Here is a 72089-nt window from a genome sequence, read left to right as displayed (position 1 = left end):
GAATCTGTGAGCTTAAGAGAACAACCCAGAAAGCGTCATGCCCCAGAAGCTTAGCCAAGATCCTTTATCAAAGAGGAAGGGGTAATTAGCTGTGTCAAATGATTAAGTCTGGAGAGGAGTGAGAATTTTGTGTTAGCTTTACTAGTGCCATTGGTGACCTTCACCATCTGTTTATTTTGAATGTTGGAGGCAAAAGCCTATAAGGAGTGAGTCTATGATGAGTGAGTAGAAGAGAAAATGCGAGAAAAGGAATGAGAAGGCACTGAGTACAGACAACTCTTAGGAGCAATGCCACACAGAGAAATGTAGTGCAGCTAGTGTGGAAAGGGAGTTGAGACTTTATTTATTTATTTATTTAGGAAGATGGGATAAGTAGCCACCTGTTTGCTGCTGGCAATAATCCATAAAGATGGGAAATTTGACGGTAAGGGAGAGGAGGACTAATTATATTGTTGGAACGATATTCTTGAGTGTACTAGAGAGAATAGGCTTGATGCAGAGATAGAAAGATTGTATTTGCATAGCAGCATGGATAGTTTGGCTATAGTGACTGGCAGGCAGGCAGAGTATGTGGTTACAGATACTGGTAGATGGTTTGATGCCATTTGAGAGTCTGGAAGTTTTCATTGCTTCATTTTCTTCAGTAAAGTAGAAAACTTTGTATTATACTTAGACAAATTTATAATATTTGATAATAGTTTTAGACATAGCACCAAGTGACTTACTAACAAATACTTACTGAATACATACTCTCTACTAGGCATTGTTCTAGATGGTAAATATATAACTGAACAAAGTCCCCATCCTTATGGAACATCTCTTTTAGTGAATGGAAACAATAAGCATATATATGTCAGCTTCAGTGAATGGTATGAATGAAAATAAAGTAGTATAAGGGGTAAAAGAGGTAGTTCCTTTTTATAGGTTGGCCACAGAAGTTTTTTCTGATGAAGTGACATTTGAGCAGAGGTCTGAATTAAATCAGGGAGTGAACCATGAAGGGATCTGGTAAGAACATTTGAACCAAAAAGGACAGACAGTGCAAAGACCCTAGTGCAAGACTATCTTGCCATACTGAAAACCAGCAAGGGACCACCAGTATGATTGCAGCAGAGGGAATGAAGGAATAAGTGGCAGAAGGTTAGTTCATTGAGGTAATGGAGGACCACAATTGTGTTTTTTACTCTGAAACAGGATGCTGCTATTGGAGGTTTTGAATAAAGAGGGATTGGGGTAATTTGTTTTGATTTATGTTTGAAAAGGCTCAGTGTGGCAGCTGTAGGGGCAGGGGTTTTACTGGCCATGGTAGAAACCCGGAGACCTCTTACGGGGCTATCATAGTAATCTTGCTGGTAGATGATGGGGACTTGATGGTGTAGTACTGGAGATGGTAAAGGTTGTCAGCTTCTGGCTATACTTAGAAGAGCTGGAAAGATTGACAGATTAGATGGAGAGTGAGAGAGAAGCTAATGTCGAATGTAAAATTGGGGGTGGGGGGACTAGATTTACTGTTTACTAAGGTGGGTGAGGTGAGGGTAGAAAGGGTTTGGAGGGACAGTACCAGGAATTCAGTTTTTGATACATTTCATTTGAGCTTCCTAATTGGTATTTCCATTCATTGGCAAGGAGGCAGCTTTATATAGGGCAACAAGGGGAGAAGGACTGGAGATAGACATTTGGGAGTCATCAGCAGATAGCCTAATACTAAGGGAGTTAAAGCATTTAGAGAAGACCTAAGAAGCCTTAGGGCACTCAAGTAGAAGTCAGGTACCTGCAGAGGGATGGGCCAAAGAAAACAAATACAGTAGTATCCAGTGAGTTAGGAGGAGAGAATGAAGTGTGGGGCCCCAAAAGCCAAAGAAAAGGTTTCAAGAAAGCATAAATGATCTCATATCAAGTGTTCACAGGTATATAATGTGAAGACTGATAACCAGTCATTATTTTTGCTGAGTTTTGCCTGATAACTCCATGTATATGTCTCCTGTCCATCTCTAAGCTGAAAGTGCCACGAGGTCAGGGATCTTGTGTATGACTTGTAGCTCAGTATTTGTTGAATCTCTACTACTGTCCCACTATTCAAGCCCTCATCTTCCAGTACATTCACCCTGGCATCCCTCCCATTGGAACAAATACATTCATGCCATCTTCTTCATACTTAGACCTTAATACTGTGGGACAACTTACAGTTCTCTCTACAGACTGTACCATTTTCATACCTTTCAGCCTATGATGATCTGCTTTTGCTTGGCTAAAGTCTAGCTTAAAGAATCAGGAAGCTTTTGTTAACAAGTTCACTCAGTCCACATACACTATGTACGTCTATCATGGTGCTTATTCTCTACTGAGTTAATTGCTGTTTTGTATATCTGTTACCCTCTGTAGAGTATAAGGTTTTTAGAGTCCAGGAGCATATTCTATCCATCTTCCTCCTGCCTAGCACAGTGCTATCTTCTTGGTAGGCACTCTATAAATACCAAATGTTAATTAAGAATAAAGAAAATGAAGTGGAGGGCATTCACATGTGAGCCAAACATTGTCTGCATCACTGACTGATGGTAAGGAGAAAGGAATAGTAGTACACAATAAATTGATTCTAGATTAGGTCAAAAGGCAGACTTTTAAAAGAAATGGTAAGGATGTACCTTTTAATAAATATATCTATGCTTTGTATAAAGGAGTATAAATGCCCATGTCAAAGTAACAAAAAAAAAAGAAAAATAATTTTTAATCTTCTTTGTGTTACTTATATAACAGTTTGCAATTATTACAAGTTATAATAGCATATATTAGGATGTATGAAGTAGACTATATTCCATTCATGGTTTATAAAGTTTAATATTTTCATATTAAATTTTTAGGACATCAATGCAAGCCTGAATAAGAGAAACCAACTTCTTTCTCCTAAGCCATGGCATATCAATTATACAGAAATACAACTTTGGGAAACAGTCTCCAAGAGAGCCTTGATGAGCTCATACAGGTGGGAGACTAAAAACCAACTTTTACTTAGATGAGTCTATAATAAGTTTTGTTAGAGCCCTTCTTGCAGGCAAAGTAATGAGGTTAAGTACCTTGGAATCTTTGACCCAGCAAGTCAGTAATTATCCCATCCTGACTACAGGGCAGAAAATATAATGAAGATCAAATGACATAGTTTAACATGCCCAAATTTTCAAGGATTTTTGTTAAACATAAAAATTGAGATTATTGGTTTTCTCTTACTTATAAAGCATAGTCTCTGTAGCTTTAAGATAATTTTGGACTATTTGATAGTCTTTGAGATTTAAATTTGAATTTATATTTCAGTTTTAGGAGAAGTAAACTTTTAAAATAAACTCATCTAAGAACATAATAAGTATTCCCATTTGTTTTCATAGATTTTATGAGCTTTGATGAGATTGGGTTTTTAAAAAAATAGATTACTGGGCCTGCTTTTTTTTTTTTTTAAAGAAACTGCATTCCTTCAGTCGCTGAAATGCCTCTTTCCAGACACTGTAAAAGAGTGATAGAGTCTTGTCCTGGGAGTGCAACATCACTGCATGTCTTCTTCTCCAAATTATGTTTGTGTTAAGATAGTGCAAGAAAATTTCTTCAGGCTTTTACTCCTTAATTGTCAGTATGTTAAAGAATACGGGAGTCTAGATTAAGAGGCTCTGGTTAACCTCAGTTAAATTTTAGATGATAATTCATACATATTTTGTCTTTAATGTCCTTCCCTAAAAGGATTTATGACCTTTACTTTTTCTCAGTCTCAACAGATCACCCCCCAACTTGCCCTTCAAGTTCTACTTCAGTTTGATAAAGCTATAAATTCAGCATTGGCGCAGAGGGTCAGGAACAGAGTCAATTTCAGGGTAAGGATATTTTATTAAATCTAAAAGCTTGCACTGGTGGTTAACAACAGTGCTTTTAAGGACCCCTTCATATTTAGGAATCATAAAAGGAAGCGACGGTTTAATTATACTTTACTTTTAAGTGACCTCCATACTAAGTTTGCCCACTTAATGTGAGACAGTTGTTTTTAGATTTTTGTTCCATTGTTTCACAAATAAGCTTATGTATGTTTGGCTGCCTTCCCTGAAGAGTTACTGAGATTTCAAGAGCCTGAACCTTTACCTGCAGGATTGAAGGTAAGTGACAAAGTACTCCCTAAAGCTCACTTCTGTTTTTCAAACTCTGATCTTCACCCATTCCATGGAAGTGCGTTCATGTTGCCTCCCACCGACTCTTATGAAGACCTAAACTAGTAGATCATGGTCTTTTCTGGTAGCTTGATCTCATTTGAACAGTAATCCCAAACTGAACAAAATTGTCTTTCTCAACTTGATGGTAAAGTCAAACTAAAAGCCCACTGAAAGTATCATGGTGAAAGAAGTAATTTTACCACATTGATACGGATATTGGTGGAGTCAGATATGTATCAGTGTACAATGATATTTAGTTATATGTAATATTTATGCTTATGATGTTTTAAGGGATACCATACAGTAGAAATTAAAAGGTTACACTATATGAAAAGAACATAGAGGTTAATTCGCTTTTAAGAGAACCAGAGCGTTTGGGGGTTTTCTTAAAGTTTTGAGCTAAAAACTTATTCAGCAAACACTTCAGTGCCTGTTACATACCAGGCATTGTTGTGGATATTGGGTTGGCAGAGAACAAATTTAGTGAAGGGATAAAGCATGCATGTTATGGAATGTTTCGAATGCTTAAAAGTTATCTGGAGTAAAATATATCTTTATAAAATTTTATAAATATGTTCTTGAATTTTTAACAGTAATGATTTTGGCAAAAGTAGGTTGCTGTTTTATACAACCATGTGTACAAATCTGCCAAGATGCTTTAATTTGAAATCAATCCATGTCGATACCTGATAGTTTTCTAATTGTATTATTGTCACTCTCCAGTTCCTTTTAGCTAAATTTCTGTTGCATAATGTTTGGTAAGTGTGTGTATTTTTAAAAAATTAGCTTTGAGATCTGACTTTACCACTCTTGTTTTTTCTTTTCCTACTTTTCTAAGCTCAGGCTTTCATTACCTACCTCTCCCATTATGGCAGACTTGATCAATTTTATGTCCAGAAAGTTTGCAAATAACGTGTTTTGCTTGGTGGGACATATGACAAAGGTAGAAGAGATCACACATTGGTCATTTCTAATTTTCAAAGGCATTTGGCTAGATCACATTGAAATCCATATTGTAGTGAATTTTACTGACCCCGAGGGCTCGTTGAAACAGTACTCTTAGATAACGTGGTAAATTTTTTTGTTTGTTTGTTTTAAATCCTCAAAAGAATTTCATATAACTGAGATCATTTTGTAGAATGTTACAGGGGGAAAAATCTCCTTGAGTATGAGAATTAAGATTTTAATAATTTCTAATTTTTAGGAAGAACATTTCTTTTAAAGAGTCAACGTATGCTTTTGATAGAATGTATGCTGGCAGGTGAGAGTTGTAATTAATGTTAAATACTAAACTTCTGATAGTAAACATTAAAAGATTTAATGGTCAAGAAAAATCACCCTCTAAATTCCCTGTCTGTTCCATTTTCTACAATAAACAAGATATCTTAACTGTAAGAATGTTGCCCAGTTGTAGATTAATGTTTAAAAAAGAAACCTGTATTTATTAAAGGTGCATTCAAGATACTGTTTGCCAGATCAGTTACTGTGGAAATCAGTTACTTGACCAAAGCCCAATATCAGAATTATTTTTTAATATTTATCCCTCTTTCTCTGCCTCAACCCTCACTTGTTCTAGTGCATTCACTCTCACACACACACACAAAAAAACACACAACTTAAAATATATCATCTTGTGTTCACATTTTATTAAGCTTTTGTTGGCTCAAAAGCATTTAATATAGCAATAAAATAAGTGAAACATTTATATAACAATTTCAATATATATTTGAAAGTGAATCGTCACACACTAGGCATAAGGCCCAATGACATGGCCTTGTTCAGATAATTGGCATAGCTGTCCCTAATTAGGTATGACAGTAACATTACACACAAGTTCAGGGAGGCTAGAAATGAACATTAAAATTGGCATTTGGCTGTGTAGTCTTCCAAAGACTCAGACTATAGCTAAGGAGATCTACTTTTTTTTATAATCCTTTGTTAATCTAATAAGACATAATAGTATGTCTTACGTGGTTTTCCATGCATTAATCTTACCACTCCACTGAAACTCTTCTTGCCATGCCATTGCTAAACCTCATGCATAATTTGTGATATTATTGATTAGTCCTGGCTTCCATTCTCTGACTCCTCTCTTTCTCAGACCCTTTGTAGTTTAATTATTGGTATTCCTTACGTTTAGCTAGGGCTCCACATAGTCCCTGAATGAATGCTTCCAACCCTGTGGCTCTAAAGTCAATGGGCTTATGCGCCCAGGCTTTCTTCTACACACCAGCTGGTTATTGCACATGGTGATTTAGAGTGCACTGTTACTGGAGCCAGAATCTTGAGGGTTAACAGATTTTGTCTCCCCACCATGGCAAATTGGTTGAGAAATTTTTATTTTTATTTATTTATTTATTTTTTAAGATTTTACTTATTTAGAGAGGGTGGGAGAGGAGCAGAGGGACAGGGATAAGCAGACTGTGCTGAACGCAGAGCCCAACAAGGGACTCAGTTTCATGACCCTGAGATCATAACCTGAGCAGAAATCAAGAGTCAGATGCTCAACCAGCTGGGCCACCCATGTGCCGCTCTCTCCACTTCTGTTGACCTCTTTGCTGCTGTAACAAAGCCACTCTCACCTCTCGCATTCAGGCATCTGCTGCCTCAGCCTCCAGTCCACTCTGCCTCCAATCAGCTCTTCCTGTTATCAGGAGAAATGCAAATCTGATGATACTACTTTGTTCAAAATCTTCATTGACCTAAGACCTTTAGGACAGAGCAAAAGCTTTCCAAGGTTCTCCAGGATCTTCAGAACCCTTGGGACTTCCTGACACATTTAGTTTTCTGGAACTTACTGTTCCCTTTATATATGTGTTTTCCTTTCCATTGTCCCACCTCTCCCTGGACTTTTACTCATTTTTCAAAACTTAAACTTCAATTTATGGGAGAAGCCTTCTGTGCCCCATGTGTTCCATACCCTTGGGTGCCCCTAGCTTATTACTCTTTCATGATACTGCTATACTATATATTTTCTTACTTTAATACGCTACCCGAAGCTTGTTGATGACAGGAATCATATTTGTATGCTCAGGGCCTAGCACAGTCCAACAAATAGTACTTACTCATGTTTTTAAAATTTCATTAAGTCATTCATAGCCTTTATAGTTTCCCTGATCCTTCTCACTTGATAGAACACTAGATACACTGTAGTTTTTACTATTATGGGTACCACTGCAGAGAATGTTTTTCTGAATTGAAGGTTTGAGGCATATAAATCTCTGACCAATACTACATTTCCTTTGTGAAGATTCCATGTGTAGGTATGTCTCAAGTTTTTATTACATTCAGTTGGTGTCTGTCTGTGCACTTTCACCCCATTCTTCAAAAATTTCCTTTTAATGTTTAAGCACATATTCCTGCTCCTAAAAAAAAAAAAAAAAATCATTTGCACAGGACAGTAATGTTGTCGTTTTGGGGGCTGATAAAGTAATTCATCTGAGTGAAGCACAGGTTGAAAACAATGTTTCTGGATAGTCCCTGCTTCTGCACAAGTTTGGAGTTAACACATACAATAAAAAGCAGTAGACCTTGAACAACAGGGGTTTGAACTGCATGGATCCACTTAGATACAGATTTTCTCAATAAATACAGTACTGTAAAGGTATTTCCTTATCTTTCTTTTCTGTAGCTTTACTGTAAAAATACAGGATATAATGCACGGAATGTTACAAAATGCATTAATTGACTATGTTATTGGTAAGGCTTCTGGTCAACAGTCATTAAATTTGGGTGGAATCTAAAGTGGTGTGTGAATTTTCTACTGCGAGAGCGGTGAACTTTTGTCATGTTGCCACAAGAGGGCAGTAGAAGTACAAATTTAAATTTCCTTTCAACTTTTCCCTCTTTCAGGTAAGTTGCAGACTCTAACAGTGCTGAAAATAGTCTGCTAACTACAGTATATAACTCTTAGTAAAGTTACATAGGGTGGTTTTTTTTAAATTATTGGGTGAAGATCTTAAGGTAAACATTAAATTGCCCTGCTGTTTTAAGAATTAGGTACTTGGTAGCTGAGTTCTCAAATTGCTTTGGGGGGAAAAAATGATTTCATGGTATGTCTAAATGTTTTGTTTTAAAGGGCTCTCTAAATACATACAGATTCTGCGATAACGTGTGGACTTTTGTATTGAATGATGTTGAATTCAGAGAGGTGACAGAACTTATTAAAGTGGATAAAGTGAAAATTGTAGCCTGTGATGGTAAAAGTAAGTGTTTACCTAATTACTGTGAAAGCAAAGCTGCTTGAAATCTTGTTCTTGTGAGTCTTTAGAAAATCTTTGCCTGAAATTATGGGGGGAAATGGCTTCCATCCCAGCTAGATTCTGAATTCCTGATCTCAATTCTCAAACAGTCCTCTCAATGACTTTAGGTGTGAACATTTCATAGGACATGTGGACTGTCTCCACACCTTAAATTTCTGTGAGTTAAAAGTAAGCAGGGTAAGGGATTTTTTTCCCCCCATGTTAGTTGCAAATTTGAAGTGTTTAATTTTTGAAATTTATCCTAGTTTCTGTGTTGCTGGATGCCTATACATGTTATATTTTTAAAGTAATAATTTAAAGATTTTAAAATAACTGTAAGAACCTTATCAGGTATAATTGTAATTTACCATTCCTGATCTATCTGTGCAGATAGATTTTCTGTGGCAGATCCAGGACCTTGTTTAAGTCAAATGTTTCAAAACCTATACATCTTTCTCTTCCATGATTAGCTATTTCTTTTTTGCTAGTTATATTTTAAATATATTTTTACTTTATGATCTGAACCATTTATGTCTAAACAGCTGTTCTGAAATACAGAAGACTATAACTCTCTAAGAAGGGGAGTTTTGAAAAGCAAAAGAAACTGTACAAATACCTTAAATTTCTCGGGTTTTGTTTTATGTATTTTGGGTTTCAAAAGAAATAAGCTAACCAATGAAAAACTGTAAAGAAGATAGAAAAGCATAATTTGCAACACCATCTGTAGATAACATCACTTAATACTTAACTTTCTAGTCTTATGTATATGTTTTTACAGTAATATACATCCACATGTATACACATTTGCCAATACATCATTTTTCAGGGCTGCATAAAATTATACCCCTCCCCCCACTTTTTCCCCAAAGAAATAGTCTCTTTTGGGTATCAGAAAGTGTCCAAAACTTAGCAACATTTCAATGACTTGCACTTTTCAGGTTAGCTAGGAGTAATCATTCTTAAATCAACTTTAAGCAAAGAGGACTTTTTAATATAGTTATCGAATACTTTGCTATAATGACAGAAAATATGTAACTTTATAGTTTTGGATTACAAGATGTTAACATTTCTGCATGTCAAACAATGTGTACTTGTTTTGTATTAAGTTTTTACCAGACTCTGGAATTTGGGCATTAATTTATAACTTCTGTATCTCTGTCAGAAGACCAGCAGTAGTCAGTAAAACTTGTACCTACAGAAAGTGTTCTCTGTCTGTACTTCCCAGTAGCCACATATGGCTCCTAAGCATTTGAAATGTGCTAGGGCAACTAAGAAATATTAATGTTTTATTAACTAATAGCCACACATAGCTAGGCAGTGGCTACCATGTTGAACATTACAGATACTTTTGCCTACAGATGCAAGATGAGCTGTTTTTTCAAAATTCAGTAGATGAAAAGTAGCAAATCAGCCTTACCTATTGCCATAGCTTCTGAGAAGTTTGCCCCACTTCCAGTACATGGTATTAACTGATCTCTGCTGAGTGTTCAGGAAGAGCTTCAGTTGTGTTCCACGTGTGCTGTCAGCAGAAAAAAAATACAATCTTAGAATGTTTTCTTTCCTAAAGTAAAATATAAAAAGTTTGGCATCTAAAAGTAGAAGTTCAAGTAACAGAGAAACTACCATTCCTTAGTGACCAAATAAATGAGTGCTACTATGAAGTAAGCCCATTTTTTCTAAAAGTCAGTTTTCTGACATAGGAAGAGTGATAGTGGCTGGAATTTTGGTATATGCCTCACCAGGAATTAAAATACAATTTTCTTCTGAAAATTGGTTTAAATTTTGGTTTAAAATTTGAGGACAGTAGAGGACCTGATAGAAGAAATGGTCATGTAATAGCCCTAGGAACCAAACCAGTATAACTTATATAATGAACCAAGTAATACAATTTGGTTTTTCAGTAACATAACTATGGAGAATTAAGAATTATCCTCTTACCTATGCCTTAAATAACTTTCAAGTTCTCAGGGCAGTTCTTTGATCAGCTTCCCTCAGGTTTACCTTCTCTACTTCCCCAGCCCTCACACCACCATTAGTTCTTTTTTTTAAGAGATTATCAAAGTATTTAAATTTTAAATTGCTCCTTGAATTTAATCTTTCTCTCCTGTTTCCTAGATACTGGCTCCAATACTACAGAATGAATAGAAAAAAATTGGCTTTTTTATGCCATCTTCTGTTGTTATTCATCACTTTTTGAAGAGAAGCATAGAAGAGACTTTTTTAATTTATTCTAGCATTGCGGAAATGACTACACTGTGCTATATATACTACCAGAATTCCAATAGGAAGAAGCTTATAACTATAGCCTCTTACATTACTTTTTCAGCATGAAGAAACAGAAGTTTTTTTTAACAACAAACATTGTTGCCTTCCTAAGAACATTCTTGAATAAATTCATTTTAAAATTCACTGTGAGTAATAAGTGGTACAGCTATTAAGCTAGCAATATGAGGATATTAGATAAGCATTTGCACCATCTGCCTTACAAAGGAAATTAGGAAATGCATTCTCTTCACTGAAGGGAAGTGAGTTTCATCAGTAGGGCAAAACCAAATTCTGGATTGGGATAGGTCTTTTTTAAAAATATAAAACCGAAGTACAATTCAATTAGGAAAAGTTAGACAATCTTTACACAGCTTCCATAACCAAAACAAAACTAAAAAAAACCTAGCAACATGAAATAGTCTCTACATGACATGTAAATAATTTGTTAAGCTGGCCATATTGGTCATATTTCATACATTTTAAAATTATCTACATCTTAACAGTTACTAGACTTCTAATAAAAAGTCCTACCAAATATATGCCATATCTTTGTGTACTCAAAAGAAGTTTCTTTGTTTGTCAGTCTAAGTATATATAATGAAGAATGTGGCTTTTCTAAAGTATCAGAGGAAGAATATTGGGCACTGGGTAGGTTAAGTAACTGAAATTTAGCAGCTGATGATAGATGAGTCAAGACCAACTACTTTTAATAAGGATCTGACACTGTTTATCGTTTAGTGAGAGTAGGCTCTCAAGGGTCCCATCCAGTGGTCACCTGCAATTAGTGTGCCAGAGCCACACTGGGATGAAAAATTACCTTTTTCTCTCTCTCTGAAAGTTAATGCTGCCGCGAGATAATAGAGTTGGTGGTAATCTTCAGGAAAACAGCTTTTTACAAACCTATTAAAATGTTCAATAGCTTTTTGTATTAAACATAGTCCCCCTTTTTTCATTTGTAGAAGCACATTGTATAACAAGTGTCATTTTTTAAGCAACCACTACTCAAGTGTGATCACTTTTCGCTTTAGCACCACAGACTTTGTAAGATAATAACAAGCATAACTGACTATTACAAGTGAGACTAAGTGCTATATGTGTGACCTAGCTTTTCCTGGATGAGTGTCACAGCAACCCAGAAGAACTTTGTTCCCCTTTTACAAATTAAGAAACCAACTCAACCTCTCTGTACCACCAAAGGGTACATAATTAGGACTTTCCTCAATTGCAACTAATCACAACCAAAGCTTTTTTACTTTGGAGGTTCAACATAATGCTTAAGGGATAGGTGTGTTGATAATAAACAGTAGTGGTAGAAATTTCTGGTTCTTAAAGAGTAAGTCATGATTTAAACTTTTTTTTTCCCTAGTAATAGTCACTTATATCTTACAGAAGGAAGAACAGGGCTGGAGTTGTACACTTGTTTGGGAATTTAAAATCCTGTAAATGGTATTGGTAGATTGTTTTTCTGAGAAATGGAGAAGCATTTCTCCTCCCCGGGTGAGGACTTTGGTGTAAATGTGGCTGACTGACCTGACCTACTAACTGGAGTGATAATGACATAGGCCATGCTCTAGGTGCTTCTGTAGTATCTCCTCAGCATGTTAGTGTAATCCTTGACTCCCACATGACCATTTAACGGTTATCTTTGCAGCCCATTCTCGTCATCAGTTCCAGGGTTCTCTTCCTCGCGTTCCCCACCACCCAGCATATCATCTGCTCCAGTCAAGTTTGGTTATATTGGCTATGTCCATTTCTTGCGGCTTTCCTTCTACAAATCCGTATCCTACCAAGCCTTCAAAACTTACTGATCTCCTCTTACAAAGGAGTCCTTTAAATACTTGAAAAGACCCCACAAGCGACTGGAAGAACATGGTCTGTTTCACCGCTCACTCAGGTGCTCAATCCAGGTAACGTCATTGGAACTTCATTCCATCAACTGAAGGCTGTTCTTGTGCTTAGGTTAGTCACCATAACCTTTTGCCTGGGCAGGGCTGCAGTAACGCTAGCTCACGTTTCCTCCTGTCCGTTCTCATTACTTGCATACACCTCACACAGCTGACATTTTTATTGTGGTAGGTGTTCTGATGGTCCCACACTTTACTGGGATTGCGAAAGGATCACAGCAAGAGCTCACTCCACTTTGTGCTTTCCCAGCTGGCCACAGGCTCCAATGATAGTAAGTTTACTTGCCTATTAATAGGCAAGGAAGAAAAGGAAGAAGAAAAAATCCATTAGTTTTTCTACTGTTAGGACTAAGATTAAAAGCTGGGCTTTTGTGGTAATGTAGAATCAGTCCACTATAGATGCATTACTAATGCTACTTTAACACCCGAATAGTGGGCAAAGAGTATCCTCTTTGACTTTAGTGGGTTGGTTATTGTTTGACTTGTTTATTTTGATCTATCTTCAACTAATTTTGAAAAAGACAAATTTCTCTCTTGGTAGACATCAATTACAATGTGAAGGTAGGTTGCCTTCAGTCTTAGTCAAATTATTTTCAATTAGTAGGAATTAGATTCCTACTAATAGTAAAATTTTGAAAATTTACATACATGTGTCATGAATATATATATTTTTTCAACTGGAGAGGTCATTATTTGTAGCCTAGTTATGAAATTTGGACTCAATAAAAGAGCACAGGGTAGGGGAAAGTAGAAGAGTTGACACGAGAATGAGAACACAATACCAGAGTTTGTTAAAGCTGGACAGGGGAATTCTTAGACAGCCTTGAATGGTCTTTGGGGAGGGGAGACACATGAAGCAAAGCTGAAATAATGCAGGAAGATAGGAGCATCCACTCAAGAGTTAAAATTTGGCCTAGAGAAATACTTGTGGGAATGCAAGACCTCCAGATCAGGGAAATTTCACCCAAAAAAGTCAACAGAGCTGAGAGTTTGGGGTGTTAACAATTATATGGACATCCATCCAGACCTGCTGGCCACGACGTGATGAGGTTCACAGATCAGAGACTTCAAAGCTGATGGAAGCTCAAAGATCAACCAATGAATCCAACCTCCTTCAGTGCATTATGAAGTTAAGATCAAGAGGGTTCTGCTTCTCCAAGCCCAAAAAGCCAGTCAGGAGAGGCAAGTATAAAACCCCAAAAGCTATCAAACTAGGGTACATGAAAATACTAGGTGTCCTTTACAGCATCTCTTATTTAAACATCTTAAGTCCTTGCTGATGGATAAATGTGTGTATTTCTACAATGGAATATTACACAGCCATCAAAAACCCCAAAGTCCTGCCATTTGTATTGATGTGATTGGAACTGGAGGGTATTATGCTAAACGAAATAGGACCATTATCAGGATCTCACTCGTGGAATTTAAGAAACGAAAGAGGATCATAGAGGAAGGGAAGGAAAAATACGATGAAATCAGGGCATATAGGTGGCTCAGTCATTTAAGGATCTGCCTTTGGCTCAGATCATGATCCTGGAGTTCTGGAATTGAGCCTCACATTGGGCTCCCTGCTCAGCAGGGAATCAGCTTCTTCCTCTGACCTTGCCCCCTCTCATCCTCTCTAAAATACATTTTAAAAAATAAAATCCTAAAAAAAGAAAGAAAGAAATCAGAGGGAGATAAGCTATAAGAGACTCTTACTCATAGGAAACAAACAGGGTTGCTGGAGGGTTTAGGGGGAGGGGGATGACATAACTGGGTGATGGACATTAAAGAGTGCATGGGATATAATGAGCACTGGGTGTTTTAGAAGACTGATGAGTCACTAAACTCTGTCTTCGAAACTAATAATATACTACATGTTAATTAGTTGAATTTAAATTTTAAAAATATATTTTTAAAAAGTCCCTGCTGCTGTTCATGTAGGAGCATATTACATGGAGTTGTCCAAGTGAGAATCTAGTTGATCAAAATCCATGCTTGCTACTAAATATTTTTAAAATTATATGATGCCTGGCATGTCAAAAACAAATGAGGGAAGTGATGGGTGTGAGGGGGATATTAATAAAACTAACCATGCAGGGTGCCTGGGTGGCTCAGTGGGTTAAGCCTCTGCCTTCAGCTCAGGTCATGATCCCAGGGTCCTGGGATCAAGTCCCGCATCAGGCTCTCTGTTGAGCAGGAAGCCTGCTCCCTCCTCTCTCTCTGCCTGCCTCTCTGCCTACTTCTGATCTCTGTCAAATAAATAAATAAAATCTTTAAAAAAAAAAAAAAGTTAACCATGCATTGATAGTTGTTAAAATTCAGTAATAGGTAAATGGGATTCATTATACTCATCTATTTGAATATATGTTAGAAAATTACTTCCTCCCCCCCGCCGCCCCAGACAATGCTTGTACTGTGTAGCATTGGGCCTAAAATATTATATTTAGGGCTTGTTTTTTAACCCTTGTTTTCTGTGTCCACATCTTGCCATCATAGCTTTTGGAACCCACATAGCAATCTCATGACTCACTTTCAGCTTCTCTAGACAATAATTGCCATCTGCCTTCCAGGACCCTCCAATAGATTTTAGATCCTTTGTCAAACCACTCTAAAAACACCCTCTAATTTGGTGAAAATTCACCCAGCTACTTTGTTATTTTACATGCTGTGATAGTAAAAGGATCTTAATTTCCTAGTACATAGGTTGATAGGATTTGCATGGGGTTTGGGACAAAGCACTTCACTTTATAATAGGTACAGGAATGTAGCAACGTGCAGGAAAGAATGCATTCAGTTAGTTCAACAGCACTGTGCAGGAAGACTCAATAATATTCTGTCTTGAATGTCTCAATTCTTACTTTCTGATTCTGTGAGCCTCTGAAAGTTCTGTTCCAGACGAAACTGGTTCTTTTGCCACTGGGCAGAGATTAGAGATTGTGCTTTCCACTTCTGGAAATGCATGAGCAAGTAACCAAAACTTTGCCTAAGTTAAGGGGGTGGACACACATGCTCTATGCTTTTTTCCCTGTGACTTTACTCATTCTGTTTTCTAAGATGAAGTACCACAAAACACCCAAATAAAGCGTTCTTATGAACAAAGCTAAAAGCATTATGTTCCCTCATTTCAAACTATATTAGCAAAAATACAGTAATCAAAATAGTACGGCATGGAAATAAAAATGCACACATGGATCAATAGAGCAGAGAGCCCAAAAATAAACCCGTGCAAATACACTTAGTTTATGACCAAAGAGCCAAGAATATACGCATGGCAAAAGGGTAGTTTCTTTAATACATGGTGTTGAGGAAGCTGAATAGCCACATGTGAAAGAATGAAGCTCAACCACACCACTATCTTCTACCATACACAAAAATGAGCTCAGAGGCACCTGGCTGACTCAGTAAAGAACACACCTCTGGATTGCAGGACTGTGAGTTCAAGCCCCACACTGAATGTGGGGGATTACTTAAAATCTTTAAAAAACCTCAAAATGAATTAAAGACAAATGTGAGACCTGAAACCATGAAACTCATAGAAGAAAACAGGTAGTAAACTCCTTTATATCAATCTTGGCAGTGATTATTTTGGATCTAACTCCAAAAGCAAAGGTAACAGGAATATCTGGGTGACTCAGTTGGTCAAGCATCCATCTCTTGGTTTTGGCTCAGGTCATGATCTGAAGGTCATGAAATCAAGCCCCATCCATGTTGGGCTCTGTGATCAGCATGGAGTCTGCTTAAGATTTTGTCCCTCCCTCTGTTCCTCCTCTGCCCCTTTTCTCTCTCTCTCTCTCTAATAGATACATAAATAAAATCTTTTTTAAAACATACTAAACAACAAGGCAACCTACTGAATGGGAGAAAATATTTTCAAGTCATATATTTGATACAGCGTTATGACTCAAAATATATAACTTGTAAAACTAACGGAAAGCGGTCCAATTTTTAAAAATTGGGATTTAGAATAGACATGAGAGACATACAAATAGTTAACAGGTACATGAAAAGGTACTCAGTATTACTAATACCAGGGAAATTCGAATCAAAATGACAATGAGATATCCTACCCCATACCTGTTAGAATGGCTTTTATCAAAAAGTAAGTGTTAGGATGTGAAGAACTTCTGTGCACCATTATTAGTGATAATGTAAATTGGTAGAGCCATTATGGAAAACTATATGGAAATTCCTCAAAATATTAAAAATAGAACTCCCATATGACCCAGTTATTCCACGTGTGGTTATTTACCCCATGTTCATTGCAGCATTATTTAAATATCTGAGACACAGAAATAGCTTAAGTGTCTGTTAATACATGAATAAAGAAAATGTAATATATTTGTGTGTGTGTGTGTATATGTATGTGTGTGTGTGTATATATATATATAAAGTGTGTGTGTGTGTGTGTGTGTGCGCGCGCACAGATACAGAGACTAGATCACAGGAAGTAGGTATAGGTGGGCAAAATGTTCAAAGATGGTCAAAAGGTACAAACATCCAGTTATAAGTAAGTCCTAGGAATGTAATGTACAAGATGGTGACCATAGTTGACAGCACTATTGAATATTCGAAAGTTGCTAAAAGAAAAATCATAAAAGTTCTCATCATAAGAACATAAATGTGTAACTGTGTGGTGATAGTAGATTGGGGTTTAGATTGGGGGTTAGATATTAACTTGTAATTACTCAGGTAATTAGAAGTTAGCAGTTTCAGAAAGGAATTAATACAGTGTGGTCCCCTAGAATCTTCATGGAGTACATAAGAAGAATGACACTCTGCAATTACAAGATGAAGCTGTACTTCATCTTGTATAAGATGACACTCTACAAGTACAATAAGTGACTGGGGATTGTGGGTGGTTAGTTGTAAACAGCAATTCCCAGAGCTCACATAGGACCAGGAGCCAGAGTACAGAATCCTCAGTAGTCATCCAGGGTATTAAATAGAGGTCCCAGAGGGATCATGCCTTATTAATAGCCATAAAATATCCCTGGAGTGAAGGCTACTTTAGCTTGGACCCACTCTAGCAAAGATGCTTTAAATACCAAACTGTGGAAAGAGCCAAGATACCCTTCAACAGACGAATGGAAAGAGGAGATATGGTCCATGTATACAATGGAGTATTATGCCTCCATCAGAAAGGATGAATACGGGACACCTGGGTGGCTCAGTTGGTTGGATGACTGCCTTCGGCTCAGGTCATGGTCCCGGAGTCCTGGGATCGGGTCCCACATCGGGCTCCCAGCTCCATGCGGAGTCTGCTTCTCTCTCTGACCTTCTCCTTGCTCGTGCTCTCTCTCACTGTCTCTCTCTCAAATAAATAAATAAAATCTTTTAAAAAAAAAAAAAAGAAGAAGAAAGGATGAATACCCAACTATTGTATCAACATGGATGGGATTGGAGGCGATTATGCTGAGTGAAGTAAGTCAAGCAGAGAGAGTCAATTATCATACGGTTTCACTTACTTGTGGAGCATAAGGAATAACACGGAGAACATTGAAGACGAGAAGAAGTGACTTGGGGGAAATTGGAAGGGGAGATAAACCATGAGAGACTGTGGACTCTGAGAAACAAACTGAGGGTTTGGAGGGAAGGGGAGTGAGGGGTTAGGTGAGCCAGGTGGTGGGTATTTCGGAGGGCATGTATTGCATGGAGTACTGGGTGTGGTGCATAAACAATGAATCTTGGAACACTGAAAAAATAAAATTTAAAAAAATTTACAAGATTCAAAGCTGATCCACAAATAACTGCTAAAACAAAGCCTGACACTTAAGTAAACAAAATCCAGATCCTCAATAATGTAACAGACATAATGTCCTGCATCTAATCAAAGCATTATGAGACATATAAAGAAGCAGAAAAATGTGACTGATAAAACTAGAAGAAAAAGTAGTCTATAGGAAAAGACCCAGAAAAGGCAGGGATGATAGAGCCAGCAGATAAGAATATTAAAACAGTGCGCCTGGGTGGTTCTGTCAGTGAGGCATCTGCCTTGGGCTCAGGTTATGGTCCCAGGGTTCTGGGATGGAGTCCCTGCTCTGGGCTCCATGCTCGGCAGGAAGCCTGCTTCTTCCCCTGCCTCTGCCTATGGCTCCCCACTGCTTGTGCGTGTGTGCTCTCTCTCTGCCGGGTAAATAAGTAAAATCTTTAAAAAAAAAAAAAAGTTAAAACAGCTGGTTTTGTACAAGTATTAAAAACATGAGAAAAAATGTTTTAATCAAATGGAATAGAAATAAAAAATAAATGCAATAAAACATTGGATAAATTAATAAATTAGACACTACAGGAGAAAAAGTTAGTGAAATGGAAGACTTAGCAATAAAATCTATCCTGAATTTTCTTTTTGTCATAAAGGGTGCAAAATGAAGAAATAATGGCCAATTTTAAAAAATTTGATGAAAACCATAAACTAACAGTGAAGAAGCTTCATAAACTCCACATGAGATAACCATGCACGTATTAATGTACTTGCTGAAAACCAGTGATAGACATTTTTTTTAAATAATAGGAGTAAGACACACTACATTACCACAGAAAGAGATAACAAATACCACAGACTTCTTAGAAACTATGTAGCTAGAAACAAAATCTTTAAAGTGTTGAAGACCATTTTACAGCCAATAAGACGGCTATTATCAAAACAAAACAGCACAAAATACAAGTGTTGGTAAAGATATAGAGAAATTGCAGCCCTTGTGCACTTGCTGTGACTCTTAACAACGGTACAGCTACTATGGAAAACAGTACGGCAGTTGCCCAAAAATTTTAAAGTAGAAGTCCCATATGATCCAGCATTTCTACTAATGGATATATACCCAAATGAATTAAAAGCCGAGATTGAAGAAATATTTGTAGACCAATGTTCATCACAGCATTATTCAGAAGAGTGAAAAGGTGAAGGCAACCCCAGTGCCTATCAGTGAATGAATGGATAAACAACCGTTACATACACACATAATGTAGGATCATTCAGCCCTTGAATGAAATTCTCACACATGCCCCAGCACAGATGAGCCTTCAGGACCTTGTGCTAAGTGAAATATAAGCATAGATATTGTGTGATCCCACTTCTGTGAGGTACCGGGAACAATCAAATTTAGACAGAATGGTGGTTACCAGGGCTGGGGGGCTGGCAGGATTAGTTGTTATTTGATGGGTACAGAGTTTTGTTTTGCAAGAGGAAAAAGGTTCTAGGCTATTGGTTGCAAAACAGTGTGATCCACAGTGAACTGTACACTTGAAAATGATTAAGATGGGGGCACCTGGATGGCTCAGTTGGTTAAAGCCTCTGCCTTCAGCTCCCGTCATGATCCCAGGGTCCTAGGATTGAGCCCCGCATCGGGCTCTCTGCTCAACAGGGAGCCTGCTTCCTCCTCTCTCTCTGCCTACCTGTGATCTGTGTGTGTCAAATAAATAAAAATAATAATAATAAAAAAGAAAATGGTTAAGATGGTAAGTTTAATGTGATGTAGGGGTGCCTGGGGGGTGCAGTCAGTTAAGTGTCTGACTCTTGGTTTTGGCTCAGGTCATGATCTCAGGGTTGTGAGACCGAGCCCTGCATCATCAGACTCTGCACTCAGAATGGAGTCTACTTAAGATGGTCACTCCTTCTCCCCACAGCGGGTGCATATGCTCGCTCTATCTCCAAAATAAATCAGGGAGCCTGGGTGGCTCATTTGGTTAGAACTGTACCTTCTGCTCAGGTCATGATCCCAGGGTTCTGGGATCAAGTCCCACATCAGGCTCAGTGGGGAGTCCACTTACCCCTCTCCCTCTGCCCTGCTCCCTGCCTATTCTTGCACATGCTCTCTATCTCAAATAAATAATTCTTTTAAAAATTTGTTATGTATATTTTGCCACAAATTTTTAACCTTTAAAAAAGTAATGCTTAGAGGGGCGCCCGGGTGGCTCAGTCATTCAGCATCTGCCTTCAGCTCAGGTCATGATCCCAGGGTCCTGGGGTCAAGCCCCGCATCGGGCTCCCTGCTTGGCAGGAAGGCTGCTTCTCCTCTCCCACTCCCCCTGCTTGTGTTCTCTCTCTTGCTGTCTCTGTCAAATCAATAAATAAAATCTTTTTAAAAATATTAATATCAATGCTTAGGGAAAAACCTGTGTCTTCTCTCTGCCTCTCCTGGCGGTCTGTTCTACTTGAGCCCCACCGCTTCTAAGGAGCTTTCCGTCATCTTTCTGTTTCCCATGTTTCTCAAATTTCCCTGAATTCCTGAACCGCCCTATTAAGTATTGAATTATCTACTCATCTTGACAATCTGTAGGACCCCTGAAGAAAAGACTGCCGTCAGCTTGTTTGGGGGGGGGCCAACTGTACCCGTGTTAGAGGAAGTGTATCAGTCAGTGTCCAATCTGTGAAAGAGAAACCACATTATTTCAAACGGAAGAAACATAATACAGGGAGTTTGTTACAAAGGGCTTCCAAGGGCTGGAGGAACAAAAGAGAAGAGGTAAGTGCATCTGACTACTAAGGAGACAGCATACCATCACTTCTAATGGAAGGAACAAAAAAGCAAACAGACCCACGGTCACCACCACCGAGGCCCTGACTGGGAAGCCACGCTGCCTGACCAGCAGCCAGGAGGCCTACCCCTGTGAGCCGCCGCTGCCGCCGTGCTGTCCAGCCCTCCGGCTCCCACAGCTGTCCTTCCGTTGCTTGTGATACTCTTGGAAGTTGTACAAAAAATGGTTTCTTCTCCCCGACAACAACTGCCTCTCAACAGTTGGACGAAACAGAAATCCAGCTGCAGGGATCTGGGGCATTGTGGCTTGTGGGTCTCCCGCTGCAACAGCGAAGAGGAAAACACAGGAGAGGTGATGCAGAGCTGAAGGAGCACCCAGCCCTCAGCACCCTCCTGTACCTACTCAGCATAAATACTCATTCTTTTGCCTCTTTAGAGATTTACGCACACAAAAACCTTCTGTACAAAATACACTTAATCTGTCCCCCAACAGAAAGATGAGGACCCCACCAGTCACTGTGAATATCTGGGTGATGATAATTCTAGTTAAGTCAAACCAGCGCCCCACCCCCAGATGTGCTGAAATCTTAAGACTCAATGGTATATCAGTTACCACAAAAATTTTACATTTAATAGAAGAGAGGGGGGAATGTAATTAACATGTACAAATACGTAAGAAAGAAACAACTGGCATAGTCCTCATTTTTATAAATCAAATAGTTATCTCTGATACTTTTTTTTTTCCCTCCCCACAGCCCATATCATTTTCCTGTCACCCTCAGTCAGAATCTTAGCTGGCTGGGGTTCTTTACCTGCTGGGGAGACCCTACACTTAATTCCTGAGGGATTGAAGTCCTTATTGATTCTGGCTTTGGAGAGTCGCGGTGGCCTTCCATTAACTTTTAACAACTGAACATGGAAGCACTATGGAGGCACGCCAGAGAGCTGTCTCCATTGTTGAGCAACAGTCACATTTCCCTCGATAATCGAGATCAAGCACCCCAGTCAATACAATAAGCGCCTTTTCCCATTGGTTCAGTGACACAAGAACCCAAAATGCCCAAATGGGAATCTCATTTCCAGTTCCTTGAGAGCACTGTTCATTTCCTAGCGGACAGATTTCCTCCCTTGGGAACCCAGGCAATAGATCCTCAAATTGTAGGTACAGAAACCAAACTTCTGGGAGTAGGTTATTAGATTTAATTTTGAGAAGAGTCATTCTCACTGTCCCCCAACCGATTCCTGCATCCTGTGATTCCTTGTGTCCACTGACTAGCAAAGATCATTCCTAATGCCCAAATTGTGGTTCATAAATACCATTCATACTTCAAACAAACAAACCCACCTCCTTGCAGAATGGCTGATTAAAGGTAAGGGATGAGAAATACATAAAGAACCTGGAAAGCCTTCTCATATCAGGAAGTAAGGCAGTCATAAAAAAACCCACTGGAGTCCTATCAAAAAGACACAGAGCTTCGGGGATTTAAAAGCCCAACTTTAAAGGGCTTTCACCAGCTTTAGTAGGCTGTATAATGGCCCCCAATGATATTGGGTCCTAATCCTTGGAATATGTTCCTTATACAGCAAAGATTTCTCAAATGTGATTAAGGAATTTGAGATGGGGAGAATATAGGATCATCAGGATATGTCCTAAATGCAATCCAATAGGCCTTTGGAAGAGGGGTACAGAAGATTTGCCACACAGAAGAGAGAGCCACATGACCATGGAGGCTGAGAGATTGGGGTGATGTGGCTGCAAGCCAAGGACTGCCAGCAACTGCCAGAAACTAGAAGAGGCAAGGAACAGGTTTTCCCCTACAGCCTTCAAAGGGCGCATAGCCTTGCTGATGCCTTGATTTTAAGCCAGTGGAACTGATTTGGGGTTCCTGGCCTCCAGGACTATGAAACAACACAATTTCTGTTGTTTTAAGCCACCCAATTTGTGGTAATTCGGTACAGTAGCCACAGGAAAATAACACAACGGTGCTTGGGTGGCTCAGTAGGTTAAGCCTCTGCATTCAGCTCAGGTCATGATCTCAGGGTCCTGGGATCGAGCCCCACATCGGGCTCTCTGCTTGGCAGGGAACCTGCTTCCCTTCTCTCTCTCTCTCTGCCTACTTGTGATCTCTCTCTCTTTCTGTCAAATAAATATTTTTTAAATAAATATTTTTTTTAAAAGAAAATAATATACTAGCCAAAGATGGAGCATTGTGAGCATCAAAATAATTATTTTTAAGCCATGCATTCAAAATGATACCAGTATGCACTGGGGTGCCTGGGTGGCTCAGTGGGCTAAACGTCTGACTCTTGATTTCATTCAGCTCAGGTCATGATCTCAGGGTCGTGAGTGCGAGCCCCCCACAGGCTCCATGCTCAGCAGGGAGTCTGCTTGGGATTCTCCCTCTCCCTCTGCCCCTTTCCCCCACTGCACTTTCTCTCTCTAAAATAAGTAAATAAATCTTTCTAAAAAATGATGCCCTCTCTATGTACACAAATTTGTCAGTAGGTAAACTATTCAGTGTTCTAAGAACTGACAATGGGAAATAACTGTACTTTAGCAGAAGGATACAGTTAGAGAAGTTTTGCTTTACAGAAAAATTTACAGAAAGAATTAAGATGTCTCCATTTTGCAATCCATTATGAATTAGCAGCAATGACCATCAATGGCTACCAAGACAATTAGGTAAGAGAAGGTTATGGGGAATTCACAATCAGGCTGGCAACGTCCAAACCCCACAGTTCAATCAATCCCATCACTTAAAAAAAGAAAAAAGAGAAAAGACATATGTGCTTCCTGATGGGATGCAACAAGAAATACAAAATACCATCTATGACATTTTCTTGACAAAATTTCAGAACTGAGCCTGCTGCAGCCTAGATCTAAGTACCAGTTTGCAAGAAACATTTGGGACAGGAATATGTTCAGTGATCAAAACTGATGGCATCCTATCAGCAGAATCCCAAATGTAGGGAACTACAGAGGGAAAAGACCTAGAGCTTGTTCAACAAATTGCCAAAAATACAAAAAAAAAAAAAAAAAAGTGGAAGGAGAAATCTATAATTAAAGATCTAAGAGAGTTCAAATGTCACCATTTCCTTAAACCAAGACTCCTTGAAATAGAACTGACCCCTCACTTCGAAGCTGTCCCAGCACATGAAGAACATGACTCGCCAGGCACTCCCCTTGGCATCATTCCAGAGTCATCCCATCCCCCGACCTTACCCCTGAAATTTCACGGCCCATCATTAGGATCACACCCTTGCACATTACAACTCTTTCGCCCCTCTCCCGTCCATGCTGGGGTAAATCACAAACCTGGGTAAACCCTGCTCTGTATGCTTGTACTCTTGCGGATGAATGGCCGATTTCTTGTTAGACTCACTCTCCCTAATGCCATTGGATCCGTAACGCGGCCTGCCATCCTCTTTCACCCCTCGGTCTGGCTTCTCGTCCGGTTTCCAATTTGATCCAATCATACCTTCTCCTCTTCCCAAACACTTCCAGTATCTCCTCCATCCTCATCTGCTAAAATCATCTTGCTCTTTATTTCACTGAACAAAATAAAGGTAATCATCAAAAGAGAACTTCCAAGACATCCAAATGGCTAATAAACATCGGACAAGCTACTTAACATCACTAGTCATCAAATGCGAGGTAAAACCACAATCTGATACCACCACCACTCACCAGAGCACCTGCCACAAAGCCAGAGGGTAATATAGGCATTCCTCAGAGACAGTGCGAGTTGGGCCCCAGACCATTGCTATATAGCAAATATTGCAATAAAGCAAGTCAAATTTTTGGTTTCCAGGTGCATCTAAAAGTAACAATTATGCAACACTGTGGTCTGTTGGGTGTGCAACATTACGTCAAGGAAGGAGGAAGGAAGGAAAAACATACCTTAATTTGAAAATACTTCGTTGCTAAAAAATAAAATGCTAACCAACCTCTGAGGTTTCAGCCAATTTTTGCTGGTGGAAAGTCTCTGCCTTGATAATGGCTGCTGACTGAGCAGAGTGGGGGCTGCTGAAGTTGGGGGTGTCTGTGGCAGCTTCTTAAGATAAGACACCGATGAAGGTTTCCCCCTCAGCTGACTCTTCCTTTCACAATTTCTCTGCTGCTTGCAATGCCGCTTGACGGCGTCTCACTCACGGTACTTTTTTCGACATCAGAGTCTGGCCTCTGGCTGCTGCTTTATCAACTGAATGTGTGGCATATTCTAAAGCTTTTGGTGTCATTTCAACAATCTTCACGGCATCTTCACCAGTAGCTTCCATCTCAAGAAGCCGCTGATCCCCATAACAAATGCGAAAATAATGAAAAAGTTCGAAGGACTGCAAGAGTTACCAGCATGGGACGCAGACATAACGTGAGCAAATGCTGTTGGAAAAGTGGCACCGCAAGACTCCCTCGACGCAGAATCGCCACAAACCCTCAATTTGTGCAAGAAACAAAAACAAAAAACAAACAAACAAAAACAGCACAGTTCAGGGAAACACGTGAAAGCAAGGGATGCCTGTGGTAACGAGGAAGCAAATGGAACTTTCACACCTTGCTGGAGGGAGCTGAGTGGGTAGGTCGTGTTGTAAAACGACATGACACTTCACTAACGTCCAGCACGTGGATACGTAGGGCCCGGGAGCTTCTCCCCTAGCTATGTACCCAACTGAGACATATGCATGTTGTCTATAAAACGGGTTCCAGAAGGTTCGCAGAAGCCTGACTCAGACAAAAGCTGGAAACAGCCCAAATGTTCCTCAACACTAGAAGGGAAGAAGTATGGTACAGTCGTGGGATGCAGTGTTACATGGCAGGGAGAGCAAGTGAACTACCGCTATACCCAGCAACATAGGTAAGACTCACACGGAGGCCAAAGAGCCATAAGCAAAAGAGGATATAGTACTTACAAGATATGCAAAGGCAGACAAGGTCATCTGTGGTGTCAGGACTGCAGTTGCCTTGGCAGCAGCCTGGGGAGGACCTGGAAAGGGATACAGGGGCACTCTGGATTGCTGATAATGTTCTGTTTCCCGACCTGAGCCCCAGTTGCACAGGTAGGTTCGCTTCGTAAAAATTATTGAGCTGTAGATTCGGGACTTTTGTATTTACACCTCCGAGAAAATGTTAAAGGAGTAAAAGACACCCCACAAACTGACGCTACCACACGGACCCATCTGTGGGAAACCACGCCCAGCCTCCCTATCGTCACTCCTGTTCCTGGGGGTGAACTGTTGTTCATGCTTCCATCGAAGACAGGCCTTGCCTCCTGCGCCCCCACAGAACGACCCCCTCTCTTCACAAGGATGACAGTCTGGTCCCCCGTCTCATTCCTATACCTTTTCTCTGGACTGGATCTTTCCCATCAACCTACAAACATGCTATCACTTTCCTCATTTTTGAGACCACCTTCTCAACCCTCGGTTACTGTAGTTTTTTCCCCTTCTCTAGGCTAAAGCAAAACTCAAACAATGATCTATACTTGCTGATTCCAGATTTGTTCTAATACTCTCTTTGAACCACTCCAGTCATATTCTCACCTGCACGCTCCACAAACGTGGATCTCATCCAAGTCACTTCTGCATTGTTAAGTCTAACAGTCACTTCTTCACCCTCATCTTCTGTGACTTTCAGCCGCTTTAGGCATGACCATCAATTCCTTCTTTCTCAAATCACTTTCTCCTCTATGCTTCCAGAACATTCTACCACACTAGCTGCTCCTTTCCAACTTTCTTTTATTAGTTCCGCCTTATCTCCCTGACCTCTCATTTTGGAGAGCCCCAGAACTCATCTTCTATATGTTTTCTTCTATATGTTTTCTCCTTCGGGACTTTCATCCAGTGTCACGTACACACTGTGTAAGTGGAGGAATGCCAACAAAGGGTCTCCAGCCCAGATCTTTCTCCTGAACTCAGGTTCCTCATGCATTCGCTTCCTCAGCACCTCCACCCATGTCTAACAGGCATCTCCAATTTTGTATGTGCAACATCAAACTCCTGTCTTCCCCAAGAACCCACTCAAAGATTTCCCATCTTGGTTAATGGAAACTCTATCCTTCCGAACGACGATCAGGATAAAACCCTTGGAGACATTTTCAACTCCGCCATCTCTCAGAAACAAAGTCAACCTGTCAGCAGATCCTCAAACAACCTTCAGAGCATTCCCAGAATCTGACCACTCCCACTATTTCCACTTCTTCAACCCTAGTCTAAGCCACTATCACTAGGTGCCAGGATTATTGCTATAACCTCCTGGCTGGCCTCCCTGCGACCCCCGCACTAAACTCCCCACCAGCCTGTCCTCGGTGCAGCATCAAAATGTCAACCAGATCCAGTCAATCTTCTGCTTAAAACCTTCCGGTGACCTGTTTCGCCCAAAGACAAATTCCGTGTAGTAGGTTACCAAGGCCCTCACGGTGAACCCGTCTCCCTGCACTTTTACCTCTTCTCCATGTACACTAGCCTCTTTGCCATTCCTCAATGGAGGCTGACGAGCTCCTGCTTCAGGGCCTTGCAAGTCTCCTTTTGGAGACTAGAATGTTCTTCCCTCATTTGTTCTCAAGGATCATTCCTTCATCCTCTTCAGATCTTGACTCGAATGCCACTTTCTCATCGAGGGCCTCCCTGCCCCCAACATTCACTATGTTAAGCACTCTGCCTCTGCAATCCCTCTCCCCTAAGGTCTCTATCACTTCCTTCAACTTCTCCCTGTGCCGTCTCCTTCCAATAAACGTATGTCCGTATATAGTACTTATCTGTTTGCAGTCAGTTTCCTGCTAGTATGTGAACAACAGGGGCATGAGAATTTGTTTTGCTGATTGCTGTATCCCCCAGCATCAAGAACAATGCCTAGTAAGTAGTAAGAGCTTAGTTAATATTTGTGGAATGAACACAGGAGTCATATCAATCCTTGTCGTACACTCAAGCTTCATAGAAATGGGAACTATATATACAAAGCAGCTTTGTCATAAATGACTGAATGGAAAGGCAAAGAACAGGCCTTCAGCCCAATTACGGTACTTAAAGCACGCAGTGTACTTTAATTGCTCTTCCCATTTTTTTTTTTATTTTCTTTAAAGATTTTATTTCTTTAACAGAGGGAGAGAGAGAGAGAGAGCGAGTGAGCTTGCGCACAAGCAGGAGAAGCAGCAGGCAGAGGGAGAACTCGCTGCTCGGCGGGCCCGACCCTTGGATCATGACCTGAGCGAAGGCAGATGCTTGATCGACTGAACCATCCACGTGCCCCTGTTCTTTCCATTTCTTTCTTTTTTAAAGATTTTATTTATTTATTTGACAGACAGAGATCACAAGTAGGCAGAGAGAGAGAGAGAGAGAGGAGGAAGCAGGCTCCCCGCTGAGCAGAGAGCCCAATGTGGGGCTTGATCCCTGGACCCTGGGATCATGACCTGAGCCGAAGGCAGAGGCTTTAACCCACTAAGACACCCAGGCACCCCTATTCTTTCCATTTCTAATGCAAATACTTGATCTCCCCAAATTAATCAGGCCATCTGTTTCCAAACAATGTTGGGACTGTTATCAACCACCTTTTCTTCCTTACTTAAATTCTCACTCAGTCAAGAGCAAAGATTACAGTAGGCAGAGTGCGCAACAAAAATACAGTTATTAAAGCAATGCTTACCAATTCAAAGAGAGGAAATATTCAGACCTTGAGAGGTAATACAAACATCATTGCTCAACTCATTTATGATTTTTCTTGATCAGACAAAGGTTAAAGCAACAGATATGACTCAGAGGGAAGGAAAAATCAACAGATACGATGGTTTAATCGTATGATTTCTAAAATACACTAAACAAATGATGGAGAAATTTGACCCTTCTGATAGGAAAACCTCAAGTTATTAAATGAAAAGCACCTCCTATTCACCCAAATATATTTCTAGAGACAATCTCTATGCTTGAAAAATTCCAACAAATTATTCCCCCCATAGTGAAAAGTTCACATTTTTATCTTTTTAATTTGTATTTTTAAATTACGATTTACTTCCCATGAACACTTAGAGAAGAAGTTGACCATGAGACCAAAGACCTGCGTTCTCTTCTCAGAACACATGAACTCAGGGGAGCATTTCTGTGCACTTCCCACAGCAGCAGGGCACCACCTTCCAAACCCCACCCCCTCAATCAGAGGAGGAACAAGGACAGTCGCAAAGGCTAGTAGGTGGAGAGGTCCATGATCCCCACGGCTGGGGACAGACCTCACAGGGCTCATCTGCTGAACACACATTTCTTCACTGGTCACTTCTGGTGGGGCTGGGAGGAGGTAAGGGGGGCGCAATACTGCAAGGTAGGTAAGTAAGGTGTGGCAATGCCTGTTACCAAAGGACTGCAACCTTATAGAAAGTAACAATTTATTAAGTAGAAGACGCACTGTGTTAGACACAGTGATCACGCGTCAGAGTACGTGGGTTGCAGGGAAAGTCGATTGAGGAAAAAGTTAATTAAGTGACTCACAATCGGAGATGAACATAGTGACATCATGACCTCATTGGATCATTCAACTTGCATTCACCTGTGTATATATCCCTTTTCCAGAGCACAGGGTGTGCAGAAGATCAGCCATACTAAGATACACCTGTCTCTTTATAGAACATCCCTCGCCCCTCACAGAAGAGTCTGACTTCCAATCGTCTGACACTTGTGTCTGGAGCTTCAGAAAGAAATCTTTCATTGAGTAACATTTACGGGGCGGAGGGAGCGGAGAAATACACACACAACTGTCTGCCCATGAGGAAATGTACAAATCCCAGAACTACACACAGTGACGCTTCCATTCATATACACAAGTAAGAGTTTGGACCAACGAGGCCTAACTTGGGATGCCCAGACTTCCTGCTTTAGCTAGACAGTCCTAGTCCATTCTTGCTGTTTGAACAACATATGGCGACCTTATCTAAATCGCTATTATCTTTGTTACAGAACATTAAGCTTTGGCTGTGAAACGGGCAAAATTAGTGCTGTAACTGCCTCCGAAGTTTATACAGGTGGTCAGATTGGTTGAATTGCCCTGCTTTTTCCCCTTACAGACAAGTCATGAATCTGTCCATGTAAGCGAAATGAGGGAGGCTTTTAATAATGAGAGAATCAGTTCTGTCCCTCTGTACTCGTCTGAATCTGTTGTCTAGACACCTCGCCATGTCATTCTGGAATAACGGAGATCCTCTTGCCAGCCACCAGGGATTGTGAATGTCACAAGTAGGTACGAGAAAAAGTTTTCCACTCTTACCTTATTTCTGGCTTAGAAGACAAAAAGCAGAGGTAAGGGCTTTGAATCAAGAGCTATTTATTTTTAAGTGAATAATACAAAAGGCCCTCTCTTTCCATTGAAGTCCCACCCCCTCCCTACTACCGAGTCTCGAATCATTAGAACCAGCGTCTCCACAGAGTAGAAAAGCAGACACCAAGCATTCAATGGAAATCCAGGGCCCCCTGCCACAGTGCCCTCCCTTCCTCTCCCAAACAGGTGGATCTTACTCTGACTCTGTGAGAACGGCAGTGGGGGAGCTATTAGGAATGGGGTGAGCGCACACCCAGCATTCACCTGGGACTGCAACCCCCTGACTTGGGGATGCCAAGGATTGATTCCAGAGCCCTGGTCCCCCTCCCCACTGTCCCAGCACCCCCTAGGAATGTTTGCATGTTTTCTTGTCCCACAGGTAGCACTGCTCTGACAGGGCATCTCAGAGATCAGTCCCGTAGATGGCCTTATAACGTAAGTACTCTTCTAAGCACTGAAGAACGTTGTCATCCACCTTCGGGTCAAACTTGTTAGCCAAAAGGTGATGGTTTTGAAGAATCCAGTGCAGGTCCCCAGTCCCATAAACACAGACAGACCGCTGGTGGGTTCCCGAGCAAGGTGCATACGGTGCCCCCCTACTGACATCTCCCTCATGGCCCTGCCACTTGACCAGCCTGGCAATGGCTGTCATGTCGGAGATGTGAAACTTGGGGTGGTAGGGAATAGAACCCGGCATCCACGGTGCGCGCTGAAGGGTGGCCCACAGATGCTCGTCGGGGCTATAGGTGTCTTTCACCCACTCGATCAGTCTTCGGGACTTGGGGTTCTCCAGGACATGCTGGACAAAGTCTCGAGAAGCCACGATATAGGCATTCCCCGTGAACATAGGTATATTATCTGGCGGGGGATCCTTCATCTTGCTGGTTATGGACAGTGTGTCTGTCACCTCATAGTGATAGGTCCAGCGAGACCTTTTGTACTCCGTAGGCTTTTCTGACTCCATACTGTTCTTCCCGTTCAACAACTTGAGGGCCAGGACCATCTCGGCATTGGTCTTTATAGGAAAGTCTGTCCCACACGTATTCAGCAAGTATTTCCACGGCACTGAGCTCTGGAGCAAGTCCTCCATACAGTTGAGGTCGGCCTGCACCCTGGACCAGGAGGCATAAACCACCCGAACCAACTTACTGGCTATGAAGACATTTGGGAAGCATGACACAATTGCCTTGACTGCCTCTTTGAAAGTTTCTGGGGATTTCTCATCCACGTGGACACAGTATACGTTCTGAGGAGCATACAAAGCTCGCAGCAGTCTTTCGAAGTTCTCTATCTTCTCATGGACCACCATAGAGTACGCGATAGGGAAGTCTAACTCTTCTTTGCTCAGAGGGAACCGCAGGAACTTCCGCTCAGTCTTAAAGTGCTCACAGTCCCTGGTCATGTTCAGGTAGTCAGTGTCTGTGAAAGGCTCCCGCTTCTTCTTGACCTCCAGGTTGTCCAGGAGAGCCTCCGTCACCGCTTGCTGGTCCCCTCGGATGATTCCAGAACAGTTGATGGTTCTCTTCGCTGGCAGCTTCAGGGACTTGTACAGGATGTCCCTACAGTGCTGGCTCTGAAAGACCCGGGACTCCAGATCCACGGAATCAAAGTCACATTTCAGTCGGAGAGAAAACCTCAGAGCAACCACAGCCAGCAGCATATAGCAGCCCAGGGCCCACAGGTGATGCTGGCGGCAGAGCCGCTTCTTCCACCAAACCATCTTCAAGGAATGAGAAACCAGTGGAGCTGGGGCACAGGGAAGGAGGAGGAGGATGGGATCCTTGGACAGAACAAAATGCCTTCGATTACAAATGAACCCTGAATGTATTCACAGGAACACCAAGCTCAACTCCAGAGGGATGGCAAAAAGGTATTTCTTCTCTATACAAATATCCTCAGTCAAGACCTGCCTAGGAACCTCTTACCCCTGGCTTGTTGACAGAGGTCTATAATCTGACCCTACAAACAAGCCATTCATGCTGGGATCGAGGTCTGGATCCACCTCCACCCCAAGAGACAAGGAAAGGGCACAGAACAGAGCACCTGCTGCCACTGGGGTGTAATGAGTAAGAGGAAATCCCTGCCTGCCTCTCTTTCCTCCACCTACCCCCACCCCAACCCCCGCCAAAACCCTGTTTCTAGTATAGCTCTTATCTGGGGCTGAGAATTTCTAATCAGTCTAGGGAGACACTCCATGAAATTCAGACTCTCAAGCATCTGTTCTAGAAATCCAAAGATCCAAAGCCTCTTAGAAGAAAATGTACCGGGGCACCTGGCTGACTCAGTTGAGAGAGCATGAAACTCTTGATCCCAGGGTCATAAGTTTGAGTCCCACGTGGAGATTATTTAAAAATAAATAAACTCTTAAAAAATAAATAAATAAGATAAAAGTACATTTCTTGCTCTTGTTTGGCAATTCGTGAATTGGGCTGTTTGCACCCCACAGAATTCACTGGGTAGATGTGGTATCTAGCCCACCCTTCTTTAACAACAACAAAAAATTTTTTCTTGAAGAAGTACAAAAAAACTGGATATGATCCAACAAATGCATTGTAATCATTCATATAGATAACCCAGTCTATCCAAATTCAAAATATATCTACAGTCAGAGACACACAGAGCTATGCATATATATAGTAGTTAATGTTTGCTTTGTATGGGCCAAAAATATTTCTTGACATTGTCCAATTTAATCTTTGCAACATACCTGAAGTGTAGTATTCCTAGGCCTCTTTCAAAGATAGGAAAACAAATGCTAACTAACTTACCAAAGGTCATGTATATTTTAAGACGCAACTAGGGGACTTAGCCCCACACCCCTTCTCCCCAATTTTTTTTTTGTCTGCAAGCCCAATACTTCTTCCTCCAAACCACAGTCACCTTTTAAATAATACAATACAGGGTTCTGGATCCCATCAAAGAAAACCAGATGCTATAGAGAAAAAAAAAATCCTTACTAGAAAGAAACAAAATGTGACAAATCCTCCTGACAAAGACTGTTTTCCCTTGTCATGTCCTCTTTCTAAGCATAAGGTTGTGTCCTTCTTGTTCCTAACTTTTTACAGGAAACTAAGAAGAAGGAAAAATGAAAGATTAAGAAAATTCTCACCTTTTTAAAATAGCTTTGCTCTTGCTTAGGAAAGATTACTTGCCAGGGTGTGTGTGTTTCCAAGGGAAGATTGATTGGAATCCGTGGAAGCAAATGTGAACACCATATCCCCTTCTTCTAACCCCTCCAAAATATGGTATCTGATATTCACGGGATGTCCACGACCCGTCTCAGGCTCCTTCTCAGTCTCTGCAAAGGAGAGAGCAGCAGGCGGCTCTATCACTCACCTTCTAGCTTCCTGCTCTCAGACTTGAGCACAAGCTGACGAAGAGTCAGGAGCACATTCTCAGGCACTAGTCATTCAGGGAGGCGAATAAGGCAGGAAGAAAATGCTGGCTGTATACATACAAGCAGGTTTTTTTTTTCTTTAAGATTTCACTTATTATTTGACAGAGAGAGAGCGAGCACAAGCAGGGGGAGCAGCAGGAGGAGAAGGAGCAGCAGACTCCCTGCTGAGCAGGGAGCCCCCCACAGGGCTCAACCCCAGGACCCTGAGATCATGATCTGAGCTGAAACCAAGAGTCACCCAGGTGCCCCGCAAACAGGTATTTCGACCAGAACAGCCAGTTTGTAACCTGCTCTCCTGCCACAAAACTATTCATAAACACCTGTCAGTGCTCACACAAGAACTTGAAAGCTTTCCTGCCCCTTTCCCGCTTAGCCGGAACCATAGAAACACAGGTATTCCCTTGCTTTCTTTTGGCCTGGAAATTAAGTTACTCCTCTTTTTCCCCCTGAACATTACAAGAGTGAAGCAATAAAAAACAAGACCAAAAAAAAAAAAAAAAAAAAGACACCCAAAACCCAAAAAAATGAAAAAGATTTTTTTTAAACCTTAAAAAAATCCTTAAAAACCAGTTTTTTCTCCAATGCCAACTGCTTTAAAAAAAAAATCCATTTGCCTGCCCTTCGTTACTGTTTATTGTGAGCTGTAGAAATACCCACAGGCTTCCAGTTCTCACTCACTAATGTCTGTGAGTCTAGGGTCTTGGCAGTGGAAGAAATGGACCTTCAGTGAGAGCCCCACGGGGTGGGAAACGCCTTCTTCAAAGCCGCTGTCACTGGGGTTTGCCAGTTTCTCTCCTGAACCCAGCCCCCACTCTAACAAAGCAGCATTCCTGGCCAAATATTTGAGAGAGAAAATTTAATATAAAGAACTTAAGTAGCTATAAAGTTAAGTAGGTAACTGCAGGGCAGAGGGAGGGCGTGTTAGGACGCCCTAAATTAGGGAAGTAGCAATTGCTGGAGGTAGTTACCACTCCCAGGCTGGAGGAATGAAGACAAGATTTGGGAATTTTTTAATTTAAAATTTGGGAAGATGGGTGCCAACAAGCTGAAACGCAAGACCTCTGAGATGAGTACGCCACCAACTACTCAATGGGGACTGGGGTCTCTGTCCTCAGAGGGCCGCTCCCAGGCTGAGATCCCAACCTCTCCTGAGGCGGCTGACGTCTTTGCCCACCGTTACTGTAACTGGATTCAGTGCAGTTACATAAAGAAACTGCCTCTGGGAGGTAAACAGGCGTTGACATGGTGATGCTCACAGAAGCAGGAAGTGGACAGGAAGCCAGCAGGAAATCGCGCCTTCAGTCCTACTGGCTCCCTCCAGCGCCCCCTGTTGGCCGAGCCTAATAGGGGGCAGAGCCGGCGATGCAGAAATCCTAGCTGATTCCAAAATGTGGGCTTCATATGATGCAGAAATCCTAGCTGATTCCAAAATGTGGGCTTCGTATGAGGGCAACAGCATAAGAACGGAGATCAATCAAGTTACCTTATTCCTACAGGAATTGTTTATGCGGCTTCCAGTACAGCCTAGGGAACTTAGTTCTTTTCTTTTTTTAGGCCTCTTCTTCCTGCTTCTGACTATAGATGGAGACAGACCAATGGTGGGGGAGCTATATAGGGTCATCTGTGCTCCCACTTTTACTGGCCCCACTCCTTGGGCTCTGTCTTCTCTCAGCTTCCATCATTCAGAGTCTGTGTGGCTCTCGGTTTTGAGCTGTGACATTTCTGAGGCAAACATGGTTAAAGGGCAAATGCTGGTTCAGGTATCCGAATCTACAAAAATCTCTCCAATTTCTTTCTATGTGACTTTTCTTCGATGGGCCCCCTCAAAGTCCCACCTTCTTTCCCATAAAAATCATATCACAGAATCTCTCAGTAAAAAGAAAACATTCTGAATATTTGATTAAGGTAACCAAAATAAGTATCCACTCTTGTTAAATATATGCTAATATAATATTAACACATAGTAAAATAAGACAAAATCGGAGGGAGGCAAACCACGAGAGACTCTTAACTCTAGGAAACAAACTGAGGGCTTCCTGAAGGGAGCGGGGTTGGGGGAGGGGGTAACTGGGTGATGGACATTAAGGAGCTCATGTGATGTAATGAGCACTGGGTGTTCCAAGCAACAGGTGAATCGCTAAATTCTACCCCTGAAACTAATAATACATTGCATGTTAAATGAATTTAAGTTAAAAAATTAAACTGTAGATAGAGTTTGTTGAGATATTCTACATATTAGTAATATCAAGTGGGTAGTATTTACAGGCACACCTGGGTTTTGACAAGAGAGCAAAGTCTGAATCCTGGCTCTGTCACTTTCTAACTGCAGGATCACAGGCAAATGATGTAATCCATCTATGCTTCACTGACTTCCTTTGTGTAACTGGGACAGATACCAATACCTATTTTATAGGATGGTTGTGAGGATTAAACATGATAACACATGGATTAATATCTGGCACCAAGCAGGCCATTGAGGAAGGTCACAGAGGCTCCCAAGCCAGCCCTCAAAGGCCTCTTATACTCACAGAATAGCTCAAGAAGGGTACTATTAGCATTCTTGAACTGTGGACCAAGCAACAGTATTGATGCTGGTAATGTGGCCAGAAGGGTAGACCAGCAAAAAGACTTGAGCTCGTCCCCTTTTCCATGCCCTCCCTGTTACAACTGTGTTGTAAGTGGTGGGCAGGAGCACTGCAGAGAGGAGGGGTGAGCTGCAGCTGAGACCAGGAAGGGCAGGCAAAGGGGACAGGATGGCTGGAGGTACAGGAGAGTCATGAGCCAGGCTACCTGTAGAGATCCCTTGGACAGATATTCGGCATGGTCACAGCTTCCACACTTTAAGTCCATGCTGGCCTTGAGGAGAAGGTAGAGCATAGGCAAGAGGGAGGGCTCAGTCCCGGAATGCCTGGGAGCCAGGCTGTTTTCAAGGCAGGAACCCGGACCCGGGACCCGAAGCCCCGTCATTAGGACTTCTTTTACCCCTGCTGACATAAGAAAGCAGAGCGAGAGGATCCTGGAGGCAAAAGTGTCTGAGAGTTCAGGATGACAGGAAGATAGCTAGAAGTCCCAAGCACTGAAAATGATAACAGCACTCACCTTTCTAGACTATCAAAAATAAAAGCAACATGAATCCAGATCATAAGATTGTCCAACACAGGTCTGAATTCCCACGATGACCGTGGCTATCTTTGCTACTTCAGAAAACAGTAAGACTCAGGAGTTGAGACTCCCCACTGGGCAAAAAGCTTTGCTCGCATCCCCTGAGCTCTGAATCATAAATCCTTACAGGTCTGTGGGAAGGGCCGGGACTTCTACCAAGAATGGAATGGAGAAATGGAATGGAGAAACTAAGTCGGGCTCATCAGGGTGAATCTGGAAGACTCCAGTGGAGTTTAGCAGATGGAGGGTCGGGGACCCCTACTGTCTTAACAATAGGGTCAGAGGAGGGTCAGGGTAGCCAGAATCCAACCCCTGTATTTTTTTTTTTTTTTAAGATTTTATTTATTTGTCAGAGCGACACAGAGAGTACAGGCAGGCAGAGAGGCAGCCAGAGGCAGAGGGAGAAGCAGGCTCCCCTCGGAGCAAGGAGCCCGATGGGACCCAGCCCAGGACGCTGGGACCACGACCTGAGCTGAAGGCAGCTGCTTCACCGACAGAGCCACCCAGGGGTCCCAGAATCCAACCACTTTAAACTGGATTCACAAATTGGCAGATTTCCCCTTCCACTTATTCTACGGGATGGTGTTTACCTCCGGGAGGTATCAGCTTCGTCTTCTCATTAGGCTGCAGCTCCCGGAAATCACGTCCTTTCTCGCTCCGCGCCCAGCACGGTCGACATGAGAACTCTAAGGCTTCCCAGGAGAGAACCACCACCCGGGGCCCGCGGACCGCAAGGGCCACGTCCCTGACTGATGGAGAGGAGAACGTGACTCAGGGAGGCAGACGGAAGAGCAGATAAGCAGGCAGTAAGCCAAGTTAATGTGTTACCGATCCGCCGGAGCAGGGGTTTGAAGGGAGCCTAAGGTTCTGAGGAAGACGAGGTTGCAGTGCTTTGAGCTTCTATCACAGGTTCTAGGTCTGGGGGTTCCTGGGGGAAATGGGGCTGTGCTATCCGGCCAAACAGAAGTGGTTAAAAGACCCAACAGGACCAACTCTGTCTCCATCAGGGCTGGCAGCCTGCTCGCCAGGCCCTCCCCCTGCTCACGCCCCACAGCCCAGAGCAGAAGGGAACAGCGATTCAAGAAAGAAAAAAGACACCCCCTCACCCCACAGAATTCAGTCTATACCTATTTATTAAACGCAGAGACTTTCCAGAGTCGGAAAGAAAGCCATGTAGCCAGGGGGACACAATCCCAAGGCTCCTTCCTGCTCACAGTCCCAAGGCAGACCGTCTGCTGAACTGTGAAGGACGTATGTGCTCCCTCTGTCCCCAGGCCCCCAACTTTGGGTGGGGCTGCCCACTCCTCAGCACACAGACCCAGCGGGGAGCCACAGCCACGTGTTCTATGGGCTCAGTCCTAAACCTGTCAAAAGGCACTGGACCTCTGTGGCATCCTGAGCTCCTGACTCAGCTCTGCCTTCCCACCCAGCCTAGGGGGACGCCCCATGGATGGTAGATTCCCCCAAATGTTTCCTGAATGGACAGCGGCCTCTGTGTCCCTGAGAGGGTGCTCTAAGTACTAGAGCCTTGGAACTACGGCTTACGGCTCTGTGGCTGTCCCTTGACCAGGACAGTTTGGAGGTCCTGCGGTCCACGGACCTGCAGATTTCTTACAGTTCAGTAAAACAGGATGCTTGTTCTCTCTTCCTTACAAGGTTCCACATAACCTTTTCTCTTCTCTAAAGCTTACTCCAGAGTAAGCATACAGCATACAATACTCACAACATACAGAATACATGTTCATCGACAGCTGATGTTATCTGTAAGGATCTGGTCCACACTAGGCTCTTAGTTAAGTTTTGGGGGTGTCGGAAGTTAGACGTGGAGTTTTGACTGTGTGGTGGGAGGAGGGGCAGCAACTCTAAGGCCCAGTGCTGGTGAGGGTCACCTGTAATTACTGGAACTACTGGGTCGAGACTCCTGGATGTAAGCTGTGCACGAAAATGGGATCCAGCAAGCTGAAGAGAACCAAAATCCGAATAGGAGTCAATGGATTAATTTTGCTTAGGAAACGTCCTCCAAAATAGCCTGCCAGGGGTGCCTGGGTGGCTCAGTGGCTTAAGCCTCTGCCTTCAGCTCAGGTCATGATCTCAGGGTGCTGGGATCGAGCCCCACATCGGGCTCTCTGCTCAGCAGGGAGCCTGCTTCCCCCTCTCTCTCTGCCTGCCTCTCTGCCTACTTGTGATCTCTGTCAATTAAATAAATAAAATCTTTTTAAAAAAATAACCTGCCAAAAGAGATTCGGGAGCATGTTAATGATGGGATCAAGGTGCCTCCCACTGTGTCCTTAAGAAGGAACCTAAATGGAACCAACAATAAATGGTACATGACATGGCAGTGCTTCCCTCATTTACCCCACTTAACAGCTGTTGACTGAGGAGGTTGCTAAGATTAAATGCCAGAGATACAGAGTTGACTAAGACAGTCTTTACTTTTGGGGCACATGGGTGGCTCAGTGGACTAAGCATCTGCCTTAGGGCTAAGATATGATCCCTGCTCAGCAGGGACCTTGCTTCTCCTTCTCTCACCCCCCTCCCTACTTGTGATCTCTCTCTCTCAAATAAAAAAATAAAATCTTTAAAAAAAAGTCTCTATTTTCAAAGTGCTCATAGTCTTATGTGAAAGAAATATGTGAAAATAGATAATAATGCCATGTGTGAGTGCAAACGGAGGTATGCAATGGATATACCAGATTCCCAGAAGTTAAAATGTCCAGAAAGATGCCCCTTTCCCCCCAGCTCTTGTGCTCTGCCTTTGGCTCAGGTCATGACCCCAAGGTCCTGGGATTAAGCCCCACGTTGGGCTCCCTGATCAGCAAGAAGTCTGCTTCTCCCTCTGCCTCTCCCTACCTCTGCCCTGGCTTGTGCTCTCTCTGATAAATAAGTAAAATCTTTTTTTAAAAAATTAAAAATTCAAAAAAGAAAAAGAAAGTTCCAAAATTTCCAGATAGTATATAGAATTTTTTTAAGGTTTTAAAAAATTTATTTTTTAAAAGTTAACATGTGCATAAAAGGAAATTGAAAAACATAAGAAGCAAAGAACAAAATCATCCATAATCACAAGCAGTTTACTGTTTGACTTCTAGGTCCCACGTGTGTATCTACAAAAGTAAGCATTTTAATGTAATTAAGATTGTAGTTATGTATCATGCTTTTTTACACACCATGAATATTTACCATTTCAAAGTCCTCAAACTATGAGTATTTCGATAACCAAGAATACACTATACCATCTGAAAGAAAAAAGTGTAATCCTGCCTTTCTTGACGACAAAGATTTCAGAAAAGACAAAAATGGCAACAGGCCTCTAGATAAAGATACTGGCAGGGTTACCATTAAAATACTGCATTACCTTAATGTTCAATTAAAACAGACATAAGTAAGAGTACACAATGTATAATGCTTCTAAAAGAATTCATTATCCAATCTATACTATTCAAATATTAGCAATGGGGTATGTTTCCATTGAATCACTTAATGTATTCCTATAGTACAGCCAAAGAGACACACACACATTAACAGTTATTACAATGTAAGTATGAACGCATCCGCATACAGCTCTCCCTCTATACTTCCTCCTGCCCCTCTGCGGCCAACCTAGTAAGTCCTCACATTTCTGAGACAGCGTAACAATTCCACGTCCAAGATACTTCGTTCCTATCAATGATAAAAGAAACTTATAAATTGGTTGACTCACTAGCTGTACATTTTATCATACATTGTCACCTCAGGACATCCAAAAAGCTTAGATGTTACAAAATAATGACACTTGTCCACAACAAACAGAGGTACTTCATCAAAATGCACATCCAGGGACGCCTGGATGGCTCAGTTGGTTGGACGACTGCCTTCGGCTCAGGTCATGATCCTGGAGTCACAGGATCGAGTCCCGCATCAGGCTCCCAGCTCCATGGGGAGTCTGCTTCTCTCTCTGACCTTCTCCTTGTTCATGCTCTCTCTCACTGTCTCTCTCTCAAGTAAATAAATAAAATCTTAAAAAAAAATAAAAAATTAAAAAAAAATGCACATCCAGACCTATGGTTATAACCTAAAATGGTCTTCCATATGTGGAGGTAACTAGCAAAAAGCCCTTCCCTTCACCCCTCCTCTGCTCCCTCCACCATTTTAATGACCAAGCATAGGACTACATCTAGCTCTAAGAGGTGATTGACAGTCCCAGAACAGTCCTTCCTAAAAACCAACAAAAAGGCATTCATAAAGGGAGTATTTTACTACCTCTACTTTTAATATACTTTGAATATTAGGACTTGTTTATCCTTGGACACACAGCAACATTAACTAAAACGCACATACAGAACTTTAAGACTCATGGGCACAGAACCCTTTGCTCCTCACTTCCTTCCCTGCCCCCATCCCCATCCCCTAGTGACCCCAGTGAACAGTCAGCATACGCTCCAAGACATCAAGTTTAACAACTCCATTCCCAAAATACAAACATTCCTGTAGATTAACAAGAAAGGGTGTTGCTACTCTACTCCTAACATGTGGTTCACTTTCAAACATCCAGAAGACTAGATGTTTCAAGTAAGGATTTATTTAAAATTTGCCCACTACATACATAGTAGCACTGAAAAGAATATTCTGGCTTAGAATCCTTCCTCTTCTCATTTCTATCAACATAGTGGAAAGTATAAGCCACTGTAATGCTTAGAGGGGACTTTAACATTTTTATGATACCTAAGTGAGAAAGTTCTTTTTAGTATTATACCAAGACCATAAGATTAAAAACAAAACCAAGACAGATCTGACTATAAAGAAACCATAAACAAAAATATCACTGGAAGTGAGAAATGGGACTCCTGGGGAAGTTCTTCAAAAAGGAGAGGCTAGGGGCACCTGGGTGGCTCAGTGGGTTAAGCCTCTGCCTTCGGCTCAGGTCATGATCCCAGGGTCCTGGGATGGAGCTTCACATCGGGCTCTCTGCTCAGCGGGGAGCCTGCTTCTCTTCCTCTCTCTCTCTCTGCCTGCCTCTGCCTCCTTGTGATCTCTGTCAAATAAATAAATAAATAAAATTTTTTTTAAAAGGAGAGGCTAATATCAGAAAGGATAAATACCCACCATTTGCAACCACTAGGATGGAACTGGAGGGGGATTATGCTAAGTAAAATAAGTCAATCAGAGAAAGACAATTATCATATGGTTTCTCTCATATGTGGAACATAATAAATAGCACAGAGGATCATAGGGGAAGGGAAAGAAAACTAAATGGGAAGAAATCACAGAGATAAACAATGACAGACCCTTGACTCAGAAACAAACTGAGGGTTGTAGAAAGGGAGATGGACAAGGGAATGGAATAACCAGGTGACAGGTATTAAGGAGGGCACATAATGTGATGAGCACTGGGAGTTCTATGCAACTGATGAATCACTGAACACTACATCAAAAACTAACGATGTACTATATGTTGGCTAATTGAATTTAAATAAATTTAAAAAGAAAAAGGAGAGACTGAGCCCTTCTTCTTTTCCTTCTTTGGGAAGTCATGAATGCAGACGTAAATGGCTAGAGCTTCAGCAGCTATCGAAGACTTAAAGGCAACATTGAAAATGGAAGCCATGAGTTGAAAGTAATGCCATGGCACCATTTCACCAGTTTTGAACCACCTACTTCTAGGTTTCATTTATAGAAGAGAGAGAGATAACTCATGTAGCCACTACTTTTTCATGTCTCTGATATGAGCAGTCATTCACAAATTCCTAACTCATACAGAAGCTGTTTCTTAATTCAGGGACATTTAGAACCATAGGTATGAAAAAGGGACATATGTCAGGGGAGTAAGGAGAAGGTGGTCTGAAGCCTGCAGAGTACAGAACAGGAGCTCTAATTCCCATTCTCTCTACCGCCACCTCCTTCATCTCCACACCACCATCATCATCTCTTGTTCCTTAGGAAAAACACAGTTCAGGGGGCACCTGGCTGGCTCAGTCAGGTAAGTGTCCGACTCTTTATTTCGGCTCAGGTCATGATCTCATGGGTCATGGGATCAAGCCCTGTGTTGGGCTCCCTGCTCAGTTGGAGTCTGCTTCTCCCTCTGCCTCTGCCCTGCCTCGAATGCCCACACACATACTCTCTCTCAAATAAATAACATCTTTTTTTTTCGAATTTTTATTTTTTATAAACATATATTTTTATCCCCAGGGGTACAGGTCTGTGAATTGCCAGGTTTACACACTTCACAGCACTCACCATAGCACATACCCTCCCCAATGTCCATAACCCCACCCCCTTCTCCCAACCCCCCTTCTCCCAGCAACCCTCAGTTTGTTTTGTGAGACTAAGAGTCACTTATGGTTTGTCTCCCTCCCAATCCCATCTTGTTTCATTTATTCTCCTCCTATCCCCTTAACCCCCCATGTTGCATCTCCACTTCCTCATATCAGGGAGATCATATGATAGTTGTCTTTCTCCGCTTATTTCGCTAAGCATGATACTCTCTAATTCCATCCACGTCATCGCAAATGGCAAGATTTCATTTCTTTTGATGGCTTCATAGTAGCCCATTGTGTATATATACCACATCTTCTTTATCCATTCATCTGTTGATAGACATCTAGGTTTTTTCCATAGTTTGGCTATTGTGGACATTGCTGCTATAAACGCTCAGGAGCACGTGCCCCTTCAGATCACTACGTTTGTATCTTTAGGGTAAATACCCAGTAGGGCAATTGCTGGGTCATAAGGTAGTTCTATTTTCAACATTTTGAGGAACCTCCAGAGTGGTTGCACCAGCTTGCATTCCCACCAACAGTGTAGGAGGATTCCCCTTTCTCTGCATCCTCGCCAGCATCTGTCATTTCCTGACTTGTTAATTTTAGCAATTCTGACTGGTGTGAGGTGATATCTCATTGTGGTTTTGATTTGTATTTCCCTGATGCCGAGTGGTATGGAGCACTTTTTCATGTGTCTGTTGGCCATCTGGATGTCTTCTTTGCAGAAATGTCTGTTCATGTCTTCTGTCCATTTCTTGATCAGATTATTTCTTCTTTGGGTGTTGAGTTTGCTAAGTTCTTTATAGATTTTGGACACTAGCCCTTTATCTGATAAGTCGTTTGCAAATATCTTCTCCCATTCTGTCAGTTGTCTTTTGGTTTTGTAAACTGTTTCCTTTGCTGTGCAAAAGCTTTTGATCTTGATAAAATCCCAATAGTTCATTTTTGCTCTTGCTTCCCTTGCCTTTGGCGATGTTCCTAGGAAGATGTTGCTGAGGCTGAGATCGAAGAGGTTGCTGCCTGTGTTCTCCTCAAGGATTTTGATGTATTCCTTACTCACATTGAGGTCCTTCAACCATTTTGAGTCTATTTCCATGTGTGGTGTAAGGAAATGGTCCAGTTTCATTTTTCTGCATGTGGCTGTCCAATTATCCCAACACCATTTATTGAAGAGGCTGTCTTTTTTCCATTGGATATTCTTTCCTGCTTTGTCAAAGATTAGTTGACCATAGAGTTGAGGGTCTATTTCTGGGCTCTCTATTCTGGTCCATTGATCTATGTGTCTGTTTTTGTGCCAGTACCATGCTGTCTTGATGATGACAGCTTTGGAATAGAGCTTGAAGTCCGGGAATTGTGATGCCACCAACTTTGGCTTTCTTCTTCAATATTCTTTTGGCGATTCGAGGCCTTTTCTGGTTCCATATAAATTTTAGGATTATTTGTTCCATTTCTTTGAAAAAAAAATGGATGGTATTTTGATAGGAATTGCATTAAATGTGCAGATTGCTTTAGGTAGCATAGACATTTTCACAATATTTATTCTTCCAATCCAGGAGCATGGACATTTTTCCATTTCTTTGTGTCTTCCTCAATTTCTTTCATGAGTACTTTATAGTTTTCTGAGTATAGATTCTTTGCCTCTTTGGTTAGGTTTATTCCTAGGTATCTTATAGTTTTGGGTGCAATTGTAAATGGGATGGACTCCTTAATTTCTCTTTCTTCTGCCTTGTTGGTGTAGAGAAATGCAACTGATTTCTGTGCATTGATTTTATATCCTGACACTTAACTAAATTCCTGTACAAGTTCTAGCAGATTTGGAGTGGAGTCTTTTGGGTTTTCCACATTTAGTATCATATCATCTGCAAAGAGTGATAGTTTGACTTCTTCTTTGCTTCCAGGGGACACTTGGTATTATATGGAGGCATGTTTGGTCATAACTCAGCATGCTGGTAGCCAGGGGTGGGGAGGCCCCAGGCGGGGTGGGGGCGGGGGTGATTGGCACCTCATGAGTGAAGGTCAGGGGTACTGGTAAACACCCTACAGTGCACAGGACAGGCCCCACAACAACAAATTATCCTGCCCCAAGGATCAACAGTGTCAAGTGTGAGAGGCCTTGCCCTAGATGTTTACCCCTGAAGGGCTAGTTAAAGAATGCATCATCATTGTGAGAATATGCTGCCCAACTTTTTTTCTTATTTATAAGTTTTATTTTATATTTTTTAAGATTTTATTTATTTATTTATCGGACAGACAGATCACGAGTAGGCAGAGAGGCAGACAGAGAGAGTGGGGGAAGTAGGCTCCCTGCCGAGCTTAGAGCTGGATGCGGGGCTCGATCCCAGGACCCTGAGATCATGACCTGAGCCAAAGGCAGAGGCTTAACCCCCTGCGCCATACAGGTGCCCTGATAAGTTTTAAATACTTTTTATTAACAGTAACAATCAGCCATCTGCCTTCAAAGGAAAGTAGGGTTTTGGGGTTTGGTTTTGTTTTAGATATTATTCTTTTTTACAGAAAGAGAGATAGCATGAGCGAGCAAGCAGGGGCCAGGAGGGGCAAAGGGAGAGAATCCCCAAGCAGACTCCCCACTGAGCACGGGGGCCCTGGTGGGGCTCCATCCCACAACCCCGAGATCATGACCCCTGTCAAAACCAACTGAGTCACCCAGGCGTCCTGAAAGTAGACTTCTTTTTACAAACATTTCACCCAAGTTTTTTTTAAGGTTTTCCCTTAACCAGAAGGACAAAAGAAAAAGTCACTTATACAGAATGTCCCTCCCTATTCATTGGGCATTTGGTCTTATTAAGCTTGTATAGCAGGTGCTGTTCAAAGACGGGATTTTTTTAGGGAGCATGAAAGTACCTGTAGATTTCTTTAAAACAAGAATATTTAACTGAAAAGAAAGCAAGAAACCAAAAACATGCTCTGATGTAAGTGGATGAAGCTGTGACAAAGGTACATGTCACAGGATGGACAGAACAGGAAGAAGACAGTTATGCCAATGCCACTCCAGCAGACCCAATACGAACACATCACCTTTCCTCCCATTCCTGCTCCAGCATTAGAGTTCCAAACCTCTGCCAACACCACTGTCCCCTCAAGCACCAAGACCAGACCTTTCAATTACATCTCGGGGTCTTCCTCTTTCCTTCCCATCTGCAGGAATTCACTCACTCAATAAAGCATGTATGGAGCAATTATTGGTAGGCACTGAGCACAGAAAGAGGAGTAGGCAAATTCATCCTTCAGCAGGTTGCCAAGACCCTTGGATTCCTCCTTGATTAGCTCTCCATCCTTACCTCTCACTCTTCTTCTTGTTTTCTCCTTACTTCAGGCTCTGAAGCCACAGGCTTCTATTCTTCTGCCCCCAGTAGTTTCTCCTGCCTTCAGATCATCACCCTGAAGCATAGTTCTGCCCACACAGATGCCTGCTAAAACCAAATCTGCAGGAACTTCCCTCTGCGTGCGCTCTGAGTATAAAACGCAATCACCTACACTCCGCAATCAGGCTTCTTCACACTTAACTCCCAGGCTTCCTCGCTCAGATATACTGCCTCATAAAGCACCATTCATGGCTCCCAGGAGAGATGGCAGCTTATTTTTGACAACTCCTTCATCTGTAGGTATCCTAAGGCACCAACCAATATCTCTGTCATGCTAGATAAATGTTTACTGGCTCCAAAATAAACATTCCTAGTGTGAAAACAAATTATGATTATCTACAGCATGTCTTCGTGAGACAGTTTTAGTAGGTTTTTCATTTTAAAAATAAATTTTGCTACTTCTAAACATTTAAAGGTATAGTTTTAAAAAATGTAAATTTAAAGTAATAAGTTCTTTGGGGGGGGGGGGATACACAATCTATTGTCTATGACTGTGACTTGTATTTTAACCTGACAATGTGGCTGGAACAGAATGGATAAAATGGAACAAAATGGAAAACAATATATACTTTAAATTACTACATATTTTCATGCAGTTGTGAGGCAAATCATTTGGTTACATTGGTAAGCAAATTCAATTAGTATCTGGTAACTCCTATGAATAATTATATATAATTTAGGCAACCTAGAAGGAATGAATAAATTCCAAGAAACATAAAACCTACTAAGACTGAATTATGAAGAAATAGAAAATCTGAACAGACCAATTACTAGTAAGGAAATTGAATCAGTACTCAAAAGCTTCCCAACAAACAAAGGTCCAGGACCAAATGGCTTCCCTGATAAGTTCTACCAAACATTTAAAGAAGAATACTTACTCTCCTCACAGTATTCCAAAGTTAGAAGAGGAGGGAAAACTTCCAAACTCATTTATGAGCCCAGCATTACCCTGACATCAAAACCAGGCAAGGACACTACAAGAAAAGAAAATTACAGGCCAATATCCCTGATGAACATAAATGCAAAAACCCTCAACAAAATATCAGCAAACCAAATTCAATACTTTAAGAGGATCATATATCATGATCAAGCGGGATTTACTTCACAGATTCAAAAATGGTTCAACATCCACAAATCAATCACTGTGGCACACCAAATTTAAAAACTGGAAGATAAATATATGATCATCTTGATACAGAAAAAAATTCCTGATAATATTCAACAATGTTTTCTGATAAAAACTCTCAACAAAGTAGATTTAAAGGGAACATACTTGAACATAATAAAGGCCATATATGACAAACCCATAGTTAACATTTTACTCCACAGTGAAAAGCTGAAACTTTTCCTCTCTGAGATCAGGAATAAGACAAGGATTCACACTCTTGCCACTTTTATTCAACATAGTATAGAAGGCCTTGGCCACAGAAATTAGGCAAGAAAACAAAAAAGGCATCCAAATTGGTAGGGAGCCAAACTCTGTAGAAGACATGATACTATATACAGAAAATCCTAAGGTTTCCACCAAAAAAGCATTAAAACTAATAAATGAATTCAGTAAATTTCAAGACTTATATATAGAAATATGTTGCATTTCCACATATTAATAACAAAGTAACAGAAAGATAAATTTTTTTTAAAAAAATCCCATTTATACTTCCATCAAAAAGGAATAAATTTAATGAAGGTTAAAGAATTGTACTCTAAAAATTACAAGACTCTGATGACAGAAACTGAAAACAACACAAATAAATGGAAAGATATATTATATAAGCTCACAGATTGAAATAATTGAGAGTGGGGAGCCTGGGTGGCTCAGAGGATTAAGCCTCTGCCTTCAGCTCAGGTCATGGTCTCAAGGTCCTGGGATCGAGCCCCATGTCAGGTTCTCTGCATGGCAGGGAGCCTGTTTCTCCCTCTTTCTCTGTCTGCCTTTCTGCCTACTTGTGATCTCTCTCTTTGTGTCAAATAAATAAATAAGATCTTTTAAAAAATTGAGATTGTTAAAATGTACATACTATCCAAAGCAACCTACATATTTAATGTAATCCCTATCAAAAACCAGTAACATTTTTAACAGAAAAAATTATCCTGAAATCTGTATGTAACCATGATAGTTTGATGGAACCCATATAGCCGAAGTAATATTGAGAAAGAACAAAGCTGGAAGGATTATAATCCCAGATTACAAGCAATGCTACAAAGCTTAACTAATCAAAACAGTATAATATCAGTACAAAAATAGACACAGAGTTCAATGGAACAGAAGAGAGAGCCCAGAAATAAACTCACACATATACGGTCAATTAATCTATGACAAAGGAGGCAAGAATATACAGCCTCTTAAAAAAAAAAAAATGACACTGGGAATACTGGAGAGCTATATGCAAAAGAATGAACTGGACCAATTTCTCATGCTATACACAAAAATAAACAGAAGATGGATTAAAGACTTAAATGTGAGACCTGAAATCATGTAACTCTTAGAAAGAAACCATAGGCAGTAATCCCTTGGACATCAGCCTCACAACATTTTTCTAGCTATGTCTTTCTTGTCAGGCAAGGAAAATAAAAGCAAAAGAAAGGAATTGGGACTACACCAAACTAAAAAGCTTTTGCACAGTGAAAGAAACCAGCAACAAAATGAAAAGGCAACCTACTGAATAGGAGAAGATTTTTGCCAATGATATATCTGATAAGGGGTTCATATCCAAAATATATAAGGAAGTCATACAAGTCCACACCAAAAAACAGCCTGATTTTAAAAATGTACAGGGGCACCTGGGTGGTTCAGTGCGTTGGGTGTCCAATTCTTGATTTTGACTCAGGTGATGATCTCAGGGTTGTGGGATCAAGCCCCTCAATGGACTCCAGACTCAGCACAGAGTCTGCTTGAGATTCTCTCTCTCCCTCCCCCTACTTGCATAAAAATAAATAAAATCTTTTATAAAAAATGGACAGAGGACCTGAATAGACATTTTCCTTTTTTTTTTTTTTTTTTTTTTAAGATTTCTCTTAGAGCATGAGAGAGAGAGAAAGTGGGCAGAGGAAGAGAGTCTTCAAGCAGACTCCCTTTAAGCACAGAGTCCAACACAGGGCTCGATCTCATGATCTGTGAGATCGTGATCTGAGAGCCAAAACCAAGAGTCAGATACTTAACAGACTAAGCCATCCAGGTGCCTCCTGAATAGACATTTTTTTTTCCTATAGAAGACTTATAGATGGCCAACAGACACAAGAAAAGATGCTCAACATCACTAATCATCACGGAAATGTTAATCAAAACCACAAGGAGGTGTCACTTCACACATACCTGGTTAGAATGACTAGTATCAAAGAGTTAAGAAATAACAAGTGCCAACAAGGATGTGGTGAAGAGGAAATTTTCATGCACTCTTGATGGGACTGGTAGAGCCAATCTGGAAAACAGTATGGAGATTTGTCAAAAAAAAAAACAAAATAGAAATGTCATATGATCCAATAATTCCACTGCTGGATATTTACCCAAGAAAACACAAACATTAATTCAAAAAGATATATGTAACCCTATTTTATTGTAGCATTAATTACAATAGCCAAGATATGGAAGCTACCTAAATGTCCATCAGTAGATAAATGAGGAAGATGTGGTATCAATACACACAATGGAATGTTTCTCAGACATAAAAAGAATGAGCTCTTGTCGTTTGGAGCAACATGGATGGACTAGAGGATATTATACTGAGTGAAATTAGTCAGACAGAAGAAGGCAAATACCATATAATTTCACTTATAGACACAGACACACACACACACACACACACACACACACACACACACACACAAAACAGTCACAGAGAACAAAGTGGTGGTTTCCAGAAAGGAGGAAGTTATGGGGATGGACAAAATAAGTAAACGGGATTAAGAGGTACAAAGTTCTAGTTATAAAATGTCAGTCACAGGGATGTAAAGTACAGCATGGGGAATACAATTAATACAGTAATAACTTTGTATATGGACAGGTAGTAATTACACTTCTCATGGTGAACACCATGTAATGTGCAGAATCACCAAATCACTATGTCATACACCTGAAATTAATTAACATTGGGTGTCACGTACACTTCAATTTTAAAAAGAAGAAAAAACATGTTATATATCTATAAGACCATTCGGCCATAAAAAAGAAGGAAATATTGCCAGTTGTAAAAACATGAATGGAACCTGAGGCCATTATGTCAAGTGAAATAAACCAGAGAAAGACAAATACCGTATGATCTCCCTTATTAGTGGAATTCAAACAAAACAACCGACCTCAGGGATTCCAAGAATAGACTGGAGGTTGCCAGTGGCAAGATGTATGGGGTGGGAGAAACAGGTGAAGGTGGTCAACAGGTACAAACTTCCAGCTGCAAGTCCTGGGGATATAATGGAGAGCATGGGAAACTGTCGTTCATAACACTGTATTGTGTATTTGAAAGCTGCCAACAGAGGAGTTCTTAAAAGTTCTTACCACAGAGTGGAAAAGATTTGTAATTCTGTGAGGGGACAGAAGTGTACTAGGCTTATCATTGTGATAATTTCACAATATATACAAATCCCAATCATCATGTTGTACACCTGAAATTAATAATGTTTTTTTTTAAAGGTTTTATTTATTTATTTGACAGAGAGAGATCACAAGTAGGCAGAGAGGCAGGCAGAGAGAGAGAGAGAGAGGAGGAAGCAGGCTCTCTGCTGAGCAGAGAGCCCAATGCGGGACTCGATCCCAGGACCCTGAGATCATGACCTGACCTGAAGGCAGCAGCTTAACCCACTGAGCCACCCAGGCGCCCTGAAATTAATAATGTTATGTGTCAGTTTGTATCACAATAAAACCACTATCACCACCCAGCCCCAACTTTACAGCCATGAGATCATGAGAAAGTTGCTTATTCCTCCAAGGCCCAGTTTCCTGTCTCCAGAGTGGTGTTTGTTGGGGAGGAGATGGTGGGCAGGGGTAAAACAGAACCACTTCAGAGTTTTGAATTTAATAAGACCCAATGCCCTCCCAGTCATAGAGTCTCCATCAGTAAAGTGCAATGTTGACTATTTTCAAAACTTAGTATCTGATCAGTTCAATTAAACATTAACCTTTTCCTTCACTGAGTCGATCTTACCAAGACAACCTTCCTATAGGCGATTTGCTACTTAACACTCTATACAGCACAGCTGCCACAGAAAATGGAGGGGAGTTAAGTGAAGCTACACACCTACCTTTTTTCTCAAGCTGTGTGTGTAAAACCCAGCAATGAGCAGGGAGGCAGTAAACGTTTATTGGGCTGGGAGAAAGACTGAGCTAACACAGTAGTTGAAAGGCACGAAAGGGTGGGTGTTTAATCTTGCTCTTCTCACTTCAAGGGAAAACCCACAAAACTTCAAGGGAAAGCCATTTCTCAGACAATGCTGAAATGCAGCGGTGCCAAGTAAACATAGAAGTCCCCACCACAAGCACCCTGGTCATTTCTGGTGAATCACTGCCTAGATAAGGCAGTCAAGTAAGTCCCATGAAAGGGAAGGGATTAAAACAAAGGGAAATTTAAGTAAAGTCTGAAGTGATCATTTAAATGAATCTGCTTAGAATAGTAGTAATATGTAAATAGTACTGTCTAGGTGTGGTTGACCAGATGGATCTTCCGGCCAGCTGCGATCCCATCATCCTGTGCTGGCTCTGGCCATGGTCTCCTGAGACCCAGAGCGAAGGAGACAAATGCATCTCAAGAAGGAGATGACAACCAGAAATGTCTCACTTAGAAGCTTGAGACTACTTTTCATGTCTTTTCCTAATACTACATTTCTTCAAAGATGCTGTTGATCATTGGATAATATCATTATTTGACAAGCCACCAAGGAAGAACAAAGCCTGCCACTAAAGCCAAACACAGAGCCTTCTGCTCATTTAGAATGTTTACTTTATGCTTAAAGAGCTCCTCCAGACTTATTTAGGCCCAAATAGCCTACAACCTGTGCTCAGAATCTTTCTCTCTGGGACGGTTACCACTGACAGTAAGTTTGAGGCTGTTGAAGAACAAGTGGGTTTAGTGGGTTTTTCATAGTGGGCTACATTTGTAGTTTTATTTCAGGCTCAACTGAACCACTTTTGTCTGGAAATTGAGCAACTTCTGTTCGAACTCAATAGAAAGTTTCTAACAGATGATTGACCAACTCCTTAATGATAGTTCAAGTCACCTAAGTCAGCGCTTTGAAATCTGAAGAATCTGGCCATTCTTCCTGCTTCCAGGTGCAGTGCTTGGCCTGGGAAAGTACGAGTAAAGTTTTTATGGTCTCATAGCTAACCCTCTTTCTAATCTCTCATAAAATACTTTGTTGGTGTCTTGCAAGAAAATATAAGCCTTTGGTCATTCCTCCAACAATGAACATTTGCTTCTCTGATATGTAATCTATGCCCTTGTACCTTTTTGTGATGCCATATAGTGGTGATGGATTTATGGATGTGTGTGTGTGTGTGTGTGTGTGTGTGTGTGTGTGTAGAAGAGTAAAAAATGTATACTTGGAATATGTTTCCTTTACTGTATGTCTATTAGATCTCAGTCAAGCTGTTTTTTTAAAGACACTGTAAATCACTGACAGATGAATGGGTAAACAAAACATGGTATATACACACAATACTTAAAATTTTGATCAGTTTCCCAATTCAGTACCACAGATAGTTCTTGACAGCTTCTGGACATGCAAAGAAGGCAACATGCTTCCTTACACCACACTCAAAACGAATGAAAGACCTAAATGTGAAACAGGTATCCATCAAAAATCCTTGAGAACACAGGCAGCAACCTCTTCCACCTCAGTCACAGCAACTTTTTCCTAGAAACTATCACCAAAGGCAAGGGAAGCAAGAGCAAAAATGAACTATTGGGACTTCATCAAGATCAAAAGCTTCTGCAGCAAAGGAAACAGTCGACAAAATCAAAAGACAACCCAGAGAATGGGACAAGATATTTACAAATGACATATCAGATAAAGGGCTAGTATCCAAAATCTATAAAGAACTTATCAAACTCTACACCCAAGGAACAAATAATCCAATCAAGAAATGGGCAGAAGACATGAACAGACATTTCTGCAAGGAAGACATCCAAATGGCCAACAGACACATGAAAAAGTGTCCAACATCACTCAGCATCTGGGAAATACAAATCAAAACCACGGTGAGATACCATCTCACTCTAGTCAGAATGGTTAAAATTAACCAGTCAGGAAATGACAGGTGCTGGCGAGGATGCAGAGAAAGGGGAACCCTCCTACACTGTTGGTGGGAATGCAAGCTGGTACAGCCACTCTGGAAAATAGTCTGGAGGTTCCTCAAAAAGTTGAAAATAGAGCTACTGTATGACCCTAAAGATACAAATGTAGTGATCCGAAGGGGCACATGCACCTGAATGTTTATAGCAGCAATGTCCACAATAGCCAAACTATGAATATAACCTAGATGTCCATCAACAGATGAATGGATAAAGAAGATGTGGGGTGTGTGTGTATACACACACACACACACACACACACACACACACACACAGAGTGGAATACTATGCAGCCATCAAAAATGAAATCTTGCCATTTGCAATGACATGGATAGAACTAGAGGGTATTATGTGAAGTGAAATAAGTCAATCAGAGAAAAACAATTATCATATGATCTCACTGATATGAGGAATTTGAGAAACAAGACAGAGGATTATAGGGAAAGGGAGGGGAAAATGAAACAAGAAGAAATCAGAGAGGGAGACAAACCTTAAGAGACTCTTGGTCTCAGGAAACAAACTGACAGTTGCTAGAGTGGAGGTGGGTGGGAGGGGTGGCATGGTGAGGTGTCAGACACTAGGGAGGGTATGTGCTCCAGTGAGCACTGTGAATTGTGTAACCTGTACCCCTGAAACAAATACATTATATATTAATTTTTTTTAAAGGCAACATGTTTCTACCTTTAACCTGCTGCTTAATACTAGATAATGTACATTCTATTATTTTTCATAAATATCCTCAAATTAATAGAAACAATTTGTCATCGTGTCCCTGCCACTCATGCTTGTCTATGTAGAAACTATAGAAAATGGTTGGTCCCTGAGAGGAAGAAATCAGCCCTTCTAAAATAACACATAAGTCTGAGCAGATAAGAGTTGAGTGGTTCAAGAGAAACTTCTAGAAACATAATGGACCCTTTGTGACTTACTAACAGTGGAATCTTTTTCAAATGCATGTTAACTGCTTTTTCAAAGAGCCCCTTCAAGTTGGCTAACTTAGAATTATAGGGGCCACCTTTTCCTTATGGCATAGCACAAAGTCTGTTTGCCTTACCTTAACACTATTTCTCCTGTACAGATACAAGCCAACACTCCGAAGGAATCTGAGGTCATAATCATCGAGGAAGTAAGTTCTATCATTCTGATGTGGTAATAGACTGGTCTGTGGGGGCTGTTCAACTACCCAGTTACTCCTCTCCAAACTTCCTTGAGGCCGTTCTCATAAGTCATCTCAGAGTATTGTAACATTTTGAGTCTGTGGTATTTTTGTCCCACAGCAAACACAGCACAGGTAGAATTACCTTTCGTCATATAATAATTGTGTAGAGGATTCTAGTCAGTATCTCCATTCTTCTCACACAGGCTCGTGTGGGTGTTTCGCACCCTGTGGGGACCATTACTGAAGGCCTCCAGACTGGGTTCTCTTGTTTCCTGGTAATTATCAAGAAGTCAGAGCTTCTATCTTGTCTCTCTCATGACTGGGCCCCTTCTCCCACACACACCCCCACACAGGGCTGAATAGTTCCTCAGCCCTGCTCACAACTGTGCTGGGGTGGGGTTCTGGGGGGCAGTCCCTCCTGATCTACTAGCCAGCGCTTGCAGCTCCACTTCTGTGAGAAGATGGCATGCCTCCTCCTCAGGTACCAAGGGAAGTTTGACTTTGTTGTCCACCAAGAAACCACCCCACAACATTGTCCAGGTAGGTCAGACTCCATTGAAATATTTGGAAGAAACTCAGGGAAATTTAATGTAGAAGGGGTATAATTAAAACTATGTCCAGAAAATTAAATTCTTCACAAGCCCCCCACCCCCACAACTCCTAATTTAGATTTCCTGCTTACCTCATATCCCCTCTGCCTTCCATCCAAAATACCAAGGCCTTGTACTTGTAGGGATTGATTTTACTCCAGTATCCCCCTGCCTTCTGCTTGCTGTAGATTTTCCACAGATGATTCCTGCATTTGGAATCATACCTTGGAGTGTATGAGGTCGAAATGCTGGGGTTTGTGGCTCAGCAGGATATTTGGTGATACCTGTCTTTCACCCTCAACCCTTCAGAATAGACCCTGAAGGTGTAATTTTCAGACACTCCACTTTCTTCTCTGAATAGTCCAACACACAGCAGAGAAATGCCAGTTCTGGGACAATACAGTATAAATCTCAAAGGAGGGAGAAAACATGTCTCCCAGTTGTCTCAAGCTTTCCAAGGCACTTCCCTCTCACAATATAGCCAATAGCTATAGTGCACAAAGCAACTATAGTTCTTTCTCTTTGTTCCCTGCTTTCCAAAAGGGGCATAAGCTGATTAGGATAATGCCCTAAGTCTTGCAAATTTGGAAGTGAAAGTTTTCAAATTTGTGACACAAAAATGTGACATTTTTTAGTCCAACATCGTCTTTATACTTTCTGAGGGTGTGTTTGGGAGGAGTGTTGAGATAATTTTATCATTCTAGGTACAGATTGGATAGTTAGACCATATTATTGCCCTTTTAAAAGTTTCTGATACTCTTCTGTCAGGATATGAAGAGAAAAGAAAAGGGATGTTTGTAAAATTTCTATAAAGATGTCATTCTATATTGTATATGGGGTATCTTCTATATAATTATATAAATTATGCATACATGAATTATGTGCATAACAATTACATACATATTTGCATATATATATAAGTATGTGGATGTGTCCAAGTATACATGTGTATAGCACTGTATAGCTGTTCAAGAATATAAGCCCTTTGAATTCCAAGTATATTAGCCTGAGGTAGATCCTTAACTGAGCTAACATAGGAACCCTAATTTCTAGGAAATAGCAGGTTCTCCAAGCTTTCCTGCAAATTCTATAAGAGAGTGGGAGCCTTCCACAGAGTAACTTAGCCCTCTGAGCAAAGACTTCCATGAATGGTGCACATGACTTCTTTATTTGGGGGTCTCAGTGTGAGCTTGTATTGTGTTTGGTCTGGGAGGCTGACCCATCTGGGCTTGTCTGGAAGACCTGTGTTAAGGATAGGTCAGGCGTCTGTATGAATCATTGAAGAGCCTGGGGAAGGAGGATAATTATCCTCCTGGAAGTTGGAGAGAAGGACATTATTCTTAGGAAAGAAAGTCAGAGCAAAAAAGGACACTGCCTCCAGGCCCTTGAGAAGGGACAATTTTAAATACAGAAGAGAATCAGGTGCTCAATTTCAGCAACTTCCAAGTGCCAGTTCAGGGCCTCTGAGCTGCAGACACTAAATAGGAGTGAGCACCCAAGCCATGGCTGGGGAAAGTGCCTGTGAAAGATGGAGGCCACGTGACTGGAAGTAACCAGGTGCTTTCAGATGACAAATTAGGTCCATCGCTTGTCAATGGGAAGGTATACATAGGAAGAGCACTGGTCTACGGTGCAGTTCCCAAGACCTTCAGGCCAGGATGGTAGCAAGTCCCCAAGTCTAAGTTGCCTATTAGAAGAGTCCCGCCCTAAGCAGGAATGGGCAGGCCTCGTTCTCTGCTCGTGCTGGCTGGGAGCAGCCACGGGCTAGGTTAGCCTCACCATTCACAAGGTTGTCTGTCAAAGATGCTTCCTGCAGCTCCTCTTAACAGGTGACATGAGTGGGGCGCTCGCTCCACAGCCAGTATGTAACCATTTCTTAAACATGTTCAGGGAGCAGCCTCGCAAGTTTCCCGGGGGCCTCTCTTCCTGAAGGAAAACGGAAGAGGAAGGGTGGTGGGATGAATTACTGTTTGGTTGCACGATAGACCTGGTACTCACCTTGTCCCTCATCTACAATCCACTCTACACCGCCTTCACCCTCATCTCTCGCCTCGCGGCAGAGGGCTGTGGGAAACCAAGTCCCTGCTCTTGAAGAGCCAGCACCTGTATCACATGGCAGGAGACCCAGCACAGAAGTAGCATCTTGAAAAACACCAAGGATATACGTGAAGGAGATTTATTGATAATTTCAGTATGTATACCAGAAGGGCAAGGATCTGGAGACTTCTACAGGAATAGAAGTACTCACAGGTGCGGTTTTTCTTGGCCTCCTTCCGCCTAGATTGCCAGAAGGTTGTAGAAGCTACTTCTGACACTCTCCATCCATCTACCCTTCTAGCACTGCTTTCCGTATCCCAGCATTCCCTACAAACCCACCCTAAATGATCTCCCCACCTCAGTAGGTTCCCATCCTGCCACATCCAGTGGGTAACCTCATTTGGGACCAGCATCTCCGCAAAGTGATTACTGCCCCGCAAGACCCCGTGGGCAGCCCTGGCCAGGACTGGTATCCCCCCACCAAAAGCAACTCCTGCCCTAGGGAGGTGGGAAGCTACCCTCCCACACTGGTATTCCCACAGTAGCTACAGCCAGGCCTCTCACCAAGCCAGGCCTGAGACAGGCCCTCCCCACCAGTACATCTGCAATAGTTGTGACCAATCATTGCACACGGCCATGCTGAGGGCTAACCCCATCCGCCAGCACAGCTGCAGTGACTGCAGTATGGCTTCCCAGCCAGCCACACAGGAGATGAGTCCTGTCCACAGGAGTGTCAGCAGCAGTTGTGGCTCACACATAAGAGGAAGGCACAACAAAAATCCAGCCCACAGAGGGGACATGCCTAGAATGCTTGGTTCTAGTGACCAGGGAAGATTTCACTACAGACACCACAGGTGCCTTCTACACAAGGCTGCCACTTTCAAGACCCAGAGATGTAGATGACCTAATACACAGAGATAAATTAGACAAAATGGGGAGACAGAGAGGTATTTTCTAGGTGAAATAAAATAAAACTAGAGAAAAATAACTAACTCAAATGGAGATAAGAAATCAATCTGATAAAGAGTCCAAAGTAATGGAAATAAAGATACTCAGTGGACTTGAGAGAACACCTGAATAAACTCAGGATTTCAACAGGATAGAAAATGTAAAAAGTTACTAGTCAGAACTGAAGAATATAATGACAGAAAAAATACACTAGAAGAATCCATAGAGGATGCAGAAGAATTAATCAATGAGCTGGAAGACACGGTAATGGTAAACAACCAAGCTGAACAGCAAAAAGGAAAAAGAGTTTTAAAAAATGAGGATAGGGTATGGGGTGCCTGGGTGGCTCCGTCAGTTGGGCATCTGTATTTGGCTCAGGTCATGATCCCAGCATCCTGGATTGAGCCCCATGTTAGGCTCTCTGCTCATGCTTTCACTCTCATTCTCTTGCTCTCTCTCAAATAAATAAATCTTTTTAAAAAAATTAAATTAAAAAATGCGGATAGGGTGACCTCTGAGACATCAAACATGCTAACATTTGCATAACATGAGCCCAGAAGAAGAAGAAGAGAGAGAAAGGGGCAAAAACTTATTTGAAGAAATAATAGCTTAAAACTTTCCTAGTTGGGGAAAGGAAAGAGACCTCAAAGTCCAAGAAGTATAGATAGTGCCAAACAAGATGAATTCCAAAAAAGTCCACAATAAGATATAATGGCAAAAAATAAAGTAAAATAAAATAAAATAAAGATTAAATCTTAAAAATCATCAAGAGAAAAGCAAACAGTTATATACAAGGAAAATCTCATAAGGCTATAGCATGATTTTTCAGCAGAAACCTCACAGGCCAGAATAAGGTGGCACATTCAAAGTGTTGAAAGAAAAAAACCAAAGCAAGAATACTCTATTCATCAAGATTATCATTCAGAATTGGATAAGAGATCAAGGGTTTCCCAGACAAACCAAAATTAAGGAGTTTACCACCACTAAACCAGCCTTATAAGAAATGTTAAAGGAACTTCAAGTGGAAAGAAAAGGCCATAACTAGAAGAAAATCATGAAATGAAAAAATACATCAGTAAAAGCAGACACTATAAAAGTAGTAGATTACTCAGAGAGCTAGTATGAAGGATAAAAATAAAAGTAGTTTAATCAATTACATCTAGTAATAGAAGGAAGGAAATAATAAAGATTACATGCAATAGAGACTTAAGAAAAGCTTAATGAAGAGCTTAATGAAGCCAAGAGCTGGTTCTTTGAGTGGGTACACAAAATTGATAAACCTTTAATCAGACTAATGAAGGAAAAAAGAGAGAGGATTCAAATAAATAAAATCAGGAATGAAGGAGAAGAGGCTATAACCAACATCAAAGAAACACATAGGACTATAAGAGACCATAATGAAAAACCATATGCCAACAAAATTGGATAAGCTAGAAGAAACGGGAAAATTCTAGAAACACAATCTTCTACACTGAATCAGGAAGACAGAAAATCTGAACCAACTAATTCATTACTAGTAACAAATTTCAATTGGTAATCAAAAAACTCCCAAGAATAGCAACAACAATGTCTAGGAACAGGTGGCTTCACAGGTACATTCTACCAAACATTTAGAGAAGAGTCAATACCTATTCTCCTCAAATTATTACAGAAAGAAAGAGGTTTCTAAATTAATTTGAGCACAGGATTACCCTGATACCAAAACCAGACAAAGATACTACCAAAAAACCAAAAAACAAAAACAAACAACAACAACAAAAAAAACATAGACCAATATCCCAGATGAACATACATGCAAAACTCCTTAACAAAATATTAGCAAACTAAATTCAACAATACATTAAAAAGGATCATTCACCATGATCAAATGGGGTTTATTTCAGGGATGCAAGTTTGTTTCAGTGCATTCAAATCAATTGACATGATACACTGCATTAGTAAAATGAAGGATATAAATCATCTGATTATCTCAATAGATGCAGAAAAAGCATGATGATACTCAACATTCATTCATGATTAAATGTGGGTACAGAATAGAGGCCATATATAACAACACACAGCTAATATCAGACTCAATGGTGAAAACTTGAGTGTTTTTTCCTCTAAGATCAGGAAAAGGACAAGAATACCACCCTCACCAATATTATGCAACATAGTAGTAGAAGTTCTAGCCACAGCAATCAGACAAGAAAAATAAAGGCATCTGAAATGGTAAGAAGTAAAACTGTCACTGTTTGCAAATGACATGATACTATCTAGGGAAAACCCTAAAGACTCTACCAAAAAAACTATCAGAATAAGTGAATACGCACACCTGGGTGGCTCAGTTGGTTAAGCAACTGCCTTCGGCTCAGGTCATGATCCCGGAGTCCTGGGATCAAGTCCCACATTGGGCTCCCAGCTCCACAGGGGGGGTCTTCTTCACCCTCTGACCTTCTCCCCACTCATGTTCTCTCTCACTCTCTCTCTCTCAAATAAATAAAATCTTAAAAAAAAGAATAAGTGAATTCATTAAAGTCACAGAATACAAAATTTATTGGAATCTGTTGCACTTCTGTACAGTAATAACAAAATAGCAGAAAGAGAAACGTAGAAAGTGATTCTATTTACAATTGCATGAAAAAGAACAAAATAGAGATAAATTCAATTAAGGAGGTGAAAGCCCATACTCTCAAAACTGTAAGACATTGATGAAAGAAACTGAAGACAACACAAATGAAAAGATATTCTGTGCTCATGGATTGGAAGAATATTGTTAAAGTATCCATACTACCCAAAGCAATCTACAGATTTAATATAATCCCTATTAAAATACCTTTTTTCACAGATCTAGAACAAATAATCCTGAAATTTACAAGTAACCATAAAAGACCCTGAATAGCCAAAGCAATCATGAAAGCTAGATGTATCAACAATCTCAGATTTCTAACTATATTACAGAGTTTTATCAATCAAAACATAATAGAATGAGCACTAAAATAGGCACATAGATTATTGGAACAGAAGTGAGAGCCTAGAAATTAACCCACACTTACATGGCCAATTAATCTATAACAAAGGAGGCAAGGATATATAATAAGGAAAAAGACTTGTCTCTTCAATATACGGTCCTGGGAAACTGGACAGCTATATGAAAAAGAATGAAACTGGACCATTTTCTTACACTATAAACTCAAAATGGATTAAAGACCAAGTATAAGACTTCAAACCACAATACTCCTAAAACAAAACAAAACAAAACAAAACAAAAAAAACAACTTGGTAGTGAACTCATTGACATTGGCCTTAGCAACATTTTTCTGGATAGGTCTCCTCAAGCAAGAGAAACAATTAGGACTACACCAAACTAAAAAGCTTTTGCACAGCAAAGGAAAACATACAAAACATACAAAAGGAAAAGGCAACCTATTGAATGGGATAAGAGATTTGAAAATGATTAATCTGATAAGGGGTTAATAGCATATATATATGTATATGTATACATATACATATGAGTATATATATATATGAACTTATACAACTCAATGCCAAGCAAACAAGCCAAGTAAAATATGGGCAGAGGAATTAAATAGACATTTTGCCAAAACAACATACAGATGGCCAACAGACACATGAAAACATGTTCAACATCACTAATCCCCAGGGAAATGCAAATCAAAAACACAATGAGGTATGATCTTAAACATTTCAGAATGGTTAAAATCAAAAGGATAAGAAATAATAAGTGTTTGAGAATGTGGAGAAAAATGAACCCTTGGGCTTTATTGGTGGGAATGTAAATTGGTGCAGCCACTCTGAAAAACAGTAGAGTTTCCTCAAAAAAACTAAAAACAGAAGTACCACAGGATTTAGTAATTCCACTTTGAGTAATTCACAAAGAAAATGAAAATACTAATTCATGTGCTCGCTTTGGCAGCACATATACTTAAAATTGGAAAACACTAATTCAAAAAGATATATGCACCCCTATGTTTACTGCAGCATTATTTACAAGGCCAAGAAGTAGATGAATGGAATATTAGCCATAGAAAACAATGAAATCCTGCCATTTATAACAACATGGATGGACCTAGAGGGTATTATGCTAAGGGAAGTAAGTCACACAAAGAGAAACAAATACCGTATCATTTCATTTGTATGTGGAATCTAAACAAACAAAAATAAAATAAAATAGAAACAGACTCATAATTACGGAGAATAAAGTTGGTAGCTGTCAGAGGATAAGCATCAGGAGATGGATGAAATAAGTAAAGGGGATTACATTACCTTATACTCATCAAAATGATAAAATCAAAAAGACAGAAATAACAAGTGTTAGAAAGAATGTGGAGAAAAGGGAACCCTTGTGTGTTATTGATGGGAATGTAAATTGGTGCAGCCACTCTGGAAGACAATGCAGAGGTTCCTCAAAAAATTAAAATAGAAATGCCATATGATCCAATAATGCCACTACTGGGTATTTACCTGAAAACATTAATTTGAAAAGATATATATACACCTCTATGTTAACTGCAGCATTATTTTCAGTAGTCAAGATATGGATACCTAGGTATCCATCATCAATAGATGAATGGACAAGGAAAACATGGCATATAGATATCATGGAATGTTATTTAGCCATAAAAAAAAAAAAAGAGATCTTCCGTTTGTGACAAAACAGACAGACCTAGAGAGTATTATACTAAATGAAGTAAGTCAGAGGAAGACAAATCCCATATGATTTCACTTACATGTAGAACCTAAAAAAAAACAAAATAAAAAGCATAAATAGACCCACAAATACAGAGAACAAACTTACGACTGTCAGAAGGAAAGGAAAAGGGGGGTGCGGTGAGAAAAATGAGTGAAGAGATGAGGGAGTTACAGGCTTCCAGTAATGGAATGAATAAGTCATAAGAATACAAGGTATAGCACAAGGAATATAGTCAATGATATTATAATAGGGTTGTATGGTGACAGACTGTAGCTACGTGGGTAGAGAACACGGCCTAATGTGTAGAGTTGTCAAATCACTATGTTGTACACCTGAATCTAATGTAACAGTGTATCAAGCTACTGGGGCATCTGGGTGGCTTAGTTGGTTAACCATTTCACTCTTGATCTCAGCTCAGGTCTTGATCTCAGGGTTGTGAGTTCAAGCTCTGGACTGGCCTCTACCCTGGGAGAGGAGTCTACTTAAATTAAAAAAATTAAATTTAATTTAAAAAATAAATAAATGTTTACAAAAAGAACCTAATGTTTGCTTACATTTTCTTAAGAATGTATTTGTAGATAAGATGATAAAATGTCTGGGAATACTTCAAATTAATAGGGAGTGGAGGCAGGGATGGAGCAGGACTGGCCAACAGATTGATAATTATTGGTGTATAATGGGTTCATGGAGATTAATTTTACTCTTCTACTTTTATATATAATCTTTGTATACTCAAAAGCCTTCATTATGAAGGCTTTTAAAAGGACATTTACTATGAAAAAAATATATTCAAGGTTACTGATGTAATACTAATATGATTACAAGCCTCAGGGACTACTTCTTGGCAATATTTAATCATATATGCCATAGAACATAATAATGAACAAATCTGATTTTTATGGTACTTGCTTTTTAAATCCCAAAGAGAAACTATGTCCAGTGGAATTTTAGTGATACAGGTTTGAACTATCAAACTATACATTTCAGGAGTTGAAAACAGTTCTCAGGGCGCCTGGGTGGCTCAGTGGGTTAAGCCACTGCCTTCGGCTCAGGTCATGATCTCAGGGTCCTGGGATCGAGTCCCGCATCGGGCTCTCTGCTCGGCAGGGAGCCTGCTTCCCCCTCTCTCTCTCTCTCTGCCTGCCTCTCCATCTACTTGTGATTTCTCTCTCTGTCAAATAAATAAATAAATAAATAAATCTTTTAAAAAAAAAAAAAAAAACAGTTCTCATAAATTTATAACAAGCATGGGTTAAAGATGTATTTTACATCACTAAGGGAATCAGCAGAATTTGGAAATACATAATCAATAGAAAAAAAATATAGAAATAAACTGCCTGGCTCATGTTTTATAAGTTAAATAAATTGTGAAGCTTTCAGCTTATCTTTTCTAATAGACTGGAATCATTTGCACCTCTTCAGAACAAAAGTCCACAAAGAAAATTCATTTTATGGAGTCTGGGCCCTAATCAATGGTAAATAAGGGGCTAAGGTCACATGTTTCTGACTCAGATGACTTAGCAGGTAGTAGGCAATGCTGTAAGTGTCTGATATGATATAAAAGGACATCCTGTGCTCTCATTGCCTCATTACTAGGTTGTGGATAGTTTTCCTTAATAGGATCTCACTTCCCAACAACCATAAGCATTACAGTTTGCTGTATTGAGTAGTCTCAACCATGCAGATTCTGCATGTTCCTTGACTTTGGGTTTGGTGAAATTGGCAAGGATTTTAAATGCGTTATTTGTGTGATACCAGGGTGACTCTGTGAGTTAAGCCTCTGACTTCCGCTCAGATCATGATCCTGGCATCAAACCCCAGGTCCGGCTCCAAGCTCAGCGTGAATTCTGCTTCAGATTCTCTCCTCCACCCCTCCCAATCATTCTCTCTCTCGCTCTCAAATAAGTAAAAAAAATAGTTTTTTTTTAAAGGAATAAAGAAAGCACTTCCATAACTGGTCTTAGAGGCAAAAACACAAACCACAAGCATTCCACCTGCAGTGTCCCAGAATGCAGGTAAGCTAACATCTTCAGTCTGTTTTTTCATCTATGAAGTGGGGATAATTCCTACCTGACCTATCTCATACATTTGTTCTCCTGCTCATTTAAGTCAAAATACATGAAGCACTTTGAAGCAAGAAAGGCAGGTTACCATAAATTGGTGCCACCAATGTCATTACTCATTCTAGACTTGTGTTTATCCCCACAATAGATACAGGAACTAGGCTTTAGGGTTCATTTTTTTCTAGAGTTTTACCTGAGTTGGAATCAGAATTTGGTGAACGGATCTGTTTTGCACCCACGCTGGTCATGTACAACCCACGCTGCCTCAGTTTGCACCAATCAAGTTAAAAGTGAGAATTTTAGAAGTCTACCTCCAATCCTTACAAACGTTGTAGACCAGGACCACCATTCTCTGTCTGAATAGGAGCCTTCAGGGGACCCTTCCTGTCATCCCCAGGGTTTTGATTATTAGGGAAAGAACTCATCTCCTTGTTTGAGGCAGGGATGGCAAATACAAAAGCTGTTAAGTGAAAGCTAAAGCATCCTTCCAGGGACTGTGTCTGTCTGGAGCAAGAAGCATGGATGAGGCTAGCACAGACTCCAGAGAGATAGGGAGATGGGTTCATAGAATCTGAAATCCGGATAGTCTCTGAAACACTTGCAGTGGAAAACCCAGTGAAAGACTTTATCTCCCCCCACATAGAGGGGAGAACTGTGTTTTCTGGGGGTAAAAATGGAAGGTGACCACTGCCAGCTGACAATTTTGGGGACCTCCAGACTACATGCTTCTTATCCAGCTCAGACATGCCCCTTTCAAGCTGCTGCCTGTATCCTCTCCTAAGATTTCTGGCCCTCATGCCCTTGATTTTCCTATCACATCTGTCCAACAAAACTAGGATCTCTAGAGTGGTGGCAAGTGAGTGAAAGTTTCAGATGACTCCTGCCCTGATATCCTGCCCTGATATCAATTTTCACGTTCATTTCTTTTTTTTTTTTTTAAGATTTTATTTATTTATTTATTTTACAGAGAGAGAGAGATCACAGTAGGTAGAGAGGCAGGCAGAGAGAGAGGGGGAAGCAGGATCCCTGCCAAGCAGAGAGACCAATGCAGGACTCAATCCCAGGACCCTGAGATCACGACCTGAGCCAAAGGTAGAGGCCTAACCCACTGAACCACCCAGGTGCCCAATGTTCATTTCTAAGATAAAAATTCTACCTAAACACTTGAAAGTAATGAAAAATATTACTGTGAAAGCAGATATTACAACTCACACCACAGCAATACAAAGGGTCAGGGACTACTATGAAAAATTACACACCAGCAAACAACAACCTGGAAGAAACGGATAAATGCCTAGGAACACACAACCTAGTAAGGCTGAATCTTGAAGAAACAGAAAATCTGAACGAATCAATTATTAGTAAGGAGATTAAATCAGTAATCAAAAATTTCCTAACAAAATTCAGGATCTGATGGTTTCAATGGTGAATTCTACTAAAAATCAAAGAAGAATCAATAGCAATCCTCCTAAAATTCTTCCAAATTATTTTTCAAGGTCTCCTACCCTGATACTAAGACCAGGCAAATTCACTACAAGAAAAGAAAAATTACAGGCTAATATTCCTGATGAACATAGATGCAAAAATCCTCAACAAAATATTAGCAAACCAAATTCAACAATACTACAGAAAGGTCATACACCATGATCAAGTGAGATTTATTCCACAGAGGCAAAGATAATTCAACATTCTCAACCATGTGATACATCATAAGAACAAAATAAAAGATAAAAATCATATGATCATCTCAGATGTAGAAAAAGTATCTGTCAAAATTCAACAGCCACTTCCAATAACAACTTCCAGCAAAGTGAGCACAGAAGAAACATACATCAACATAATAATAATCAAATATGACACATCCACAGCTAACATCATACTCAATGGTGAAGAGCTGAAAGCTTTTCTTCTAGAATGAGTAACAAGACTGGGATATCCACTCTCACCACTTTCATTCAATATAGTACTGGAAGCCCCATCCAGAGCAATTAGACAACAAAAAGAAACAAGTATCATCCAAATTGGGAAAAAGGAATAAAACTATTTGCAGATGACATAAAACTACATATACAGAAAACCCTAAAGACTCCACCAAAAACCTGTTCAAATTAACAAATTCAATAAAGGTTCAGGATACTTTAAGAAGACAACCCCAACCCTCCTACACTGTTGGTGGGAATGCAAGCTGGTACAACCACTCTAGAAAACAGCATGGAGGTTCCTCAAAAAGTTGAAAATAGAGCTACCTTACAACCCAGCAATCCCACTACTGGTTATCTACCCTAATCATACAAACATAGTGATCTGAAGGGGCACTTGCACCCGAATGTTTATAGCAGCAAAGTCCACAATAGGCAAACTATGGAAAGAACCTAGATGTCCATCAACAGATGAATGGATAAAGAAGATGTGGTGTATACACACACACACACACACACACACACACACAGGAACACTATGCAGCCATCAAAAGAAATGAAATCTTGCCATTTGCAGTGATGTGGATGGAACTAGAGGGTATTACACTTAGCGAAATAAGTCAATCAGAGAAAGACAACTATCATATGATCTCCCTGATATGAGGAAATGGAGATGCAACACGTGGGGTTTGAGGGGTAGGAAAATAATAAATGGAACAAGATGGGATTGGGAGGGAGACGAACCATAAGAGACTCTTCATGTCACAAAACAAACTGGGGGGGGGGGGAGGGGGTAGGGAGAGGGTGGTGGGGTTATGGAAGTTAGGGAGGGTATGTGCTATGGTGAGTTCTGTGAAGTGTGTAAACCTGGCAATTCACAGACCTGTACCCCTGGGGCTAATAATACATTATATGTTTATAAAAAATTAAAAAAAAATTTTAAAGACAACCCCATTTATACCTGCATACAAAAGAATAAAATACCTAGGAAAATTTACCCAGGATGTGAAAGACCTATACACTGAAAAATATTAAAACATTGATGAAAAAATTGAGGAAGGCACAAGTAAGTAGAAAGATATTCCATGCTCAAGGACTGGGAAAATTAGAATTGTCCAAATTACCCAAGCAATCACAGATTTAAGCTATTCCATATCAAAATTCTAATGGCATCTTTCACAGGAATTCTAAAGTTTATGTAGAACCACAGATGATATCCCACATAACCCAAGAAATTTGGGGGGAAGAGAATAGTTAGAGTCATCATGAGCCCTGATTTCTAACTATATTATAAAACTACAGTAAGTAAAACAGTATGGTGTTGGCATAAAAAACAGGCACATAGATCACAATGGAACAGAATTCCATTCAGAACCCCCAAATAAACCCATATATAGAGAGTCAATTAATCTATGACAAGGAGCCAACAATATAGTATATGGAAAGGATGGTCTCTTCAACAAGTTGATGTTGCTAAAACTGGACAGTCACATGCAAAATAATGAACCTGGAACACTACTTTGTACCTTACAAAAATTAACTCAAAATGGACTAAAGACCTGAATGTAAAACCTGAGACCATAAAACTCCTGGAGGAAAACATAGCCAGTAAGCTCCTTGCCATAAGTCTTTGCAACGAATTTTTTGAACTTGACACCAAAAGCAAAAATAACAAAAGCAAAAGCACCTAAGTGGGACTACATCAAAATAAAAATCTTCTGCACAGCAAAGGAAACCCCTAGCTGAATGAAAAGGCAACATACTGAATGGAAGGAAATGTTTTCAAATTAACTATCTGAGATATACAGCCCCTAATAAGGGGTTAAGATCCAAAACATATTAAGAATTCCTACACAGCTCAGGGGGCCTGAGTAGCTCAGGCAGTTAAGCATCTGCTTTTGGCTGAGGTCATGATCCTGGGGTCCTGGGATTGAGCCTCAAGTTAGTCTCCCTGCTCAGTGGGGACCCTGTCTCTCCCTCTCTCCCTGCCCCCCAACTCCTGTGATCTGTCTGTCAAATAAATAAATAAAAACTACTTTTTTAAAAGGAATTCATACAACCAAATGGCAAGGAACAATCAGATTTAAAATGGGCAGAAAGGCTCTCTGCTCTTCCCCGTTCGACAGACAGCCACATCTTCAGGTACAGTGCCAGCCGCGTGCCCGAGACACAATGGTGAAGGTCAGAGTGAACAGATTTGGCCGTATTGGGTGCTGGTCACCAGGGCTGCTTTTAACTCTGGTAAAGTGGATACTGTTGCCATCAATGACCCTTTCATTGATCGCAACTACATGGTCTACATGTTCCTGTATGATTCTACCCATGCACGGTAAATTCCACGGCACAGTCAAGGCTGAGAACGGGAAGCTTGTCATCAATGGGAAGTCCATCACCATCTTCCAGGAGCGAGATCCAGCCAACATCAAATGGGGCGATGCTGGTGCTGAGTATGTTGTAGAGTCCACTGGGGTCTTCACCACCATGGAGAAGGCTGGGGCTCACTTGAAGGGCGGGGCCAAGAGGGTCATCATCTCCGCTCCTTCTGCTGATGCCCCCATGTTCATGATGGGTGTGAATCATGAGAAATATGACAACCCCCTCAAGACTGTCAGCAATGCCTCCTGTACCACCAACCGCTTGGCTCCTCTGGCCAAGATCATCCATGACAACTTTGGCATTGTGGAGGGACTCATGACCACCGTCCATGCCATCACTGCCACCCAGAAGACTGTGGACAGCCCCTCTGGGAAGCTGTGGCGTGACGGATGAAGGGCTGCCCAGAACATCATCCCTGCTTCCACTGGTGCGGCCAAGGCTGTACGCTGTAGGCAAGGTCATCCCTACCCCTCTGGGAAGCTCACTGGCATGGCCTTCCATGTCTCCACCCCCAACATGTCTGTCATGGATCTGACCTGCCACCTGGAGAAAGCTGCCAAATATGATGACATCAAGAAGGTAGTGAAGCAGGCATCAGAGGGCCCCCTTAAGGGCATCCTGGGGTACACTGAGAACCAGGTTGTCTCCTGCGACTTCAACAGTGACACCCACTCCTCTACCTTCGATGCTGGAGCTGGCATTGCTCTCAATGACCACTTTGTCAAGCTCATTTCCTGCTATGACCATGAATTTGGCTACAGCAACCGGGTAGTGGACCTTATGGTCCACATGGCCTCCAAGGAATAAGAGCCTCCTGAACCACAAGCCCCAGCCAGAGCAAGAGGAAGAAAGAGGCCCTCAGCTGCTGGGGAATCCCTGACCCAGCTTATCCCCCCAAACACTGAGAATCTCCCAACCTCCACTATCTCCATCCCAGACCCCCTGAAGAAGGGGAGGGGTTTGGGGAGCCCTACCTTGTCACATACCATCAATAAAGTATACTGTACCCAGCCAAAAATATAAATAAATAAATAAATAAATAATAAAATAAAATGGGCAGAAAATCCAAGTAAATTTTTTTTTCCCAAAAAGACATACAGGTGACCAAAAAGTACATGAAAAGATGCTTGACATCACTCATCATCGGGGAAATTAATCTCAAAACCACAATGAGATTTCACCTCACACCTGTCAGAATAAATAAAATCAAAAAGATAAGAAATAAGTATTGACAAGGATGGGGAGAAAAGGGAAAGCTTGTGTACTGTTGGTGGGAATAGAACTTGGTTCTACCACTGTGGAAAACAGTATGGAGATTCCTCCAAAATTAAAAATTATAACCACTGTATGATCCAGGAATTTCACTTCTGGGTATTTCCAAAGAAGACAAAACAGCAATTCAGAAGGGTTTATGCATATCTATGTTCACTGCACCAGTATTAACAATAGCCCACATGTGGAAACAACTTAAGAGTCCATCAATGGATGAATGTATAAAGTGTGAGCTATATATATATATACACATAATGGAATACTATTCAGCCTTAAAGGATAATAGGGGCGCCTGGGTGGCTCAGATGGTTAGGCGTCTGCCTTCGGTCCAGGTCATGGTCTCAGGTCCTGGGATGGAGCCCCGCATCAGGCTCTCTGCTCGGCAGGGAGTCTGCTTCCCCCTCTCTCTCTGCCTGCCTCTCTGCCTACTTGTGATCTCTCTCTCTCTCTGTGTCAACTAAATAAATAAAATCTTAAAGGATAATAGAATCTCACTATTTGTGACAACACAGATTGACCTTAAATGCATTATGCTAAGTGAAAGGAGTCAGATAAAGATAAAGACTATAATGTCTCTGTAACATGTGAAATCAAAACCAAATTCATAGATACAGAGAATAGACTGGTGGTTGCCAGAGGCAAGGAGTGGGGGGGTGGGCAAAATGGGTAAAGGTGGTCAGCATGTACAAACATCCAGTTCTAAAATAAATCCTGGGATTTAATGTACAGCATGGGGACAACAGTTAATAATACGGTCTTGTATTCTTCTTCTTTTTTTTAAGATTTTATTTATTTGACAGACAGAGATCACAAGCAGAGAGGCAGGCAGAGAGAGAGGGGGAAGCAGGCTCCCTGCTGAGCAGAGAGCCTGATACAGGGCTTGATCCCAGGACTCTGAGATCATGACCTGAGCCAAAGGCAGAGGCTTAACCCACTGAGCCACCCAGGTGCCCTGTCTTGTATTCTTGAAAGTTGCTAAGAGAGTCTTAAAAGTTATCAATCACAAGAAAAAAATTTTGTAACTGCGTGGTGATTGATGTCAATTAGACTTATTGCAGTGATAATTTTCAACGTTATATATACTGAATCAATGTTGTATATATGCAACTAATTAATGTTATCTCAATTTTTTTTAAAGATTTTATTTATTTATTTGAAAGATAGAGATCACAAGTAGGCAGAGAAGCAGGCAGAGGGAGAGGAGGAAGCAGGCTCCCTGCTGAGCAGAGAGCCCG

At 40.9% G+C, this 72089-nt stretch overlaps 2 protein-coding genes, 1 long non-coding RNA gene and 1 pseudogene across 4 annotated transcripts in view; 2 read left to right on the top strand and 2 right to left on the bottom strand.

The window, feature by feature from the left end:
* Nucleotides 1-10834, top strand: part of GTF2A2 (general transcription factor IIA subunit 2) — a 19665-nt gene extending 8831 nt beyond the window's left edge. For both annotated transcript variants that reach the window (XM_059372041.1, XM_059372042.1), the window contains exons 2-5: nucleotides 2859-2980; nucleotides 3750-3854; nucleotides 8263-8389; nucleotides 10541-10834. In XM_059372041.1, coding sequence (XP_059228024.1) covers nucleotides 2909-2980; nucleotides 3750-3854; nucleotides 8263-8389; nucleotides 10541-10566 — 330 coding nt within the window. In that variant the 5' untranslated portion in view covers nucleotides 2859-2908 and the 3' untranslated portion in view covers nucleotides 10567-10834. The remainder of the gene's footprint in view (nucleotides 1-2858; nucleotides 2981-3749; nucleotides 3855-8262; nucleotides 8390-10540) is intronic.
* LOC131999253 (uncharacterized) lies at nucleotides 7460-10534 on the bottom strand. Its single transcript, XR_009399062.1, has 2 exons — nucleotides 9843-10534; nucleotides 7460-7549 (listed from the first exon to the last, which is right to left on the bottom strand). It is a non-coding gene; the product is annotated as an uncharacterized LOC131999253 (long non-coding RNA).
* Nucleotides 10835-30337: 19503 nt separating the features above from the next.
* GCNT3 (glucosaminyl (N-acetyl) transferase 3, mucin type) lies at nucleotides 30338-37658 on the bottom strand. Its single transcript, XM_059418508.1, has 3 exons — nucleotides 37492-37658; nucleotides 33452-33640; nucleotides 30338-32122 (listed from the first exon to the last, which is right to left on the bottom strand). Exon 3 carries the CDS (start codon nucleotides 32060-32062, stop codon nucleotides 30746-30748), a length of 1317 nt encoding a protein of 438 aa, XP_059274491.1. The 5' UTR covers nucleotides 32063-32122; nucleotides 33452-33640; nucleotides 37492-37658; the 3' UTR covers nucleotides 30338-30745.
* Nucleotides 37659-69294: 31636 nt separating this feature from the next.
* Nucleotides 69295-70389, top strand: LOC132029146 (glyceraldehyde-3-phosphate dehydrogenase-like; annotated as a pseudogene).
* The last annotated feature ends 1700 nt before the right edge of the window (nucleotides 70390-72089 follow it).

The sequence above is a fragment of the Mustela nigripes genome, chromosome 13 (assembly GCF_022355385.1).
Source record: "Mustela nigripes isolate SB6536 chromosome 13, MUSNIG.SB6536, whole genome shotgun sequence".
Taxonomy (NCBI): Eukaryota; Metazoa; Chordata; class Mammalia; order Carnivora; family Mustelidae; genus Mustela; species Mustela nigripes.
This window is presented reverse-complemented; position numbering and strand designations above follow the sequence as displayed.

Coding starts and splice junctions, on each gene's coding strand:
- GCNT3 (XM_059418508.1), bottom strand. CDS start 32,062: ATGGTTTGGTGGAAGAAGCGGCTCTGCCGCCAGCATCACCTGTGGGCC.